Source organism: Amblyomma americanum, chromosome 7 (genome assembly GCF_052857255.1).
Source record: "Amblyomma americanum isolate KBUSLIRL-KWMA chromosome 7, ASM5285725v1, whole genome shotgun sequence".
NCBI classification, from domain to species: domain Eukaryota; kingdom Metazoa; phylum Arthropoda; class Arachnida; order Ixodida; family Ixodidae; genus Amblyomma; species Amblyomma americanum.
In genome coordinates, this window is record NC_135503.1 from 157226089 (window position 1) to 157298177 (window position 72089).

The 72089-nt window shown below is 48.6% G+C and overlaps 1 protein-coding gene and 1 pseudogene across 1 annotated transcript; one reads left to right on the top strand and one right to left on the bottom strand.

The window, feature by feature from the left end:
- Positions 1 to 21292: 21292 nt before the first annotated feature.
- Positions 21293 to 49384, bottom strand: LOC144096710 (uncharacterized). The gene is made up of 2 exons (XM_077629552.1): positions 48690 to 49384; positions 21293 to 44048 (listed from the first exon to the last, which is right to left on the bottom strand). The coding sequence occupies exons 1-2, from the start codon at positions 48792 to 48794 to the stop codon at positions 43800 to 43802; spliced, it is 354 nt and encodes a 117-aa protein (XP_077485678.1). The 5' UTR covers positions 48795 to 49384; the 3' UTR covers positions 21293 to 43799.
- Positions 49385 to 51501: 2117 nt separating this feature from the next.
- On the top strand, positions 51502 to 52960 carry LOC144096709 (uncharacterized; annotated as a pseudogene).
- Positions 52961 to 72089: the final 19129 nt, after the last annotated feature.

Sequence of the window (72089 nt, forward strand, 5' to 3'; positions counted from 1 at the left end):
GGAGAGCGACGCGGAGATCTCGCCTGCCCTCGTGACAGCCATCTCTGCGATGGAGGAGCGCTTAACCTCTAAATTGCGATATATGATCGAGACCGCCATGGACCAGATCTTGACAAAGGTCAAATCTGCCGTCCCCGCGGTGGTCTCAAAACACATCTCGGACAACCCCCGCCTCCTCCGTCGGACGGGACCCATTAGGGACGTATCCCGCCCTTCAAAATTCACCCGTCTGATTATTGATTCGGACAATGAGGACAACTGCCCCGCTCCTTCCGTCATCACCCCCTTGATGGCGCAAGTAGCTGGCTCTGAGGCAGCCAATCCCTCCTCCTCCCCCCCAAGAATTTTAAATCATGGCGAGACACCTTAATCAAAAGAATTCCGCTATCTCCAATTCGGCCATGTCAACTTCAATAACACAGTGGAACTGTAGAGGCTTTAAGGACCGCACTAAGCGGGCCAATTTCCGCCTCTACCTTGAAAATTTCGAGTCCTTACCAGCCGTGGTTGCCCTCCAAGAGCCAGGCCTGGGCGCCACAATTTCAAATTACACGACGTTCCAACAGGATCCCGCGTCTTGTATTCTTGTCCACAAAGACTACAGAGCAAATCTAGTGGATCTCGACCTCCCACTAGAGTACTCTTGTGTAATGGTGACCCTCCTACCAGTCCGCCGCAGGGACCCACCGTTGCATATACTCAACGTGTACTGCTCTCTCAAACTAAAGCGAGTGACTTTTGCGGACCTCTTTAGCCGCGCGCTAAGAGTAGCGGGCCGCGATCCCCTGCTTATTGTGGGCGACTTTAACGCTCCCAGTCAGCAATGGGGGTATCGCAAGGAGGAGTCACGCGGGCGTAAGCTGGCGGAGCTTGCGTCCACGTTGGGCCTCACCCTCCACACGGACCCTGTCCACCCAACCCGGCTAGGAAATTCCGTGACACGGGATACGTGTCCGGACTTAACCTTCACTCGCAACATACAACACGCAGACTGGCTCAACACCGAGGAGACCCTCGGTAGCGACCACTGCATCATTAACACTACACTACGCACACGCCCCCTCAAGCGTCCCAGAACACAAGCCCATATCCCAGATTGGACGAAATCGAGGCAAAATTTTAACTCACTTGATAATACACCCATTTCCGCGCAAGGCTACACAGCATGGTCCCAACAGCTGCTGGCACACCTTTCCTCGCATGAAACACACATCCAGCTCTCAGAGGCGGTCACGGACGTGGATAACCACCTGCTACACCTCTGGGAAGCCCGTCGCAACCTCGTCCGCCGTTGGCGACGCCAGAAACACAACAGAAAGCTTAAAGCTCGAATTGCCGAGCTTACCCAGAAAGCGGCAGAGTACGCGGCTGAACTCGCCGACTCCAACTGGGTAGATAGATGCAACACGGCCGCGCGACAAATGTCCAGCCGAAACACTTGGCGTCTCTTTCGAGCCCTACTCGACCCAACCCAAACACGAACCGAAACACAAAAACATTTGCAGCGAGCCATGCACCATTTTCCTGGCAACACGACTCAACTGGCACAGAAACTTCGGGGCCAGTATCTGTGTACAGCCCAAGACCCCCGTGGATCTGCGTACTCTTATGCAGGCAGAGAGAACACGGAGCTGGATCAACCTTTCCAGCTCCATGATCTGCGGGCGGCTCTCGCCAAAATGAAACGGGGCACTGCGCCAGGACGGGATAAGGTCACCGTCAAGCTTTTGACGAACCTGCCCGACTTGGCATACCAGGCCCTCCTGGAATACGTCAATGCGATTTGGCGCGGGGACACCCCCCTGCCAATCGAATGCAAAACGGCTTTGGTGACTTTTATTCCTAAAGCTGGCAAGCCAATTGACACAGATAACCTCCGCCCCATATCTCTCACCTAATGTGTGGGCAAACTAATGGAGACGATGGTGCGGGATCGGTTATCTAGATATCTTGAACACAAACAAGTCTTTGCGAGCACCATGTTCGGATTCCGCCCACACAGATCCGCACAGGATGTCCTCCTGCAACTCAATCGGGAAGTCCTTGACCCCGTCGAATGCCCCCATAATGACCGGGTAGTACTCGCCCTGGATCTTAAAGGGGCATTTGACAATGTAACACATGAGATCATACTCACTAACCTAAGTCACACCGACTGTGGCCTCAACACATTCCAATACATAAGCCAATTTTTAATGGATCGTCAATCCTACATTCGAATTCAAGATAGAGACCATGGTCCTTACCTACTCGGCACGCGGGGAACCCCTCAAGGCGCGGTACTTTCCCCGCTGCTCTTTAATCTGGCCATGATGCACCTGCCGGCCCAGCTGAGTGGTGTCGCCGGCGTGCAGCACGCCCTGTACGCCGATGACATCACTCTGTGGGCCACACAGGGCAGCACAGGAGACATTGAAACCAGCCTGCAAACAGCGGCGACGATAGTAGACCGCTACGCCCGCCGCTGCGGTCTTCAATGTTCCCCTCAAAAATCGGAATTTGTGCACCTCCGCCCCTCACAGAAGTGCACAACTAAAATATCTCTCTCTCTTGAGAGCGGTCCCATACGCGAAAGTGATGAGATACGGGTACTCGGACTCTACATCCACAAACACTGGCGGCCAGACACTACATTGGCCAAACTCCGTAAGGTGGGGGACCAGGTGGGCCGCATGGTCCGCCGGGTTTCCAACAAACGCGGAGGGTTACGAAGTAAGGATGCCTTGCGGCTGGCAAACGCCTTCGTAACTAGTCGAATTCTCTATTCGACTCCTTATCTCCACCTACGGAAACAAGAGGAGGACGCCCTTGAGGTCATCCTTCGCAAAATTGTTAAACGTGCCCTTGACCTCCCCATCACTACTTCGAACAGCCGGCTTATGGCTCTTGGGGTGGTGAACACTTTCCGGGAGCTCCGGGAGGCGCACCTTACAAACCAGTACACGCGCCTGTCGCTAACGGAGTCGGGTCACCGCCTTCTTGCTCGACTCCATATCCAACACACCCCTCCAATGGAAGACAGGTTTCGCATCCCGGAACTGTGGAGACGTGCCCTCCACGTGCGGCCTCTTCCAGCAAACATGTCACACGAAGACCATAATGGTCGGCGCCTGGCACGAGCGGAAGCGCTAGCCCGATATTATGGCAACAAAACAGGTGTCTACTACGTGGACGCCTCCGGCCCTCACCACGGGGGATGGTACACGGCCGCGGTAGTTCACAACAGCAACACAGTTAACGGCCTAACTTTCAGAGCCCGCAGTGTAACACAAGCACAAGAGGTCGCGATTGCTCTCGCGGCCTCACATTCCAATTCAAAATACATAATCACCGACTCGCGAGGGGCCTGTCGGAACGTCGAACAAGGCTGCACTCCCTTCCTAGCCTATCGAATATACCAAAATTGCATACGGGATACGGACCCCGCACACCGTTACCTCATATGGGCCCCTGCTCATCAGGGGTTGGCAGGAAACGAGGCAGCAGACGCAGCCGCCCGCGCGCTCTCTCACCGGGCTGTTTACTCCTCCCTATCCGATCAGGAACCCGATTTTAATCCGGTCTATACATTCAAAGATATTACAACATATCAAAATTGTCATCGCCTTTACCCTAGTCCATGTAAAGGCCTGAAGAAGGCGGATGAGCGGCTCCTTCTCCGCCTTCTCACCAATACATTGCTGTGCCCGGCAGCGCTAAAACATTTTGACCCCTCCTTTAGTGGCAGCTGCCCACACTAGTGCAGTGTCCTCTTACACCTATCACATGGTTTGGGCCTGCCCCTCCAACCCCGCTATTCCCCCCATCCCCAACCCAACCCGGGAGGACTGGGAGGCGACCCTGCTCGGCTGCCACGACTTACAGGCCCAACAAGCCTTAGTCGGGCGCGCCCGGGCGGCGGCAACCGCCACTGGGGTCCCATACTAGGGACCTCCACCTAGTGCTTGTACGGATCGGTCCCTTACGGGCTGATCCAAACATACCTCCTATTGATCCGTAATAAATGTTTTCACCACCACCACCACCACTCTCCTCTCCTCCCACGTTGGTCGTCCATTTACACCTATCGTGTGGGTTGGCTCCTGCGGACTTTTTATGGAATTTCTTTCTTTCCACTTCTTGGTGCGTGCCTGCAATGTCCAACATTTGTTTTATTTTTCTCGTTTCTTTCGTTTTTTTTTCGTTTTTTTCTGTTCTCGCTATGAGTTTTAATTTTCCTTTTTCATTTATCCAAGCAAACTTGGATCATTGCAGCCGCGCCACGGGAGTTTTAGTGTCAAGGGTCGAGGAGGGCAATTTTGATTTTGCCCTCATTTCCGACCCTAACGTAAAAGGCAGTAACATTCCTTCCGTTCCGCAGGAGTGGGCTTTGTTTTCTCTTACCACTGCCCCCCGATGCGCGGTCCTCGCTCGGCAGCCGCGCGTAGACTTTTTCCTCATTTTGGTCTCTGAGTGCGTCGTTGCCATACGGTGCGCAAACCGTTCGGCATCGTTTTTATTGATTAGCGTTTACGCTCCGCCGCACTCTCCGATGACTCCGGTCTTCGGAGAGATTTCTGCGGCGTTGGCTTTGGCATCTGAAATTCCGGCTATCGTTGCTGGGGACTTCAATGCGAAGCACGACGTGTGGGGTCCGGACCTCTGCGATGTGCGGGGGGGGGGGGGGGGCGACCTTTTGTGCTTTGCGTCGGGGGCGGACCTCCTCGTCCTCAACGATCCATCCTCACCTCCCACATATTCCAACAAGTACACCGACAGTTGGATTGACGTTACCCTAGCCAGTCCGGTGCTTGCGCTGGCGGGCTTTAGCTGGTCGGTGGCCGCAACAGACTCCTTATCGGAACATAAACACATTGAAGTTCGCTTTGGCGCCGGCGACGGGCCTCGCGATAGGGTTTTAACCTCTCGTGGGGCGGCCCGCGTCATTGCCGCGATAGAAAGACATCATTTTTTTTCTGCGGTTGTTGGTTGCGACCTCGGTTCTGGTGCCGCGCTGGATCTCGTGGTCCAACGTTTTCACGCTGTCTTCGATCGCGAACGCCGCCGTTATTCCTCCGCCCGAAGGACGCCTTCCTTGCGACGAGAGCGCGCGTCGTGGTGGACGGACGACCTGGCCCTCGAGCGCAAGCGCGTGCGTGCGCTGAGGAGGCGTTTTCAGCGCACGCGCGACGCTTCGATGCGAGCCATTCACAGGGCAGCCTTCAGCGGGGCCCTGGCCCTGTACAGAAACCGTGTCGCGGCTGCGATGGAGGCGGCCGCGCGCGAGCTTGACCGCGAGGCCACTCTCCAAAATCTTTACGGGCGGCCTTTCAGGAGGGCGTTCGGTCGTCTGCGGGGACCGCCTTTGACACTCCGGTCTTGCGACCGGACGGAGACTTGACGGATTCCGTTTTGGCGACGGCCGCGGTCCTCCTGGAATCGCAGGTCCCGTGACAACATGGAGTCGGACGCGCCCGAGCACGTGGCATTGCGCGCAGTGGCGGCCCGTCCTTTTTTGGGGGGTCCCGACGACGTACCTTTTACGTTTGGTGAGGTCGAGTTGGCGATCTCCTGCACCAAACTAGGGACGGCCTCGGGCCTAGACGGGATCAGCCCTCGCGTGCTGCGTGCACTCTGGTCGGCTCGGTCCGACTTTTTCATGTTTATTTTTAATACCGCGCTCCGCCTCGGTCACTTCCCCCGAATCTGGCGGCGGGGAAGAATTATCTCCGAACCCGACCGCGGCGGCTGCGTTTTTATGGAGGAAAAACGCTAAGGCGCCCGTGTGCTGTGCGATGTCAGTGCACGTTAAAGATCCCCAGGTGGTCGAAATTATTCCGGAGCCCTTCACTACGGCACCTCTCTCTTCCTTTCTTCTTTCACTCTCTCCTTTACCCTTCCCTTACGGCGCGGTTCAGGTGTCCAACGATATATGAGACAGATACTGCGCCATTTCCTTTCCCCCAAAACCAATTATTAATTATTATTAATTATCTTCTTTTTGAAGCCCGGTCCGCCGGCCGAGGCCCCCGCGTCGTATCGGCCGATTGTAATTAATTCGGTCGTCGGAAAGGTGTTGGAGAGGCTCCTTTACGATCGCCTATACCATTTCCTGTCTCGTTGTGGATTGCACCACAAAGCTCAATTCGGTTTCACGAGGGGTCGGGGGGCTGTTCAGGCCCTCCATGCTCTAGTTTCCAAATTGCGGCAGCTGCTGGACGCCGGTCTGCACGCGCTGCTTATTTCCATAGATTTTCAGGGGGCATTTGACAGTGTGTGGCATCCCCTGGTCCTGAGTTCGCTTGGTGACTGGGGGTGCCCGAGGAACCTCTGCGCGTTGCTCCGGTCGTTTCTTTCTGACCGAGAGGTGGTTTTCCGCTGTTTCGCGGGAGACGCGGTCGCGCGTCCCACCTTGGGTAGCCCGCAGGGATCCCCACTGTCTCCCCTGCTGTGGAATGTCGTAGTGCGTGGCCTTTTGGCGGTGGGTATGCCGGAGAGTGTGTCGCTCCAGGCGTATGCCGACGACGTCGTCGTTCTGGTGCCTGGAGCTGGGAGGAAGGAGCTTGAGCGTTTGGCGGACGATGCGCTCGGTCGAGTTGCTGCGTGGGCGAGAGGGGCGAGAATTACGCTCTCACGCGACAAGACGGTGTGCGTGCTCATTTCTCCTCGGAGGGGAATGGGTCGCACTATGCCTGCTGTTCACCTTGACGGTGCCCGCCTGTCTTTCAGGCCTGCCGTCAGGGTGCTCGGCGTCGTCTTTGATCGCACCCTCTCATTCATTCCCCACGCAGAGAGGCTCAAGGAGCGTGCCGAGACGCTTTCTGCCCGCTTGGCGACTTTCTTCCGCATAAGCGGCACACCGGCGCCTGCTCGTCTGAGGGCGCTTTACCGCCAGGTCGTGCTGCCAACGCTCGCCTATGCATCGCCCGTTTGGTGGACTGAGCGTCCCCACTCCGGTCTGTGCTCACGCTTAGTGTCGGTGCAGCGGTCCCCGCTTTTGGTGCTGGCGGGGGCCTATTCCACAACGAGCACGCGGGCGTTGCAGATTCTTCTGCACGCCCCACCCTTGGCGATTGACCTTAACAGGTTAAACGCGGAGTTCGACCTCTTCTCCCGTCGGCAGGATGTAGCTTTCGGGAGGAGGTCCTTCCGTGCTGTCGAGGTCGAGGAGCCCTTCGACAGTTCCGCTCGGCACCCTTCGGAGGCTGTATATTTCCCGCGCAGTCGTTTGGATGTGGAGGCGTCGACGGCTGCGGCGTTGTTGCCGGCGCATCACATCTACACCGACGGTGCTTACACCTCCGTCTCTGCGGGCGCTGCTTTTGTGGCGTTCGGCTTGCGCGGTCGCCTTCGGGCGGTCGGCCGTTTTCGGGTGGAGGGTGCGACCTCTGCCTACGCTGTGGAGCTGGTAGCCTTTACGGAGACGGTCACCTTCGCGCGGTCGCTTCCGGGTGCGGCGCCGGTTTACTTTTATACAGATTGTCAGGCAATATTATCGGCTTTGGCTACATACGCCACACGAGATTACAACATTGACAAATTTAAATCAAACCTTTTGGCCCTAAAGTCTGCTAGACCGTTTAAACTTTTTCACGTGCCGGGATATTCCGATGCCCTCGGCAACGAAATTGTAGATGTTGTGACCTCGCGCGCGAGCTTGTCGCCGCGGGTGAAGCGCGTGCTGCGCTCTAGGGCCTCTGTTCGCGCCGCTTTTCGCGAGGTCGTTCGTGCCAGGTGGGCCGTGTGGTGGCGCGATTACAACGAGGGTACCGAGATTTTTTCTTGGGTGCCCGACGTTTTTTTTATTCCACTATCATTTTCGCCCTCCCGCCCTCTCGTCTCTCTTGTGACCAGTCACGGCCGTTTTCCTGTCTATTTACCTCGATTTAGAATTGCCCCTTCTCCAGGGTGTCCTTGCGGAGCCTCTGAGGGAAGCGTCTTACATTATTTAACGCAGTGTCCTATAACGCGTGATGCGGTGGCCAGGTTGCCCGGTCACGGAAAACAGCCTTCTGCAGCACTTTGGCGCAGATGGCTTGACGATCGCCGTGCGTCTGCGATCTTGTGCAAGATTGTCTCCATTATTAGTGAGAAAATTCCTGATTACGTCCGAGGGCGACGTTAGCGCTCTTTTGGTTTTTTTTTTATGTTGCCTGGCCGCCGGTCGGCCGTTCGCGCCACCACGTGGTTTGCTCGGGGGTTGGACGACGTTTCTTTCGACGGCGGCCCTCGTAACTCCGGCCAAACTTTCTTTCGAGGGCGCGTCCTCGAGGCGCCCTCTTCACTTTGGCCTCAAAGGCCCTCGTCGGCGAGGGTTTTTTCTGATTTTCCCCGTGTGTTTTCCCGGGTGCGTCCATGGGAGCCTCCGCGGGATTTTAAATGTTTTCCCCGGCGCGTCCATGGGAGACTCCACCGGATTTCTTTTCTTCTTTTTTGTTTTTTGTTTTATGCTTATATGTTTTGTATGTGTGGTTTCTTTTTTTAATTGTTTTTTTTGTGATGTTCTTTTTGTATATTATAATTATTGTTTTATTTTTATTTTGTTTTTTTTACTTATTATTTTTTTATTTATTTATTCTTATTCCCGCGGCATTGTGGTTTTTCTGGGGAGCTTTTCTGGCCACTTGAGGTAGGCGAATTATTATCGCCCGCTCCTCCAGGAACCACATGCCGCGGTTTTATGTGTGTGTGATTGTATGTGTGTGTGTGTGTGTATGGTTTTTCTTTCTTTTCTTTCTCTTTTTTTATTTCTTTTTTCATTTTGTTCTTGTCTGTGTGTGTGTGTGTTTGATTTGGAATTTTTGTTTTTTCCCCATTTTTGCTCTTCTCATTTTATTTTAAATTTCTCTTTGGGCAGGAATTTTTCTGTTCTCCTTTTCTCCTTTCGTGTCTTAGTCTTTTATCTTTTGCAGATCTCTTCTACTGTTCATCTCCTGCCCGTCTCTTCATTATCTTGTATTTCAACTCTTCACTTTCATCTTTTTCTTTCTTTCTGTGTCTACTTGTCCTTTCTTTTTCTTTTGGGCACCCTCATTCTGAATTAAAATAAATTTTCATCAATAAATCAGCTCGCGCGGGGATTTTTCATGCCTTTGTGCTCGTTGCGCCCTTAGTACACCGTTTCAGTTACCGTGCCCACCACGTTTTTTTTTAAATTGGTTTTTCCACTAAATTAAACTTTGGCCAATTGGGCCCTGTTCATTTTTTTTTTTAATTGGTTTAAGCCTGGTGATGCTTCTGCAGGTACAGGTTACTTCTCATTTCCACTTTATTTTTGACATTGCTTTCCTCCATTTAACCGGGAATGAGACTTCGATTGGGGCAGTACATCTGTCAAACGGTAACGCAGGTGTCCTAAGGCGAGCTCAGAGAGGACAGAAACCTCGCGTAGAGCAAAAGGGCAAATGCCCCTCACAAACTTAACGAAAGGCCGCCGGAACGGCCCAATAATCTGGCAGAGTGAACAAGAGCAAGCATTCCAAGCGGTCAAGAGTGCACTAGCAACTCTGGCTGTTTTATGCCCGCCAGATCTGTCCAAGCCTTTCATTCTATCAACCGACGCGTCCCAGGAGGCAATCGCAGCATGCCTAGCGCAGAATGAAGATGGAAGAGAATACCCAATTGCCTTCTTGAGCAAGACGTTGAGCGAATCTCAAGTGAAGTGGTCGACGATTGAAAAAAGCGTTCGCTGTGGTATGGGCATTGGATCAGGTGAGCACATGGGTACTTGGAGCGGAGGTGCATGTCAGGACGGATCATAACCCTCTGCAGTATGTGGCCACGGCCGCATCGAGCAGTGCACGGCTTACGAGGTGGGCGTTGTCGTTGCAAAAGTACATCACGGTTCAGCATATAAAAGGGGGCCACAACGGGCTTGCGGACGTGCGCTCTCGCATTCAAACCTAACATGAGGGGAAAAAAGGGGGGGGGGGGATTTTGTTCCCCTGAGCACAGAGCATGAGAGCAGTGATGTTCGAGGCTCGCCTCGGTGGACTGTTGTTGATTTTCTGTTTATTTTCATGCATGCTGTTTGTATATTCTGCCTTCACTTTAAATATGCGATCATGTGGCGTACAGTGTGGTGTGTAGCAGTGTATCTTGCTTTCATGTACTTGCATGCCTGTATTCTTTTTCGGAGTGATTCTCGAGGGGAAGATTTAGTGCATTCTCGCACTCGAGAGAGGTGTGGCGTCCTGAGCCAGCCTAGGGGAAAGCTTGTTTTTTTTTTCGAACTGGCAAAAAAAATGGAGGGGAAAGAATGGAGAAGAAGAGGGGAGGTGTCACGGACACAGCTGGCGTACGTCATGGTAAGGCGTGAGGAGGGCCGCCGAAGGGGAGCAGGGGAACGCGCCGATAAAAAGGAGAGGCTCTCAGGGCGGCGTCGCGCGCGAGTGTCGGGAGCCTCGGCCTAAGCGAGGGGGAATGGTCCGATCAGACGCATGTGTCGTAAAGGGTTTCTCTGCGCCCGTTGTGGCATGTTTCTAGTTAGCCACGGCAGCTTGCTCGTTGGGCCAGCGCCGGAGGCGAGTGGGTATCCGGGCGCCCTAGGCTAGAGCGGCTAACAGGACGCATGTGTCGTAAATGGTTTTTCACCCCTCGTTGTGGCATTTTTCTAGTTAGCCATAGAAGCTTGCAGCGAGCCGTGTGTTCGATATTTTGTGCTTTTCTTTTGTGTTACAAGGCGTGTGTTTTATATTGCGCGCTTTTCTTTTGTGTTGTGATATGCTGCGTGCGAAATGTGGCGGGAAAGTCACCTATTGGCTGAGGGTGTAGTTTTGGTGGGAGGACAAGGGGATGGGTGCGCGCTAAGGAGAGCGCGGGAGGTTGGTGGGTGGCAGCCAGACAGATCGGTCGTGTGCGGCCGGTGGTGGTCCCGGGGTCGCGGAGTTGGAGAAGCGAGTTCCTTGAGCGGCGGCCGGGCGGGTTGGCCGTGTGGTGGCCGACGGTGGACCGCAGTCGCGAGAGTGTTGGAGTTTTGTCTTTTTTTAGTTAAAGTGGAGAGGCCGAAATCTGTCGGCATATGTAAATAAGTTTTGTAAATATTGTAATAAATTTTTGAGGAAAGCCTTTCCAAGTGCCAACGTCAGAAGACCTGCACGCCTGTCTCAAACTCACCAGTCTCGAAGTACGTCCCCCCGGGTCACTCACGAGACCCGCACTCTACCACTCCACGTCAACATCTGGGTGCAACAACATCGCCGAACAAGAGAGAGGAGGGAAAAAAATTCGTGACTGGCCAGGTCTACTGAGCCGGAGTACTGAGTTCGAATCCCACCCGCGGCGGCGGCCGCCTTCAGATGGAGGCGAAACGCAGAAGACGCCCGTGTGTTGTGCGATGTCCGTGCACATTGCAGATCCCCAGGTGGTCGAAATTACCCCTAAGACCTCCACGAGGCACCTCTTCCCCCCACCCTTCCTTCAGTCCCTCACTTATCCCTTCTCTCAAGGCGCCGTTCGGGTGCCCACCTAGATATGTGACACAGTTTTAATTCCTATAAAATTATCTAATCACGCGAACAACCTGGACACATTTCTTATTGTGTAAATAGTTTGTATATATTACTTCTTCTCCTATTTTCTCTTCCTGTCCCCTCACCTCTTTAAATTAATTTCTCCATTCTTCCTGCTGTTCTTTATTTCCGCTGCCCCAGCTCAGGTGCTTCAGTATCGATGGCAGATGCCGGGGCTAGGAAAGATCTTTTCCTTCCTTAATATTATTTCAATAAAACAAACCACTACCACCACCACCTTCCCGGGTTCACCCGCCATGGTGGCTCAGTGGTTAGGGCGCTCGGCTACTGATCCGGAGTTCCCGGGTTCGAACCCGACCACGGCGGCTGCGTTTTTATGGAGGCAAAACGCTAAGGCGCCCGTGTGCTGTGCGATGTCAGCGCACGTTAAAGATCCCCAGGTGGTCGAAATCATTCCGGAGCCCTCCCCTACGACACCTATTTCTTCCTTTTTCCTTTCACTCATTCCCTTATCCCTTCCCTTACGGCGCGGTTCAGGTGTCCAACGATATATAAGAAAGATACTGCGCCATTTCCTATTATTATTATTATTATATTATTATTATTATTATTATTATTATTATTATTGTTATTATTCCCCGGTTCGAACTCAATCGCGGTGGCTGCGTTTTTATGAGGAAAAACGCTAAGGCGCCCGTATGTTGTGCGATGTCAGCGCACGTTTAAAGATCCCCAGGTGGTAGAAATTATTCCGGAGCCCGCCACTACGGCACCCCTTTCTTCCTTTCTTCTTTCACTCTCTCCTTTATCCCTTCCCTTACGGCGCGGTTCAGGTGTCCAACGATATCTGAGACAGATACTGCGCCATGTCCTTCCCCAAAAACCAATTATTATTATTATTATTATTATTATTATTATTATTATTATTATTATTATTATTATTATTATTATTATTATTATTATTATTATTATTATTATTATTACTACCACGGGAGCTGGGACATGCTCCTCGGCCTCTGAGCTGGCTGTGGTGCGAGTTTATGCCGCCTCCTCGTCCTGCCACGGGCGTTAATTTTATCATAGCCCTAACATATATTTTGACGGTAGCTAGATCCATCCCAGTTCATAGTAAGCGAGCGCTCGTTTTCTTTTTAAAATTGACAAACCACTCCTTTTTAGCAGCTGTGCTTATACATGATTTGCTACTCATGTGTCTTTACTATTCGCACATATTGGACACACCCGTGAGAGGCCTTTATACGGATTCCTTAAAAACTTGCAGACACCTTAATTTTGTAACTGTGCGCTTTTATCTATATTACCTGTATAGCCTCTCCAGAAGTCAGATGACTCATGTAATTACTCAATATGTTTCCTATACTGCTATATCGGCTACCTTTTCTGGAGTTTCTTGACGAAAGTGTTTTAAAACCTGTTATGCGAATATGCATTTCATGTGCTGCAAAAACATTCTTCTTCAAACTACACACATCGACGCTGCCTGTCAAGGCATGGCTTCATGCTAAGGAGATGTTGGTGCCACGGACGGCGAATTGCCGCCTGTGAAATATGCCAGAGACCACTGACCATTGTTTTATTCTGTGGAGTGACGCTAAGTTCTTCTGAGCCGCATTACAACGAACACTTAAGGGCATTAATATCGCACCTTACAGTATCCATTTCTCCCATGAGATTTATTTAAATTGATGGGACTACTTATACTTCGTTTCATACATCAGGCGCAACGCAGTCAAACCTAGCGCTCCTGTTCGCGCTACCAGCATCCGCGACCAAAAAGTAGAGCGCTCCTTTTGGTGAGCAAAACATGGTAAATCATTTGCTTGCAGGCTTATTACATCACACATTTGTCATCAGCTTGATTAAATGCATCCTTATTGCTGACGACACGCGGTCACTTTCTCGTGCCTAAGACCACTCCACCACAGAACAAGCTTGGAGTAACACGCCTCCCTTTATTTTCCCGTGCGGACTACTTCTGTACCCTTCGCAGCGTTGCACCTGATGTACAAACTTTGTCCGTAAAGTTCCGAGACTGAGACCATTAAAAAAAATGCGTCTAACATTGAAATCATTTGTGCAGCACCCCTTCGAAATAGTCTCTTTCTCAGTCTACACACAGCTTCCAGCGCTTCTTGAGGTCTTGGAAAAAGCTGGAAAACGCTTCTTTTGGAAGGGCTCTCAGCTCTTTTGTCATGGCGTCTTGAATGGACTTCACGCTTCCCATTCAGCGGCATTTCAGGGCTCTCTTCACACGAGGAAACAGGAAAAAAACGTATGGGGAGAGATTAAGCGAGTATGGCGGATGGAGAAGTACAGTAATGATGTGCTTGACGAGAAATTTTCTCTCGCTGAGAGCAGTGTGCGGCTTTGCGTTATCGTGGAGAAGACTCCATTCTACAGATGCCCAAATGTCAGGGCGACGGCGTCACAGTGCATCATGCATGTGTTGAAGCACGCGGATATAAAACTCCTGATTCACCGTCTGCCCTTGTGCGACGAACTCGTGGTGTATGACACATCTGGCATCGAAAAAAACTATCAGCATCATCTTTGTTTTGGTCTTCTGTCATCGCACCTTTCTCGACGCCGGAAAGCTTGTGGACCGCCATTCGGCGCTCTGCCTCTTTGAAGATCGTATTGAAAACACCATGTTTCGTTTTCAGCAATGATGCTCTCAACGAATGCAGCATCCTTCTCTGCCTCGGAGAGTAAATCAGCACTCACTGATGTCCGCGTGTCCTTCTGGTACTGTGTGAGGGAGTGCGGCACAAGTCTGGCATTCAGCTTTCGTTTCCCCAAGTTCTCCCGCAAAATTTGGTGACCTGTTGCCCTACTAATATCGAGAGCATCTGATAGCATGGGGACTGTAATGGTGCGGTCTTGCTGTACGATTTTCCTGATCCGAGCCACGTTGCTTTCATTCTGTGAGGTTGAAGGGCGCCCCTGCCTTGTGTCGTCATCCACCGACGTTCTCCCCGAAACGAACCTCTTGTGCCACTCAAAAACTCGCGCCCGCGATAATGTCTCCTTGCCGTAAGCGTCACGAAGGAGCTCATACGTCTGTGTGGCTTGGCTGTCTTGCCAAGCTTCCCACAAAATTGTATATTTACACGCTGTTCGAGGAGGACGTCCATCTTTCCACATTCACTCACAGCAGAATGCGCAAACGATTAGTGACGTATTTTCTACATGTAGTGCCATCTAGCGGCTGCCACAGCAATTAACACGAAATGGTTCAGGTTAGCCAGAAGAGATGGCGCTACACATACGCACCAACTAGAGTCACTGGATAAAATTATCCAGTGACTCCAGCACCAACTAGGGCCACTGCACCGCCGGGATAAGAATTGCACGGTCCGCCATCATGTTCCAAGCTGTGCGGGAAAGCCACCGCTCGTACGTGCAGAGGCTGCGTTCATGGGCTCGCTGTGTAGAGCGCTCGGGCTTGTTTTAAAGCGAACGCTTTACTACTCCAGCCAGCTAGCCATTTCGACTCGTCGCGCCGTATTCCGTATGTCATTTGCGTGGCCCACGAACGACCTTGAGCCGCCGTTGCCTAGCAACACTGCAGCCGCGCTCCAACAGATGGCGCCGCCATCGACGCCGCTGCCATCGCCGCTCGCTTCACCAGATGTGCTCCGCTAGGGTAGAGGGATATATATATATATATATATATATATATATATATATATATATATATATATATATATATATATACTGTAGGGGTGTGTTTATTCGGTGAACCCAGATGATTCCAGCCGCTCAGGGGAGACTCGCAGCGAAGCGTCAGGCGTGGCGAAAGAGCAAGGCAGCGAACAACTTCTTCGTCCTTGAGAGCGGCAGCACGCGACGCATGTCAGTGGTTATATCGATGAAGATTACCACACTACAGTTTCCCCCCGGGCAGAGAAGGAGCCATCCTGGCGACTCATGGTGCCGAAAGGACAGACGGATCGTAGTAGGGCTTGATGCGGTCCACATGAACTATTTCGCGTCCACGGCGACGCAAGTCCGCAGATGGCGTAACGGGCTCAACTACGTAGTTCACAGGAGATGTTTTTTGAAGCACTCGGTATGGACCGTGATACCGAGCAAGAAGCTTCTTTGACAGGCCGGCGGTTGTGGCAGGAACCCAGAGCCACACCAGGGAGTTGGGCGCATATGAAGGCGCCTCACCAGTGTCACGATGGTGTTTTTGTTGCCATTGATTTTCCTTTGTGAGCGAACGAGCGAGCTGACGGCATTCTTCTGCATACTGGGCGGCGTCCGAGAGTGGCGTCGATTCAGAAACATCAGGGCGGTAGGGAAAAAGCGCGTCCATTGTGCAGGTTGGCTCGCGCCCGTAAAGAAGAAAAAAGGGAGAGAATCCAGTGGTGGTCTGTATCGCAGTGTTGTACGCGTAGGTTACGAAGGGAAGAACGTGGTCCCAGTTGGAATGAGCGTCGTTGACGTACATGGCCAGCATGTCACTCAGAGTACGGTTGAAGCGTTCTGTCAGGCCATTCGTCTGAGGGTGGTAAGAAGTAGCGGTGCGATGAATGATGCGACATTCTTTCAGTAGGGCCTCGAGAGCGTCGCACAAGAAAACGCGTCCGCGGTCACTGAGCAGTTCCTTCGGAGTCCCGTGGCGAAGAATCAAGTTGTTGAGAATGAACAAAGCAACGTCTCTTGCAGAGGCAGAGGGTAACGGTGATGTTTCAGTGTAGCGAGTCAGATGGTCTACTGCCACAATAATCCACCGGTTTCCAGCAGGAGTAGTCGGAAGAGGGCCATAGAGATCTATGCCAACGCGGTCAAACGGACGAGCAGGGCAGGGTAACGGCTGCAACGAAACAGAGGACTTCTGAGGAGTTTTTCGGCGTTGACAAGATTCGCAAGCGCGCACGAAATGTCTTACGAAGCGGTACATTCCACGCCAGTAAAATCGCAGACGTAGGCGTGTGTAGGTTTTCAATACGCCACCGTGAGCACATTGTGGGTCACCATGGTACGCAGCACAAATGTCGGCGCGGAGATGACGCGGGATGACTAGAAGCCACTTCCGTCCATCAAGCAAATAATTGCGGCGATAGAGAAGACCGTCACGAATGGAGAAGTGGTGTGCTTGGCGGACGAGCGCTTTGGAGGAATGACCGGGAGTAGGACTTGAGAGAAAATTCAAAAGTGCATTGATCCAGGGGTCATTCCGCTGCTCGGTAGCCATGTCGATAGTTGTAAGAGTCGACATATCGTAGGCACAGACGTGGTCAGACGAATTATCTCTAGGCAATGGCGAGCGGGAAAGAGCATCCGCGTCCGTATGCTTCAGCCCTGATCGATAAATGACATGAATGTCAAACTCCTGGAGACGAAGAGCCCAGCGAGCAAGGCGACCGGATGGGTCTTTCAGAGAGGCAAGCCAGCACAAAGCGTGGTGATCGGTCACAACGTAAAACGGTCGACCATACACATAAGGACGAAATTTTCCGATAGCCCAAATAATGGCCAAACATTCCCTTTCTGTGACTGAATAATTAGATTCTGCCTTTGTCAATGTTCGGCTGGCGTATGCCACAACATACTCGCTGTAACCAGGCTTACGTTGGGTAAGGACGGCACCAAGCCCAATACCGCTGGCATCAGTGTGGATCTCCGTAGGCGCAGCCGGATCAAAGTGGCGTAGAATGGGCGGCGAAACCAAAAGGCGGCGTAAAGTGTCAAAGGCTTTATCGCAGGCTGGAGTCCAGGCGGAAAGGTCGGAGCTGCCGGCAAGGAGCTGGGTCAGAGGAGCGATGATAGAGGCGAAGTTCAAGATGAAACGTCGAAAGTAGGAGCAGAGGCCGATAAAGCTCCGAAGCTGCTTCAGGGAGGTTGGCTTCGGGAACTCTGCAACTGCGCGAAGTTTGGTGGGGTCGGGAAGAATGCCGTCCTTAGAAACTACGTGGCCTAAAATTGTGAGTTTTCGAGCGGCAAAGTGGCACTTCTTCAAATTCAACTGAAGCCCAGCGCCGGCGAGACACGTGAGGACATCCTTTAGGCGGAGAAGGTGAGAAGAAAAGTCGGCAGAAAAAACTACGATGTCGTCCAGATAACAAAGACAGGTCTGCCACTTGAGTCCACGAAGAACAGTGTCCATCAGGCGCTCGAAAGTAGCCGGGGCATTGCAGAGGCCAAAGGGCATAACGTTGAACTCGTATAATCCATCCGGTGTTATAAAGGCAGTTTTCGAGCGGTCATTATCAGCCATCGGTACCTGCCAGTAGCCGGAGCGCAAATCCAAAGAGGAGAAATACTCGGCTCCCTGTAAACAGTCCAAGGCGTCGTCGATTCGCGGCAAAGGATAGACATCTTTGCGCGTGATTTTGTTAAGCCTACGGTAATCGACGCAAAACCGGATGGAACCATCTTTCTTGGTGACCAAAACAACCGGAGAAGCCCATGGACTGTTAGATGGCTGTATGACGCCCCGGCGAAGCATGTCGTCCACGTTGTCAGCAATGACTTGGCGCTCAGAGGCCGACACGCGATAAGGACGCTGTCGTAAAGGTGCGTTTGTACCAGTGTCGATTGCGTGCGTAACGACAGACGTGCGACCCAGAGCAGTGTGAGGAAGGTCGAAGGCAGAAGTGAAGTTCTGTAGAAGAGCAGCGAGTTGATCGCGTTGTGCGGGTGGGAGATCTGCGTCAATAGCTTGTTGAAGAACATCGGGTGGCGTCGAAGCGGTCGCTGTATCGCAAGAGCTGAGCACATTAACGTCTAATGAAGTAGGCGTTGCAGGAAGAGTATTTACAAGCGCGGGATCAAGTTCTTCAATACGACCGAGACACTCGCCGCGTAGCAGGACGGACGGGCACGAAAATGGATTTGAGACGTACATTGCACTAAGGCCATCTTCGATCTTGAGGACCGCAAATGGAAGCAGGAGGCAGGGATGGCGTGAAGCGGCGTCGGAAGGTGTGAAGAAGACAGTCGAACTAATAACGCTTTCACAGGAGAGTGGAACGAGGGCAGCAGAAAATGGAGGAATGTCTGTGTCACTGGCGACGAGGAGTTTTGCAGGCCGGGTAGGGACGTCACACAAGACGGTATCACAAAGAGGTAAAAAGGAAACTTCCGCGCGGGCGCAGTCAATAACGGCATGATGAGTGGAAAGGAAATCGTAGCCCAGGATGATGTCGTGTGAGCAGCGAGACAGTACAATAAACTCGATGGTGTATAAGACGTCTTCGATGAGAACACGGGCCGTGCACGCCGCTGAGGGATGAATGCGCTGTGATGAGGCGGTGCGAAGCGAAAAGTCGGAAAGTGCGGTGGTCACCTTACGAAGACGACGGCAAAGAGCTTCACTGATGACTGATACGGCAGCGCCCGTGTCGACTAGAGCGAGTACTGCGACGCCGTCGACAAACACTTGAATTACGTTAGTGGGAGAACACCGAGGACTTGAAGAGTTCGAACCAAGCGCAGTTCTTGCCCCGGGAACTGCGACTGTTAGTTTCCCTCAACGGTGCCGGTAGAACGTCGGAGTGGGGACGGGGAACGGCGACGAGGGGAAGGTGATCGGCGAGCTGTGTACGTTTGATTGTCACGAGATACAAATTCGGAACTGGGCGGATTTCTCGGCGAGGGCTGGTCTGTATTGTAGGAGTAGTTCCATAGTTCAGGTCGAGAAGGTGGAAGGCGTTGGCGGCAAAGGCGTGCGACATGGCCCGGCAGCCCGCAAGAGTAGCAGATTGGTCGGTTGTCCGCGGTACGCCAAGGGTTCGTAGGGCGTTGGCGTACCCTTGGAATAGGGACATGGAATGCAGACCCAGGCAAAGGCGAAGGAAGGTTGGAAGGAGCGGCCTGGTAGGAAAGAGATGCTGATGGCATGAGCGGCCTGGCCGCAACTTGGGCGTAAGTCAGTGGTGCCGTTACTTGCGCTGGCACGGGGCTGGGCGGCAGCACAGGGCTGGGCGGGAGCATGGAGCTGGGAGGAAGAACGTCAGCGATGTGATCTTGAACGGCACGCCGTATGGTAGGGGCCAAAGACGGAGCCATGTCAGGAACAAGGCGGCCACTATCCTGTAACTGAGGGACCAGCGATAGCTGGCGGGCGACCTCTTCTCGAACGAAGGCTTTGATTTGCTGAAGTAAAGGGCTGTCCTCTGATGGGGTAGAACCGCCCAGCGCAAGTGTAGAGATGGCGTCGTCTCTAACACCGGACCGCCGGGTAGAAGCGCGCTTCTTACGAAGCACGTCGTAGCTCTGGCAAAGCTTGATCACGTCACTCACCGTGGCAGGATTTTTTACCCAGAGCATTTGGCACGCGTCGTCAGAGATGCCTTTCATGATGTTCTCGATCTTATCCGCTTCAGTCATTAGCGGATCGACACGCTTGCATATGTCCACGATGTCCTCTATATAACTAGTGAACGACTCATCGACTTGCTGAGTGCGCTCACGCAAGCGTTGTTCTGCCCGGAGCTTGCGAACTGCAGGGCGGCCGAACACTTCTGCAAAATTCTTTTTAAATGCAGACCAAGATGGCAGGTCTGCCTCATGGTTGCGAAACCAGAGGTTCGCCACGTCAGTCAGATAAAAGATTACATTGCTTAGCTTGATAGCGTCGTCCCATCTGTTGTAGCTACTGACGCGCTCATATGCCGCCAACCAATCGTCGACGTCCTGGTCGGCTGTGCCACTGAAGAAGCACGGATCACGCTGCCGTAGAGCTCCAGAACACAGCACGGTGGTTGGGAGGGGCGACGATGTCGTGGCAGTGTCATCCGGCATGCTGGAAGCAGAGGGTAACGTGCGGCTTCTTAGTTCCAGGGTGGACGGGAACGTACCCAGCAGCACCTGCACCAATTGTAGGGGTGTGTTTATTCGGTGAACCCAGATGATTCCAGCCGCTCAGGGGAGACTCGCAGCGAAGCGTCAGGCGTGGCGAAAGAGCAAGGCAGCGAACAACTTCTTCGTCCTTGAGAGCGGCAGCACGCGACGCATGTCAGTGGTTATATCGATGAAGATTACCACACTACAATACATATATATATATATATATATATATATATATATATATATATATATATATATATATATATATATATATATATATATATATATATATATAGCTGAGTCCTGGCACAACGAATGCAGCTTGAACGAAATTTTCTCCGCAACGGAGTATTTTTTATTCCCCGCGATATCCTCACAGGAGTTAATGTATGAAAATTCCCTTGAAAATGAATTACTTTGTGAGCACGCATTCACTTCTACGAATTTTTCGCGAGCCTTCACCAGTCAGTCTCCCGCCTTTCTTCAAAAGTTGGGTGCTGTACGAGATTATTCCCTGCTAAAGCAGTGGCTTGGAGAAGCTAAATAATACACGCAATGTATGTTTATGACATTTTCATGTATTCTTTATTAGAAAATTTGGTTGGGAGTCGTTTATTCGTCATAGGGAAGCAGCGAGGGGACTTGTTGGCGCCGCGAAGGCCGCCGGCAGTACGAGGGCCAATGACAAATCCAAATCCAGTCGCCAGCCTCGTCCCTCCGGGGACAGAGGCGAAGCGCGTAAACCCCGCGGCGGCCCAGTTTTCTTTTTTATTTCTGTGGTTCAACCCGTCCCAGTACCCCCTAGGTCTGACTCCGCCCTTAGATTTCCCCGTCCCTAGGGGTAATTCCCTTCCCCTGGCTAAATTTGTGTTGTTTGTCCAGCTGAAATAATTTTTAGTATCATATTTGAAAACAATGCTTATAAATTTTACAGAAACTTTTTATATTTTTGTTTTGATGCGACTTGAATTTTGTATTTGTATTATACATGATCACGTGACTCCTTTGTTCCGCAGATTTGTCCCCCGTTGCATCGCGCAAGCGTCGTCGCTGATGGACTCGTCGCTGATCCCTCGGTCTGCGATCTTGCTGTTGCGCTAATTGCTGCATACTTTGCAGTAATTGCACTGTTTTATTACTGCATTGTCCAGCCGCAGCTCCGTTGAGCTTTCTTTTTGGCCATTGCCATATTCTGTGTTGCGCTGGGCGCGCACTGTTCTACTATTGAGAGTTTCCCCTTGTTGGCTCCGTTGCGCGTTCTTTTGTTTGCCAGTGTGAATTGTGTTTGTGTCTGTCGCCGAGGTGCCCTTCTAGGAATGGAGGGACCAAGCGCACCACCCGCAGAGTCACCTGTACGAGATAAGTATCAGTGTCCTGTGTGCCAAGCTGAGTTTGTTTTGGAGCAATCTCGAAGGAGGCATGTGCGAAAGCAGCATCCCGAAGCTGCAAGCTCTCTTAGTGGTAGTGCGAAAGCCTCCTACAGTTGTGATCAGTGTACTAATGTGTTTGCCCTCCGTGGCCAATTGTTGCAGCACCACGAGCAGGATCACGGCTTTGTGTCGAGGCTCAGTACGCATCAGGTCTCTTCCTATTCAGGTGAGGAAGATGCACGTGTTCTTGGCGCCATTTTTTGTGTCTGTGCATGCACGAAAAACGTGTGAGCTTGTGTACAAACGCGAGGAGGCTTGCGTTAGAGCGCTCGCGTAGCGTTTACTGCATACACGAAAGAAATGTAAGCTTGTGTACAAAAAAGCGAGTAGGCTTGCGTTAGAGCGCTCGCGTAGCGTTTACTGCAGGCACGAAAGAAATGTAAACTTGTGTACAAACGCGAGTAGGCTTGCGTTAGAGCGCTTGCGTAGCGTTTACTGCATGCACGAAAGAAATGTAAGCTTCTGTACAAACGCGCGTAGGCTTGCGTTAGAGCGCTCGCGTAATGTTCTGCGGAGGAAAAGAGCGAAATTTTAAAGCAGGCAGTGGCTTCACAGCAACAGATTAAATCGCTTCCACGTACCTACATAAACGACAGAGGTATGACGGTCGAGTCACCAACGTAGCAGATTTGAAGCTTCACCTTTCCTCCCGCAGCGTAGCGTTCTTGACAAGTCGGCCCACGTCCGTACATACCAGTGCATTGCAAATTATATCGCTGGGTAAAGTAAGCAACAAGCACAACAAATGCAGGACTTCCTGCTTTTTTTAAACGCGCTGTTCGCATGCACAACCATTGAGTATGCCACCAGAACAGCAGCAGAAGCGCAGGGTGTATTAGAAAAATAGGCTGACAAATGCAAATGAAGGGGAAACATTGTGCACCTCAATGCTTGTGCTTATCTGCTGTGTATTGCTCTCTCCTCTGTAATTTTTAATGCACAACTTGGAGCAACAGTGCACCTCTTCTTTCCGCTTTGGCAAACATGCGTTATTTTCGAGGGTGAGAACTCGGACACAATGGAGCTACAAGCTTTCGCATATGTTCCTCTTGCTAGGAAATATTTCCCGCAACTGGCGAAATGATGGTCTTTTCTTTTTGTGAACAGCTGACGAAGACGTATTGTCCACTGAAAAGCCATCAGTGCTCACTCTGTACTCTTAATAAAGGAGTATGGCTACTTTCTGCATGATATGTATATTGTATGTGCAGGTTACTAATACAAATACGAAACTTATTTTGAGGCAGAAGCCTTGCTTGCTCTATGGAGCGGAAACTTGTGTGTGTTAAAGTTCAATGGTAACCATGTAGCCGTTAAATTAATGATTAGCTGCGGGAGGTTGCTCGAGAGGGACAACCTGCTGTTGAGTTGAGGAAAGCCGGACCAGCGACCGATTTATTGCCCGGGCAGGCGAACATTGCCCAGAACGAGCTCACGCGGCTCGCATAGCGTGCATCACGTGATCGCGCAGCCAGGCGAGTTCTCGCTTTAGCCCTATGCAGTGGCTACACTACTGCCTACAACACCTGTATCGCACAAATTCCACCGGTGGCAGTATCTGCCATCCCATGGTAGTGGCTTGTGAGGCACTACCTGGATTGCACAAATTCTTCCTTTGGCAGCACCTGCTATCCCAGGGCACCACTTAACTGCTGTACTACTGTGCTAGCCATGGCATGAGGACTCCCAGGAAAGTAGACTAATTCTGCATATATGGGCGTTAACCCACTAGCTATTGCATCATACCCTTATAATGGCGCCGAGCATGGGCTGTGGTACGGCGGAGACTGTCTTCAAGAGGTTAGCGTGCAGGTCACAAGGGGTGCAGCAGTGTTTTGGTGGTGGCTATGTAGAGCCATGCAGATGTACAATTGCCGGCTGCATGGCATCTGATTACATCACGCTGTTCACTAACAGTCTTAAGTGTGTGCGTCTTTTTAATGTTGTAGCGTTGAAGGTCCCATTGTCAAGAAAGTGCGGTGTCGGTGTTGTTGGCATTGTAAGCGAAAGATCACGAGTACGAATCTGGAAAGTAGTCCCCAGGGAGCAAGCTAGGAGGCAGGTGGCCAGCCTACGTCACGTGACATTGTGGCATCCTCAAAGCCTGCCTGCCCATTGCAAACTGCTCACCTTTGCAGGTGGCAGCTAAATGAACGATTGGTATTTGAGAAGAGGCCTGGGTCATTTAAGACCTGCAGCTGGGAGCAGCTGCCATTGCAGGACATTGGTGAATTGCTTATCCGCTGCATCACTACACTAGTTGGGGTATGAGGACTCTAAGGGATCCATGATTGTAAAGTAGAGAATGACCTTTTGCATGCATGGAAATTAATCCACTATGCTATCGTGTGATACGCTTAAGCTGGAGTTTTTCCCCCTCCGATTTTTTTCACTGTAATTTGAAACTGCAGCCTTTGTGAAACTTATTTATTGTGTACAGTATTGTATCTGTCAATACAGCATTTGCTAGCCGGGGGTAGCGCACAGTTGCGTCGTACCAATAGTCCATGACTTCAACACCTTTACTTGGGGGGGCTTGCTTCACTTCCAGTAAGTACAGAGTCGATCACGCTTGGCTAGAGCGCTCGAGTGGTGTGCTGCGAAGGAAATAAAGTTAAATCTTTTCGCAGCTGCTCTGCTGAGGGTAGGGCGTTGGTGCGTGTGCGTTTCACATGAATATTAGGCTGATCTTAAGCACAAGTATTATCAGTGAATGTCAATACCTACTTTATAATTTCGCTTTATTTCCACCGGGCTGCACCGCTCGAGCGCTGTAGACAAGTGTGATCGACTCTTTACTCGTTAAACTGCTTGCAAAAAGAGTGTGCATCGGTCATGGAAATCAAAAGAGCTCGGTATTGATCAGATGACTGACTCAGCAAGCGCTTCTGAAGTGGATCCAGTATGGCTGCCAACTTCCATAATGTTAAATGGTTTCCTTCTTCTGTCGGCCGCCCCTCTTTATCGCGCCAACTTAAGGGCATTGTTGTTCGAAAATCGGGTAAATTGCGTTTCATCCGATCTTTTAAGAACCTCTTTGAGGTGTAAAAATTTTAAATAGGGTAAAGTCAGGTTTTACCTAAAAACAAAAAAAAACACTATGTACACAGGGTGCCTAGTGCCTCCATACTTAGACGCTTAGCTACTGCCCTCAGTCACCCCTGATGAAGGAGCCGAGTCGGCTTCGAAACGTTGGGTTAAAGTTAAAATTTTTGGTTGGAGTTGTGCAGTTTATTATAAGTCTTCAAACCCAACCAGGCAGGCAAATCTGTCAAAATGTTTAGTTTTCAATCTAGTTTAAGTACCATAACCCCTCTGTCCATCCCAAAAGATATGCTCTTACCTGATCCTCACCATCTGATTTCCCCCTTTGCATTACTCTTAAGGCTTTCTTCACTTGCTCTTTTGTTACTGGTGGTATGTCACAGTGCTGTCTGCTACTGCCTCTCATTATTAACGTCCTGATTGCATTGGCTACTCTATAGATTGGTTACTGTATAGAATGACACTGTCTCTTAATGAATACATCTGGTTTTCTAGTGAGAGCTACACTAGGCTACCAGTCGAGCATTTCGCGGTAGCTGGAAGAGGCCAGTTGTGCGCATGTGCCGTTGCCATGGCAACCGGAGAGGAGCAGCAGGTGCGCCGCGTTCTTAGTCGCCGCCTTGCCACACGCCCCTCTATCACCCGAACCGTGCGTCGCAAGTGCAGCATTGCTTATAAAAGGCGGAGATGTAATGGGCGTCTCTTTCACAACGTTTGACATGGATGCAGAGAATGCGAGTCCAACTGCTTTTTAATGGCGGTATAGACAAGAGAAAATTAACTCTTCCGATCCTGAGGTTGTCGCCTGGCACTTGGCTACTAAGCAAAGAGAGAATGAGTGTAAGAAGGCAGAGAAAGCAGCGGAGACGCCCGAATAGAGAGGAACGGCTTGCCAAACTGAGATGCCAGACTGCCGAGCGTAATAGACGGCGTAAAGCCGCCGACATGGAGCCCAGTGTCTCATTGCTAAACATACAATGACCACAGCAAGCTCAGCCAGGGAAACGTATACCTCTCGATACATATTTTCTGGCGTAGATGAGCTAAGTCACTTCCAATTTTTTGTCTATGGCTAGTTTCCTCGTCACTGCTTTTAGACTACGTCCATTCTTTAGAGCATGCTCGATTCTCTCTATATTGTAACGTACTTGTTGATGGAGGGTGTTCTAATACATGGTGCTGGTCAAGACGGCACAGCATGAGCGCTAAATCACCGTCTTCCAGGTCAGCCACATGCCACCTGGCAATACTATAGTTGGATACAACTCAAGTCTGGCGCGAAGCTCCGGCCCACATTCAGGACCTCTCCACACAATTCTTCCACAACAAAAAGTAATCTGTCGTTAAAACTTTTCTTGTTACCTAAAGAAAAAAAGAAAAAGCTACTTACATGGAAAATAATTGTAATCTGTAGAGTTTTGAAAACCTGGCTTGTTTGCGGTACTCAGTGAAAAGCTGGTTTAGTTTACAATTTTGATTGGCCAGCGGAGTAATACAATACACCGTGGATCCTGACCCACTGTTAGCAACCGCTTTCTTTTCTTTTTTAGGTTGTCTCCGACTATAGGTAGCACTATTGCCACTTCCGAGAAGAAGAAGCATTGTCGTGATGCTGATAGCATTGTGGTCGACAGAAGGTTAAAATTAAAAATAACCGGGGGGAGGGGGAGGAGTGAACAAAGGATTCCAGCTGAAGCGTGTTACGACTTCAACATGTTTGCTTGCCGTTACCGTGTAAAGGACGCCTTAAGCCGCACAAAGTGCACAATGCCAAGAGCTGAGCTGTTGGCGTCATGGTTGCACGGCACTGTCCGGAAGCACTTGATAGTCGACATCACTGACGCACCGTAGCACTCTTCAAGGGCTAAACTAGCGCCACAGTAGTTTCTCAGACAAGCGGTGGCAATGAACAGGAGTCTATATGCAGATTTGGTTGCCGGGTTTGTAGTCAACCCGGCGAAAGCAAAGTTTGTAGTGGCGTGCACCTGTGCTGTGATGTTGCCGTATCTGCACGTGGGCCAGCCGATTGCCTTCTTCAGCTTGTTGGGCAAATTGTTGGGTGCCTGCGATGAGTTGGGCATCATCTGGGCACAAGATCAGGCATACTATGTACCTCACATCTGTACACGAGGTCAAACGGCGTGAAGCGCATAATTTCCTTCAGGGGGTGTTGTTGGCGAAGGTGACATACGGCAGGACTTCATCCCAAGCTTTGTGTGCTGTGCATATACATACCTTGACAGCATGTCCGCGATGGTTGTGTTCAATGAATGATAGGTCAACAGAGAAATCAATTAACTGCAACGTAAACGCTGATCATCTGTAAGTAATCGTGTATGAAAGGCGCCATGCCGCAAGACATTGTGCATGAAAAATTCCGTGATATCAGAAGCTGTACTACGAGGGATTGCCGTGGCTTTGGCATAGCGAATGAAATAGTCTGTGCCAGCTATAATCCCATTGTTTCTGGTCAGCAACAAAGGGAAATGGCTGAGGAGGTCCATACCTGTTTGGTCGAAAGGAGAGCGAGGGGCTGTAATGGGCTCTTCCGGTGCTCGCATTCTCTGGAGCCTTTAATGTAACGTTTGACAGCGCCGGTGAGGCCCGGCCAGTAGTACATGCTCCGCACTGTGACGAGCGTTCGTGAGAAAACGCAAGTGGCCACATGTGGGCTATTGTGGCAAGTGAAAAGTGCGTCAGCATGAATATCAGCTGGAATTACGAGATGGTAAGCTCTATTGTGGCCTCGAGTTGTACAGGAGACCATGCCGCAAACAGAAGAAGCTGAGATAGAGAGAAGTGTCAAGATAGATTCGTATTGTTGCTATCAAGGTGGTCAATGATAGGGTGAATGTCCGCATCCGCCTACTGCTGGGTCATCAGGTCTCTGTCGTGCACTTTTTGGTTTGGACGAGGCTGACCCCTACCATGCCCCCCCAAACGGAGTTACCTTCACCCCACTACAGCAGAAAGAAGTAGTAGTGGCAAAGTGCTGTGTGAAAGTGAGCAAGGCATCAGGGGTGAGGTGATCGAGGGAAGAGAGTCAACCAACCACGGCTGCCAACCAAAGTGACCTTGACACCGCTGCAGCAGAAAGAAGCATTGGCAGAGTGGTGTGTGAAAGTGCGTGAGGTTTCCGGGTGAGGTGACTGGGGGAAAAGAGAGCGTCCACGAGAGTCAACTTTTTTAGCTGGCAAGATTGACCGCAGCCACGACCACCAACCATATTCACCTGCACCCCACTGCAACAGGAAGGCCAAGGAGTGGCAAAGTTGTGTGAAAGTGTGCCACTGCCAAGCACTCCTGGGACTATAAGATGGTGACGACACCACATCACCCTTCACAACTTGCTTTCCGAAAGGGCCACTGCCTTTGAGAACCGCTGTGTTGTGTGCATGGACTGCCGCTGTGCCGCGATCGTTGTGTGTTTTTAAATTCGTATTCAGTGCGAACATTTCGATCCATTCTAATTATTATCTGACATTCTTAATCCTAACCACTAGTGTATGTGTTCAATTTGCATCTAGTGCAGCGGCAGACTGTAAATGTATATAGTGCTCTGTCATCCGTAATTGTAATCACTTGTACGTATGCAGATTACACACATACAAGTGATTACAATTACGGACGATAGAGAGCACTATATACATGTTTACAGTATCTATCACATGGCAGTCTTTGATTAATGTAGAATGGTTTTTGATTTGCCTGCGTGTGTGTCTTCATAGAAATATATGTGTTGTTTTTACCTAAATTTGTGGCTGCGTCCCATTCACAACGCGTCAAACTCCACCCCCTTCCGGCATGGTTTGGCAAGGTGCTTCGCATTTCCGCTGAGCTGCGAGAGCACATATGCATGCTAGGAACACAGGTCAGCATATTCACAAATGCCTTCATTCTGCCTCACACTCAGGCTTGCGAGTGGAAGGTTTGCTGTGCACTTTTGTGACGGCTATACGTGTTTAGTTGAAGGCAAGGATAAGTCACTACCGAGAGTACTTGAATTGGAGTCCAGTTTGATTGGTAGAAGCAGAGGATTTGACGAATTACACAACAGTATGCCTTGAACTTTGTTTTGCTTGCCTAATTGGCGGCTTGGCACTGTCTTTATAGCCTAAATTTTAAGGAGAAAGCCTTAAATGGCTCATACTCGCAGCCATGAATCTGTCCGGGGTCCGTTACATTCAGCACCTCTAAAAGAAAAAAAAATTTGTGCACGGTGGGATTCGAACCACCATCCTTCCATTCCGCAGCCGAGCGTGCTAACGACTACGCTAACTCCTGCCAATGCATAGATAATTCTACTTGTCCAGGACGCTGGAGAGTGTTTGTGGAAAAGCCTGGAATCAGACGGATGCCTCCCAAATGCCCTCCAGTGTCTCCAGCATTTAAAATTCACAAACAGTTGTGTACTTAACCTCTTAAGCACACTGCAGTGACACAAGCAGCAACACCGCGCTAAAGGGTTTTGCCTCACCGCACTTCAGGTAAGCAAAGTGCCCCTCGGGAATTTTTTACTTCCAGTTCTACAAGGATTGCATACTTCAAGGTCCGTACTGTGCAGTGTCCCTGTGCTTTCTAGACCAAAAGGCCCATTGATTCAAAATTTGGATAACGGGCAGTGCAGTCCCAGAGTATGGTGTCCAATTCCCAAGTAGAATGCTTCAATAGCATTTCATCCAGTTGTCTTCTTTATAAACTTGCTTGTTGAAAACAGCCATTGTAGAATGTTTGGACATTTGCAGATGTACTGTTCTATAGCATACCTGTGGGGACCAATTCACCAATTTGAAAGAGCCCCATCTATGTACATCAAAATATCAGTTTTTTCCCCAAGATGGCCAGAGGCTAAGTTCTTATCCCTTGTCACCACCATGGAGGTTAGAGTTTCTTTTGGAAGTCATGCAGACCTGGCCACTCTTCAATATACTACCCTCAAGCAAATTGGCAAGGACAATGCTTTAATATTATTTAATCGAATTGCCTCCTTTAGAATCTTGCTTGCAGGAAAGAGCAATGATACAATAGTTGGGTATTTACAGATGCACTCCACAGGCATGAACAGGAGCAGGTGCACCCACTGTTGCACGGGAAACATCTCGACACCAGATCAGACGTTGCGTTTTTCTCTGTTCCTTCCTGGTTGAGGTTAGCCCTCACCAAGCACTTCAGGAATTGAGAGTAAATAAGTAAAGTACTGTAAATGTACAGATACACTAAAGGCGGCCAGTGCACCATAAAGTGGGAGAGTTTGTTCATTTGAAATCCTGTCTCTTTTAAATAAGATGAATTTTTTTGTACGTACAGGAAAGCATTCAGAGGACAGGGTCCAGCCTCGTATCCCTTGAATGAAGGGAAGACCTGGAAGGCATCACAAATTTATCTCCATTGTCTTGTAATTAACCATAACTGCACCTTTTAAAGGGATGCGGGGCGACTTGGCTTTCAGAGCTGAAATTATTTTTCTGTCATGAAGGGATGCCAGTTGGCACAAGTATTGGGAAGTTAACTAAAAATGAATACAAATTCGACCAGTTTCGACAGTACAAATTTTTATGCGCTTTACTGCTGTACCAAACTTGCAGACAGCCTGGCAAAACAATATTTTGCAGAAGTTCGAGTCTCACTTAAATTTAAAAAACCCGAGTTTTTTCTACACTGAATATTACATCCACGCATGCACAACGTGCTCGTTACCCGTCAGTAGACATACCCCCTAACATTTCCAGCACCTCGCTGCAAAATGTAAACTGCTGTTTCCTGTTGAACATTGTTTGAACACTGTTGAACATTGGTTGAGTTATCAGCATATTAATTTTTAGACCCAATGTTTTGCTTTGTCTACCTGCAACATTGATGATGCTTAGCAATTCAGACAATTAATGGCCTAGCAAGGCAAAGTCATTAGCAAATTGCAGAATACTAAAGTGTTGTCCATTATTACTTTTCCATAACTGTTCCCATTTCAGGTCTCGCAATAATTCATGCATGAAAATGGATAGCAATGGTGGGACTGTGTCTCATTGTATATCATCGTTCTTTATTGACCTTTTATTGCTTTCTCTATCGAGGCCTAATTCGTTGCGCAGCCGCTGTAAATATCTTGCAGTATTTTCGCATATGCGTCTTCTGCACCTTAGTTCCACAATATCTCTGTGGCTTCTGACATTTTGACTGCTATACAAAGGGGTTATTTTCAGTGTATTTTTCTATGAGCTGGTTGATAGTATAGACAAGATCTATCGTAGTGCTGTGCACGTGGCTACAAACCGTGGCATCCTAGGAAAACAATTTGCTCAACGTACACTCATCTTCAAGACTCGTCTAGGTTCTTCTGGGATCCACCCCGAGCCCCATACTGCAAGAGACATGCTTGCTTGCAAGTAGCACACGAGAGTGACAACAGCAGTGCAATATTTAAAATTTTTCCATGAAACTCTGGGCAAGACGGGCGGCAGAAGATGTAAAATCGCGCCAAAATTATACTCAATTTGTGCATGCAAAGCGAAAACACCCCTACGGAAGACGGATGTCAAGAACGAGAAAGGTGTCTCTTTGCTGCAATTTATTATGGAGAGAATGAATAAGTTGAGCATTGGATAGGTGTCGGACCAGACTACTTTCCACCCTAAGCATGCATCTTAAAATGGTTCTCTCGGTTAAACAGCTGTACAGGCGCGACCAAAATATAGAGCACGCTTCACCATTTTACTTTTCTCGTGCGTTCCGCAGTCTGCTTTCAGCACTCGCGCCAGCTAGGCCGTGTTATGACGTGTTTCGTATTTTTTTTATGGCCGCACTGGTGTTCGCGCCGAATGTTAAGGTGAATGATAACACGCAAGAAATTCAAGTTCGTATAACATTTCCGGCCAAACGCATGCTTAAACCCTAGTAAGCAACCCAAGAAAGATTTCTTCCGCTCTGCAGCACTCACGCTACCACAGCTTCCATCACGGACTCTTGCATTCGATCCTCTCGGCGCTGCAATTCTGAATCACCAGCTGGGTAACAGTAGCCACTCTCGCTCAATACTCAACAAGTTCACGATAGCTTCTGCTGTTAACCAGGGGAATTGATAAAACTCCGCGCCGCTGTTACTCCGCCATGTTGGTATTCGTTTACCGGATTTGTGCTAGGCTTGTGGCTAGTCTTGGCCCTCGATGGATGTAACTTTGCAACGAGATATTGCATATTTTTTCTTTAATGCAAAAACGACCTTTTAGCAACACAACTTCAGGCCCACTGCAAGGTTTTTTGCATTTCTCCGATACGATACACTGGTTACCCTCGTTGCCTTTGAATGAGTGTGACACTTGCGGGGAGACGGAGAAAAATGAAACATCTTCCCGTGTGATTACATGGCAGTCGCATGACAATTTTGCATGTCTAAATGAACAGCTTCTTTTGCGCACCTCGAATTCTGCAAGTACTTTGGCCCTGTGACCTCCATGTCATTCGGGTAAAACGACTGCCAAGAAAAGCACATTGATTTATGAGAAAACGCATGGTGCCATTCGTACAGCTCATTTCCAGAAAACAAATGCTGGTTCCTGCGTGACACGCAAGGTCGCTGCGTAAAACGCGATGAACGCGACGTGGCCGACAAGGAGGGAAGAGACGTAGCCTGCACAATGCCACTTACTTTATTAGATGTAACTAACGCCAGACGAAACAAACAGCACAAATGGGAGTACACAACATGTTTGAAGAAAATGCGAGATAGGTTTAGTATGCAGCCATACATACTTCCGAAAGGCTGCATGCACAACTCACCTTTTTAGGGTAAGACGAAGAGAGACACACGGGCGCACACACTACACAAGGCAGTAAACGTTGTGCAATACTGGCTTCAAGGAGGTAAAAGGAACCGTCAAGACTCCATGGCAGACTAGCAGCTAAAATCTCATGGTTGAGGTGCAGTTCATACTATTCTGTCCTCAAAAACATCCATTGACTACCTCTCCAAAAGGTCTACTTCCACCAGCTATCTGTATATGTTTGGTCATACCCATGCTTATCGTTTTTTTTATTGTTCATCTTTGACACCCTGTTTCCAATGTACCCTTCATCCCTCATTACTTAACCAAACCAATGAAGCGGCAACCTCTGTTGCTTCACGCCTGTATTTGCCACTGTAACCATACTCCTTATCATGATCTCAGTTCGTCATAGTCACCCTACAGGTCTAGGCATTCGAACCCGACACCTCATATAATATGATAAATATATCAAATTCACAGTAAATTTCAAAACTACAATCACACATTGTACCACCTTTCTTCCTTTGAGCAGCTGGAGAAAATTATGAGGAGGTACAGTGAATTAGCAATTCATTCCGAAAAAATCTAGCCGAATAGGAAAAACTCAAATTGAATTTTTAACTCTTGTCATAAAACAGTGACTGCAAACACAAACCATGGTACAAAAATGGCCATCTTCATGAAGGGGCACCAAAAAAGTCGGCAATTCATGCCACAAGAAATTTCACTTCCATAAATACAATACAAGTGCTAAAATTCACACACTGTCCTCACACGGCACACATTCCAGTTTACCTCCAAGTATAACTATTTCAAAGCATGTAAAGCCATTTAAAGTTTGACTATGCTGACAAAGGCCCAGAGCATTTGCTCGATTTATTTGTGTAACACCTCCAACATCTTGCACCCTTTGAAAACAAGCAAAAACAGAAGTACTGCTCCTGTCAATTTTGGCATATAACACAACGTGACTGGGAGCAGAAATCATAACATAAAAATGTGCACAGATATGACAGAAAAGCAATACGAGGTTGACAATTCATACCAAGTAAGAGTATCATTTCTATACAAACAAGTTCTAAACCATTTCACATTATAGCACCAGGCATACATTTCAGTTTACTGCTAAAAACCTTTTTAAAGGATGTCGAACTGTTCAGGTTTTACTAAGCTTACGCAAGTCATGGAACATCTTAACACACCCATTTTTTTACACAAGCAAGGAACAGAGTACTGCAGTTCGTCCCTTTTGGGGACACTTTTTCTGCATGCTATGCCCTAGTAAAACAATGGCTACCAGAGTGAGACGTTGCGTCCGTTGGAGCCGTACAGTCGAAAGGCAGAGTTGCATGGTATGCCCTAAAATCTATGTGATAAGTGTCCACAAGAGAAATCTAGGTGGCCTTCAATAAAATAATAAATAGCAACAAAACGGTGGGAGTCATCGAACGGGCAGTCCCATCCCAAGTGGTTTAGCAGTGGCTTTCCGAGCTTTCCAAGCAGAGGAGTCGGTAGCCACGACTACCATGACAAATGTGTAAAAACTGGCACACGCTATAATGGTCTTCGTAGGGCTGGTTATGCAATCCAGCATCTCGGTACGGTGACGAAGCAGACGTGCTGAGCGGTTTGTTTGCAAACATCGAGGTGTTTGCAACATCAGCTAGCCGTAGCTGTGTTCCTTGTCGCAGGTGCCTGATGGTGCATGAACTTCGTCCAAGGAGCACTTAGAGAGGCAGTTGGAGGTCCGCTGCTGCCCCACACTTGTAAACTGAGGAATGTGAAATGAAACCACATGGGCACACAAAGCGCATAGCCGCGAGGGACCTCAAAACGTACCGAAACTCAGCTGGCCACCTGTTGTGCAACCAATTACAGGCTTTCTTTGGCTTACAACATTCAGGATGTCTTTTTCACCATCTTCCCCGCATGATAAAGGTGCATTAGCGGTTTTTCAGAACAAAACTTCGATATTTATCAAAAACGTAACCTTCATGCATGGTTGTCAGCCTCAGTGATTCGCGACTCTTTTTTGCATATTTCGTCATGACACTTGCACTTGCAAGACTGGCCTCTAAAGAGGATGTAAGCTGTGTAGCTCTACAGGTATCTTCAATTAAAAACGACCTCTGTGTTTTCCCTCTCAAATCACACACCAAGCCAATTTAAAAAATAATGGGACAGAGCAGCACCCTGTACAAATGCCTTGCACAACTTTGGGCTCCAACAGAGCTGGTCTGAAAGATTGTAGTCAAGCAAACCGATAATGAAGCAATCTCGGAACAAGCCTATCTTCAGTAGCAGAAGGTGCGTACTCTTAGTGCTTAACCACTGTATGGACAGCACTGCAAAAAAAAAGCGATCTCGCCCAGCTGCTTCATCCGGCGGTGGAAACAGGCAGATTCATATAGCTTGAGTGGATGTACGAAGTGGTCGGTGAATGCCTTCTCGGCAACTGATGCGGCCATAAAGTCTACTTCAGCCTGCAATGTCAATGCAAGAACTGTTCTTGCATGCGGCCCCATGCAGTGGAGCACAGACTTCGAAACCTTTACTGCAGGATATTCATTGTGTCGACCTTTAACATCCAAGGCATACTGCACCTTTATTGAGAGCACTCTTGTAGAGCCCTTTAAAAACGATAAATATATATTAGCTTCGTGAGGCATTCATGTCACGAAGTGCTTTACATATGAATACAATAACCTTCATAAGCCAAGTGTTGCACCAAGCATAAATGTTATTAATGTCACACTTAAGAAAAATAGTATCGGATGGGGTGCACAGGTCTCAGGCTCTTTGCCAATGGTTGCGACATACTAAGATGATGTTATGACATCACGATAATGAATATAGATTATGAAGAGAAGTCCTAATACCGGCCATTGAGGAACACCTGATGTTATGATGACAGATGTTATTATTAGCTGTAGAGCATGCGATCACACAAAAACAAGCCTTTTTAATAGGTCATTCTATACATTTAGTTTACTAATTCTTAAAGGAACATTGAGGAGAAATCGAAGGTGGCTTGTATAGACAGAATACCAGGGTCTGTATTCAGAGTTTTTGTCACAATAAAAAGCGTCACATTCTGCCGCAGCGGCCACACCTGATTAATAGAAATGCTTGCAAGATGTCCGCACTCCTTGACTTGGCAAGCCCGCCATCAAAGACTTGCAGGTGCTAACCTTTGTCAGCGTCGTCACAAAGGGAGGACAACCCTTCCCATCAAGCAGCACTGCCTTGAGTGGCCTAATTCTTAAAGGAACATTGAGGAGAAATCGAAGGTGGCTTGTATAGACAGAATACCAGGGTCTGTATTCAGTTTTTGTCACAATAAAAGGCGTCATATTCTGCCGCAGCGGCCACACCTGTTAATAGAAATGCTTGCAAGATGTCCGCACTCCTTGACTTGGCAAGCCCGCCATCAAAGACTTGCAGGTGCTAACCTTTGTCAGCGTCGTCACAAAGGGAGGACAACCCTTCCCATCAAGCAGCACTGCCTTGAGTGGCTGAAAGAATTCCCAAAATCAGACTGTGTGTGCTTGTATCTCCGAGAACTCTGCACAAAAGAAAGGCCTTCTCGACGAGATTTACCCCTTGAAGTGAGATCCTTCTACGAGCGTCGTCAACAGCTCACAGTAGAGGACGATCTGTTACTCTACGCAGCCTGTTGTTGTCCCACTCACGCACAGGAAAGAAATTTTGGGCCTTTTGCATGAAGGTCATTTTGGTCACTTTACTGACATGCAAGTTCCAATTACGCTTCACATGCCAAGTACAGAGCACGCGTTTCTGGGGGCTCCCCATTACCCTTGCCCAAGCATTGTAATATGCTGGCGCATCATTTGACATAAAGAGCTGAGTGCAAAGTGCCTCACCAAGTCTGATTGCCTGAAAAAAAAGCAACCATAGATTTCCTCCGTAGTACTTCTTGAGAGCAGGTAGGCACATGGAATACCTGACCAGTCGTCGCCAATTACCAGCAATGTTGTTAGTTGCAGCAATGAGAATTAGTTGCCATGAGTAGAGCCTGTGCACACACATTTCTTACAATTATCGAGCATAAATTCCCTCCGTGTGGTATTCATAAGAGCTGTTTTAAACTTCCCTATGTCTTGTTCTGTAAGAAGCTCTTTATAAGCATACAGCAAAGCTGAGGTTTCTTGAAGCTCATCAATCCACATCCTCATGCTGACAAACTCATCTGGGTCTTTCTGCTCTTCATATCCAATATGAAACTTGCGCTTTGCATTGTAAACGTCGTGCCTCCTCAAAGTATGGAGCCCATTTAATTTCATCTCCACCAGTTGCGCGTGCACCAAGCAAAATCTTTTTACTAACGCTGGCTGAAATAAATGCTTTTTGCGTTCTGGTGTCGAGAGCGTCTCGGTTCCTGTGGCTCCATCTGCTAGCCTAAATCAAGGCTAGGTTTAGCGGCCGACTGAATTCTGTAACACTGCCATTTCCACATGGCGTCACAATTGCTTGGAATCCAGGATCAAGTTCCTTCAAGCTAGGTTAATTCAAGACCATCTTCTTCGTAGTGAAGGCTCACGCTTCATCGTTATACTCCACTGTCGGCCTGAGATGTACCCTCAGTTCACCGGTTTGGTAGGCCTAGCACCACCACCAGCATTCAACTTCGATCAGCTGGCTTCCTGGTCATCACGGGTGGAACAATTTGAATATTTTCTGTTGCTACGGCAGCGTCTTTGGCAATGAATGAAGTCAAGGTTCGTATGCATCTATAGCGTGCGGGAGTTTAAGTGCACCGTGTCCTCAATTCACTTCGGCACTCAGGGGTGGAATGTGCGAGTACACACAAGTCAAGCAACACTTCACAGCTTATTGCAGAAGTTTTCGCTTTCATAAGCACATACGGCAACGATCCGAAAGCGTAGACGCATTCTACTTTGCCCTGCGTTCGATGGTAAAGAAGCTGTAACTTTGGGTCTTTAACTGTCGAGGACAGGCTGGAAATTGACGGCTTTGTTGTTGGCCTGCTCGACGCCAAGCTTTCAGAACAGCTGTGTCGCATGCCAGATCTGACTCTTTACAAAGCATTTTTGCATGCTTGCTTGCGCAAGGACGCACAGAAGGAAAGAAAGGAAAGGGCACAAGATGGGTCTCTGACTGTGAACGCAGGCACGTGCATCACAAATACATTCCAACAGACACACGTCAATAAACAGAAGAAGCTTTGCAACTTTTGTGGACCCAAAGCTCATGTGCATGCCTTCTGCCCTGTGCACAATGCTTTATGTAGGTTTTGCAAAAAGAAAGGACCTTATGAGAGCGTCTCCGCCAAACTGTCCATCTCGCCAAGCAACGCTTATCTCCAAGACACTTGTACGCAATTTCTGTCCCATCAAGGCGGAAAAGACTTGACACGAAGTTTGTGCGCATGAAGGTCAACAGACTTCCTCCCAAATTTGAAGTGGACCAAGGTGTAGAAGTGACTGCAGTTCCCGACACCTTTCCAGGCTTTCCGTCGCTGCTGGGCACGCTGAAGGGGACTCTCACCGGGCCAGACAACTGCCAGCTGAGGGTTGCTGGTCAATTTTTCACTATTCTCAAATGGAAGGGTTGCACTTCGAAACAGAGAATCTATGTCCTGCTGTCGTCGCCGTCACCACTTCTTGGTTACTCAGCATAACAGGTATTGGAGTTGTTCATTTGGCAGATGCACTTTGTTGCAAATGGGTTGCAAGCCCCAGGGGTAGCGTTGGCCTGGCGGCCTGGGGCACAGCTGGAAACATCCGAAGGTCCTGGCAAAGAATGAGTCGACTGGCAACAGAACAACTTGTTTATTCTGGCATCGCAAAAGAGCAGCCGGTCAGGGCGACCACGTTACTCGACGGAAGAAATCGAAGTCTCTCTTTGGCGTCCGGGGCAGCTGCTTTTATACCCTCGGAGTCGAGGGCAAGAAGGAACGGCTCGGGATGAGTTGCACGAGACGGCGACGCACGGACATGTTGAGACGTGAAGTGACGCGTCCGCCGGGCCGGCGCCGGTCAGACCTCCTCGCTTCCCAGTTGGGGAGCTCCTCTCCCCGGCTGCCGCGCTTTGACAAGCGTGGGCACCAACATGCACACACACACACACACGCACACACGACACGTGGCATTGAAACCTGCCTGGACGCGCTTGGCGGGAGGCGTTGCGGCAGCGATGAACGGGTCAAAATGACCGCCACTTTGAACGAAGCCCCGGCGTCCGTTGCATCCGCGCCGGCTATACCGCGCGTCGTAGGCGAAACGTAACAACTTCAACATTCTCCCCAAGGAAGTCAGGGTGCCTCTCCCTCAGTTGCAAATGCAAGAAATATGATGGCATAGGGACTTTCGGTGCAGAATACACTATCAGACTCCAGCAAAATACCAAGCCTTTCACAATTAGCATACCTTGTAGCATTTCCCAGCCTCTCGTAATGTGGCGAAGGAAGAGCTTGACATCCTTGAAAAACAAGGAGTTGTGAAAAATATAGATAACCTTACACCATGATGTGCTAGCCTAAACGTGGTTCTCTAAAAGCTTTGGGTAGATACCGCCTCTATATGGATCTGGCAATGCTCAACAAGGAAGTTCTTAGGGAATGGAATGTCTCACCTACAGTTAAGACGGGTTTTAGGCCATCTTGGTGATGGCAAGGCTTTCTCAAAGCTGGATGCCAGGGCTGGACTTCATGAAATCTGTCTTTCGCGAAAATTGTCACGAATTGACTAAATTCATTGTGCCTGCTGCTAATTGCTGCTACTGTTAACTACTGTTTCAAATAACAACTGCCCCAGTATTCTTTCAAAAAGAAATGGCCAGAATATTCGAAAACCAATCGTAAATTTGACGACATTCAGGTTTTTTTGGGAAAGAAAGAAGAGCATGACCATAAGTTGCTGAACTTATAGATCATTTGGGCAACATGGGTGTAAAGAGAATGTAAAGCTAAACATAAACAAACATTGTTTTGGACATCACTAAGTAGAATTCCTAGGCATAGTTCAGAGTGAAAAAGGTACCGTATCTACTCTCATATAGGTAGACTTTTTTTTAGAAATGTTACCAACAATTAGCTGTCAAGCTATATTTGTGACCAAAGAAGCTTGACCTATATTCGTGACCAAAATGAGCAAAAGCAGCGCGCTAGCTTATTCCATTCAAGCAGCGCCAGCTACACTGGGACTATACTTGTGTTAACAGTAAATACACACACTAAAAATGAAGAAAAAATCAGCGTTGCCAAGTCTAATGAAAACGTTTGGAACTACTTTGAATGCTGTCGACTGTATTCGAGACGGCCATGCCGACGAGCAAACGATAGAGCTGTGGAGGTGTGGTCTCTCAGTCGAAAATAACAGCGAATTGCAGTGTGGACCCGCATCGCTCTTTCACTTATTTTTGTGGTCTTATTGTTTAGACAGCTTAGAAAGCGGTCTATTTTGGTGTTTAAATAGGTACGAAAGCCAGTGTATTGTAGTTTATAGAAGAGGTCGTGATCAAAACAAACGCTCCGACATGTCGAAGCCGCAGTCGCGCATAACATAAATATTAAAAATGGAAAATTTGCGACAGTTAAAATCCAGCAAAAGCACTACTGCAATTAAAAGAATCACTGGTTTAACTAATTCATAAAGGTGGCGGTGACGTCCGCTTTCAGGTTGTGTACTTTGCAGGCTTCGTACAGGGCTCGTATACCAGTCACTCGGAATGCCAGTCTTTGTGTCTGTTGTTTCCCTCTGCGCCTCCGTTTTGCCACCGCATTCGCAGTTGTGCACTTGAGGGACATGTCACATTGACAAAGATACACTGCCAACTTCAAGCGACAAGCGATTCTTTCTTGCAGAGAACTCGAACAGTTCCACTCAGCGTGAATTCGACATAAATGAAAAGTTGATTAGGGGTTGGCGGAAACAGCGGGACCGACTGTTTGTTTGCAATGGGCGGCGTTGTGCTTTTCGCGGGCCAGCAACCGGGAGGTATGAAGCTCAAGAAAAGGAACTGAGGCTTTATGTGGAAGAGGAGCGTGTGAAGGGTCTCCAGGTGTCATGCGATGAAATACAAACGAAGGCTTTCATGACCCAGACAACATCGCCACAATGAAAGTCATGCCAGTGTCTCAAGGTGCCGCAGGCATTCGTCGACTTCTGGGCCTCGTTAACTGCACTGGATGCTTCCTACCTCGTATATCAAAAGCAAAAGCACAGATCCGAGCTTTGCTGCTGATGGGAGTGGACTAAAAACCACGCTCAACAATCTGCCTTTGCCAAGCTTAAGAAACTGCTCTGCTCGTACTTGGTACTACACTGGGATCAAGACGAAAGAATCAGCCGAAGGCAGCTCCTTCGGCCTTGGTGCCATCCTGTAACTGAAGCAGCCTTCCCGTGAGTGTCAACCAGTTTTTCCATCACTCACAACAGCAAAACGTTGGCACAATCAGACAGAGACGGAGGCTTCGGCAGCAGGCTAGCCAGTGCTTCGCATTGATGAGTATGTATGTGGTCTACATTTCTTCCTTGAGATGGATCACCAGCTACAACTGGCAATAATGGGAGCATGGATGTCTGCTTGTTACCTCCGCAGATTCAGCGGTTCTGTCTGAAGCTGATGCACTTACAGTGACAGGTGCCATATGTACCCAGCAAGCTGTTAGCCACTGTGGACATGCTCCGATGTGCGCTACCGGATGGCACACTGCCCAGGCAAGCTGATCTTGTTGAGCTGATGAAAGGACTCTTTGCACACTCGTAGGTTTTTCCTCCACTCGCTAAGACGAACGTGCAACCTTCTGCTCGAGTATTGCACCAAAGGTTGGACCAGCAGACGATACTGCTTCATATTTAAAAAGTACTAGACACATCATGGAAACCTCAGTGTTTTCGACGGCCACTTCTCAAAGGAGCCCTCATTGCAATGTCAATGGCCCTTCATCATTCCATACGGATCTCAATCATGACGAGCATCAAGGTACTAACCAATGCAAAGCCATTGCTCAAGATTCAGTGTGGTGACCTATAGTCAAGAGGCACACCAAGACACTGTGGCAAGACCATAGAACCAACAATGCCTTAGACTCCAAGCCTTCCCCAGCTGGAGGTGGGAGTTGACCTCTTCCAATCTTCCCTGAAGTCACTAGTCAGCACTCTACTACAACACCGGCAGTTATCGCAGCCATCAAGAGCGTTTGCCGGCCATAGGATCCCAGAGGTAGCCCACAGCGACAATGGTTCATAATCCTCATCCGACGTCGTCTTTACCTTTGCACATCCTTTAAGGCTTTAGGCATATCACCAGCAGCCCAAGATTCCCACAGTCAAAAGCTGAGGTGGACAGGATGGCGTGGACCGTCAAGGCGGACAATGTTTTCCTCGCACTGCTTGTCTACCAGAAAATTCCTGGCGTCAGTGAACTAAGCACAGCACAACTTCTCATAGGCAGACGCACACCAGAGTTCCTAAGACATCAAGCAGCTTGAACCAGGCTGGCCATTGTCTAAGCCTTTTAATCTGAGCGATCAAGCTAATAGGAAAAGGAATTCACCTCAGGTACAGTGCCCACTTCAGACGAGTGGGCAAGTTCGGGTGTATGGCAGATAACCCTGCGATGGTTCTGGGACCAGTTCAACATCCCCCAGCCGTATGTAGTGGAGGACCTGAAGAAAGTTCTTCAATGCTACAGGTTATTCCTCATCCCACTGTTCAATGTCCCAATGTCCGAGGGTCCTGCCAAACGTGTTACTGGAATGAACCCGAGAGGAAGCCATCAAGGAGTGAGACTAATACAGCAGGGATGCAAGTAGTTCTTGGCCCAACTTCATGGCTTCACCCCCGTCACAACCTTCAAGTTCACACTTTTGAGTGTCAAGATTTAGACAACTGATTTGGAGGCCTATAAGACTGAACTTGTGCTTGTGTAGTGCTGAGCATAGAGTGCATTTTTGTTCTTTTCTTAAACAAGGGGGATGTAGTGTGTGTTGCACTAGGTGGCCTCACTGCTTTCTCGGCTACATATGTCATGTGCAATAAAGCTTTGAGCCTTTTCCCCGCTAACCAGCACGGTGTGTGGTTCATGCTTGTGGAAGCACATCCCCTACAGTCACATCAGAAGATGCAGAAGAGCGAAAGCACAAGTGCTCCAGTCACACAGGGGGCAGGCAAAGCAATGAAGCTGAGTCACAGCATCACTGCATCCAAAAATTCGTCCGGACACTCATTCAACCACTGGAGAGGAACTGGATGTCTGCTTCATCCTTCAGATAGCAAAAAATGCAGTCAAGCCTTGCTAGAACAAAATGGTTTATGATGAAATGATGGATATAATATAGCAATGGCTTTGAACCCTCTTTGAACCAGCCATAGGAATCCACGTATCTGGCGCCAATTTTTTTACTAAGTGAACTTTTCCTACCATTGCACACTGTAGTCCATTGCGGTTGCCTAGCAGTTATGGTGCTCGGCTGCCGACTCGAAAGGCGTGGGTTCGACCCCGGTCGCAACGGTCGAATTTCGGTGGAGGTGAAATTCTAGGGGTTCGTGTGCTGTGCGATGTCAGTGCACATTAATGAAGCCCAGGCGGTAGAAATTTCCGGAGACCTTCACGACGGCAGCCCTCATAGCCTTAGTCGCTTTGGGACAAAGCTACAGCAAACCAAACCATTGCACATTGCGTTGAAAAGCATTTGTAATACATACGGAACCTGGTACAGTGGCAACGACATTTGTGAAAGCGTATTGCAAAGTTCTGCGCATGCTATGGCTGCATGAAAAGATTCACCTTGTGCTAACACACAGCATTACACGGCTGTGAGGCACTGCTATTTTAGATAAAGATGTGGCCGCACTACACATTTAAAAGCCAGTTTGTCATTCACAGGGACACAGCTTAGAGGTTCCACAGATTCTTCATATCCTTACCAACTATTTTTTTCCTTTCATATAGTTCTGGCTCACCAATGCCTGGCATAATGAAGTAGGCCAACAGTTTAATGGATGTGAATAATGCTTGCCACGAGGGGTTTGTCACGAAGGTACACATTGGATATAAGTGATGCGAACGAGGAAAGCTTTCAATTAATTTAGGCCACACCAATGGCAAATTCAATGAAGTCTAAATAGAAAAATGCCTCGGTGCTGGCTAATGTCAGTGAGCACCCACTTGATGCTGCAGACTCCACAGAGCAGATGCAGCTCAGAAACACATAAGGAACAGGTCTCACTGCCACCAAGTTCCTCATCAAAACCTTGCAATCCCTGCACTGCCCATTGCTGTAAGTACTACAGGCTGTAGTGGAGGTCCTATGGCCTGCAGTACTCATAGCAGTCCCCATGCCGGTGGCCCTTGGATCCGAACTGATGGCACTGGTGGATGATATACCTGGCAGGTGCACCTGAGAACGGTGCCAGGATGCCCGCTCCATAGAATTTTGCGAGGCCCCTGACGAAGACCTCCGCCAGCTCCTCGATACCTTCGCCAGCTGACAGGTGATAGCCATCAGCGGCGAAAAGGTGCCTCTTGGGTGCCTTCATTGCATCCAGGAAGCGATGCTGAAAACAAAATGAGATACGTTGATAAATAAGGCAGCTTGAGCAAGCATGACATCCTAACAGCATAGAGCTACAATAAGTATTTCGGCTTTCTGGCACAGCTTTCCAGTAAACATTGCATAAAGAAGGCAGAAGGAATGCATCCACACAAATTCAGTGCTCAATGAGAACCAAATTACAATGCCGTAATTAATCAATGGCAGGTAACCAGGCACACACACAAGGATAAGAACAGACCCGGATGTCCCCCTGTGCTAGGAGTGCTTTCTGGCAAGACACTGACATATATTGATGCCTTTATCGCCTCCTACTGCAGTCTTCTCAGCTTCTATAGTTTCCTACTTATGTTTCTGAGAATGAGTCTGAGCCAAGGCATGAACCCACTAGAGCTACAATGTGCAACCAAGTCCTACACGGCCAGTTTTTATCCTGCTAGCATGCCACGCGAGTCTTTCATTATGACGCCACCCAGCCTGTCTAACACACTACTTGCTGCAAGAGAAAGGTTTACAACACACCGCACCTTCTACGCAATAAGGGACCTTAAGGCAGGACCCGGCTTTTAAATCAGAAAAAATCGGGTAACCTCCACAACGTGGGCAATGCTCTGGAGGTTCCCGCAACTCAGATAAAGGCCTCCGCCATCTTCTCAGGACTGCGAAAGTGGCTGAGGTTTCAGTGTATATAGCGAAGCATAGGGCCAACATTTAGAGTTTATGAAGCATGTTTGCTTCCCTTAAAAAGCTAAAAACATCTGACATATCGACCAGTGTGTCTGCACCTAAAATCACGGCTGGAGGAAAAGGAATGTGTTCTTTATAAAATGAGGTAAAATATTTTTTCCCAGTCATTAAAGTTTTGTGCATGAAAATAAAATGTGGTTTGCTGTAAGCTCATCTCCGCATTTTCTGCGAACAGGTTTCTCTTCGCTTGGCAGTAGGAAGTTATGTGTGAGATGTGCATGTCCTATATGAATGATGGCAGATAGCCACTTCCTCAAAACCTTTCAGGCAGGTGCAAGACTTCCATTCATCTAAAACTGGCATAGCAAAGTGAAGTTTGTTATTTGCTTCAATTTCCATTAAAGGGGATATGTGCGTTTTTATTTCCCTGCCACGAGCTTGAGCAGCGCAGACATCTGCTCTCTCGTTGCCTTTAATAACGACATGGCTCGGCACCCAGCACAGTTTTGTTTTGTCCTTGAGCTGTGGCTATTTTATGTTGTGTATGATGGCGCTAAGAAGCGGAGAAATCACATTTTTAAATTAAAGAGCCGGAAGTACACTCAGTACACTTTCACCACTGCACTTCCAACATAAACAAGTTTTCCAGCCATCCATATAAAAGTCCGTGAACCACTGTATTTTTCTTTGAGTACAAGAAATTCTTCTATAATCTGTTGTAGAGTGCGCTTCTTACAGAAGTTAGCGTGAAATCGCAGATTGCTGACAAATTGTACCATGCAGGCAGTGCGTCTCGTCTTTGAGCAATGCCGGGTAGCGAGTCTAATATGCCGAGATTTTTGCATATCTCTTCAAAACATAAGAGCAGTGACCTGCTAGCTTGCGGTGTTGAACAGTGTAGCATTCAAGAGAAGCCTTCATCGGTTCGAAGAGGCTGAGAGCTGAGTGTATCTCCACGACATGCAGCCCGATCACGTTTTCACGCCTGAAGTGATCAAATTGTGGTTTTAAAATGTTCTTTGAACCTTTAGCCTTATGCTAGTGTCACCTTCCCACTCCTTTACAACCATATCAGCCGAAACACTGGCTATCTGAGCCAAACCCCCCGAAGCAGCAGCCGTTGGGACGAGGCAGGAGCTCAGCGGTCGGGAGGCATGCAATGGCAGCGTGACCACGTGATCAAAGATGGCAGCCTCCATGACATGGCACTGTAAATAGTGTATAGGCAGCCAATTTCAAATTGATAAGCAATTTGGTTGGAATGTCACTTTGCTGCTTGCTTAAGAGATTTTTGTTTCCTTTGGTCCGAGCTACAGTCTGCTCTGGACCGCAGCGGCGGCCTAGTGACTGAGCATCCACCTCGCATGCGGGAGGAACGGGGTTCGATCCCCAGTGTCGCCGGGTACCCGCCGGTGATACAATGGGCACAAGCTTTCCCCTGCTTGGTGCTCGGCTTATTCATGGTGAAATGCTTGGGAAATGGGTCTTTGACTCCACATTGAGCAAACGAAAATACCTTGTGCCATGGCGCTCTTTGGCCGCAGATGCCCTTGCACCATAAACATTCACTCTCATCATGATCAGTCTGCTCTGTCTGCCAGTGCATCAGTCATTGCCACCTTGACTTTGCGAAGGGAAAAACACTGCCACTAGCACATGCAATCCTGCATATTTTGTAACTCGCTCTTTGCTGCTTTCATTAACAACGTGTATATTTTCCCAGGAGCACACACCATGGTGTTTTTATGTCTTTCCTCCTCTGTTTGCACGAGTTGTCACATTCAGTGCCACAGACTTTGCTCTTGGTGTGAATGACAGGTATGATTTTGGTGGTCTAGAAGGTCACTCACTCACTTCTGTTCATTCCTGTGATCATGGTATTTCTCCTTAAAAAAAGATGTCGCATTTCTTGCAAGTGTGCGCTGATGTTAGAACTTACAAAACCGTGGCCAATGCACACGCAAAGCGTTATTTTTCTGAATTTTTTTTCTGAGCCACCTGACGCGGTGGCTCAGTGGTTAGGGCGCTCGGCTAATGATCTGGAGTTCCCGGGTTCGAACCCAACCGCGGCGGCTGCGTTTTTATGGAGGCAAAACGCTAAGGCGCCGGTGTGCTGTGCGATGTCAGTGCACGTTAAAGATCCTCAGGTGGTCGAAATTATTCCGTAGCCCTCCACTACGGCACCTCTTTCTTCCTTTCCTCTTTCACTCCCTCCTTTATCCCTTCTCTTACGGCGCTGGGCGGTTAAGGTGTGCTCTGATATATGAGACACATACTGCGCCATTTCCTTTCCCCCAAAACCAATTATTATTATTATTCTGAAATTAGCTTTGGATCGGGACACACAGACACACAACAGCTTGCGTTTTGCCATGCTATGATATTTAGCTGGAATCTGTGAGATGCCAAAAGGTGGCCAAGGTAGCTGACCAAACACTGGAGTGTATGCAGTACATTACAAACAGCGGCATGTTACTTGCTCCTACACCCGGTATGGAAAGCGCACACGTCAATACTATGTACCTGCCTCATTCAATAGTTTTCCACCTAGTGTATTTCGCATGAATACTAAATAGACCCTGAAAAAAATTTTGCAGTCTGTCTCTGCATTTCTTCCTGCCCTTTATTTCATCTGATGTCATTGTCTTAATTTCAAATTACTGTCATCCCTCTTGATGGCATAACAGTTGTGTCAATATTTGTCTCTCTGTGTTGCTGACTCTTTTTTTCCAAATTCATTAAGTCTTTATTGTCCTTTGCTTTACCATTGCTCACTATCTGCCAGACACTGCCACTCATGCCATTTGAGGGTTTAGTTGGCATTATTTATGCTGTATGAAAACTGACATGAAAGTGGCGCCCGCCTGAAATCAGCTCACAAGACTAGCCAATCACAGCAGCATTTTCGAAGGAAGTTTTTTTTAGCATGGTTTCAGCGAAGAAGCTGGCAATGCTCGCTTCATCTGAGCTATAGCTTGGTGAAATAGTTAAGCGAAAATTTGGTGGGCATAATAGAGCCAGGAAGGTCATTTAGGCTATTTATTATTAACTATTATGGTTGTGGGAGACTAAACTCCCTTCTTGCAAAATTTTTGCAACACTCACAGCATCCCTTAGAAATACAATATATTACCAAAAGATTTTTCATTAGTACTGTTGTCATACTTCATGCTGCTGAGTCTTAAAAACGGGGAGTTATTATAATTACACTTCTTCAATGCCGTGAGGCGAATGAACAAGGTGACGAGTGACAGGCGATTGTGTCGCGGGGCACATCACCAAAAAACATTAGTTCATGCAATTACTGCTTAAGAGTTTGGCAAGTGTGTCTGGTATACTGCAACCCCTCCAGTGCAGCAAGCAATAATTAGAATGCTTTCAAGAGTATGCCAGCCACCTGGAAATTGGACTTGGAAGGATAGCTGCACTGCAGTATCTGTGGGTACACACCTCAATTCGCGGATGCTCTCTGAAAAACAAAGGTCGATTTACGCAGGAAAGTTCAGGCTCTGAGAATAGCAAGGGGACTGTGTCACTGTCCGCTCGCCTTCACTTCTATCAAAGCAGTTCGCAAATTCACGGTCACATGCAGGAGTTAACTTTTTCTACACGACTGTTTGTTTCCCCACGCACAAATATTGTTGCAAGGCACCACTATATTTGTCGCATCTTGTACTTACAGTCGTCAGCACACCTATTTAAAGCGCTACAACGCCACCGTGTACCACAAAGAAAGTGAAAGTTTAGAACCTGTACTCGGTTGTCAATATTATGCTGGTACTAGACCGGAGGCCCACTGGCACGCTGTGCGTCCTGTCGACTGCACTGTACCAGTTATAGAACAGCTGAGCCAATATTTCACTTTTACGATTCCTCGGCAAACCGCTCCAGCGATCGCCAGGCTTGCTGACTGCACTTGCCTCGCACACGGTTAAGACAAGCATGAATCGGTACTCACGTCTGGGTTCAAGATGCCCACACACGGCATCCGCTTCAGCGCAGCCGTCAAATTTCGGTTAAGCAAGCGACGACTTGCCTCGGCATCCGTAAAAAAAAAAGCCATACCTGGACAGCTTCCAAAACACGCGCGCCGCCCCCTACGCTCACGAAGAGAATGCCCGCAGACCACGCACGCCCGACGGCCGGCCGGCCGGCCCTAGCGATTCCCTAGGCACTCTAGGGACAGGCCGAGAGAGGCGTGGCGACCCCACATCCGGTTGAGAACGAGGGCGAAGCGAAAAAACGTCACGCAGACACGCTTCCCACCGACCAATCGGCGTTTCCAGCCCACCGACCCGCAAACGCTTCTACCACGAGCCCGCTAGCGACTGCAGCGCCACCTCGTTTGTTTACAAACATGCAGGAGGTCTATACGTCTTAGTCCGCAAAACTCCAGTCTTGGCCTCAAACAACAAAGAGCTTCCCCTACAATTATCATAGATATTTTTTTTGACAATTTCCTGTTTAAAGGTCCGGTATGTTCCCAGTGCCGATTTCGTCAGCATCCCTGTTTTCCACAGAGCTCTCTTTGTTTCTTTAACCTTTTTCTTAACCGATAATTGCTGATTTGCCCCCTTACTGCTGTCCAGATATTTACTTGTCAATTTTCTAGTTCGCTTTCTCCATTTCGTGTCAACATTCTATAGACCTCCTGCATGTTTGTAAACAAACGAGGTGGCGCTGCAGTCGATAGCGAGCTCGTGGTAGGCAAAAGGTCGGGGAGCGAAGCGTCTAGACAGAGCCCGGAACCGGCCTTTTTCTTTGTGTTTACTTCAGCCCGTCCCCAGCAGTCCCTAGCTCTGGTTCCTCCCTAGAATTCTTTGCCCCTAGCAACATTTGTTTGTTTTTGTTTCTCATTTAAATAAAAATTTTGGATATGATTGCAGTACAAAGCTTATGAATTTTATAAACACATTTTTTATGTTCTGTTTCTATGTGAATTGAATTTGTTGATACATTGTTATTAGTTGTGTCAAATCACGTCACTACTTTCATTTCGCAGGCACAGATTTGAATCTGTCGGACCGCAGAGATACGCCGACTGCCGTTACGCGGTCAGGTTACTTACATCGCCTAGGTTTAGGACAATGGGCTAGGACACTAATTCCGCTTGAGGTGCACCGGGATTCATTGATAGTTGTTACGCCAATTGCGTTTGGGTCACATTCTCTCGTTCTATACTCGCCAGTTTGCGCAGTTGCGCGTACTTTGTTGTCTTGTTTTCAGTGCTCTTGTCCACTCGCGAGTTCGCGCAGTAGCGCGCGCGCTGTAGCGCGTCTTTTGGTTTACGCTTTGTTTTCAGTGTGCGCGCCCTTTGTTTTATGCTTTGTTTTCAGTGCAGTTGCGCGCCCTTTGTTTTACGTTTTGTTGTCAGTGCAGTTGCGCGTCCTTTGTTTAGTTTTCTTTTCAGTGCTGTGAGCATTGTGCCTGCCGCCTCTGGCCTCATTGGAATGGAAGGACCAAATTCACCACCTGCTCAGTCACCAGCGCGAGATAAGTATCTGTGCCCTGTGTGCAAAGCTGAATTTGCTTTTCTGAAATCCCAAAGTAGGCATGTGCGAAATCAGCACCCCGAAGCTGCGAGCTCATCAGCTCGTGAGAGAACTTTCGCATGTGACCTCTGTTGTAATGCTTTTCTCCACCGTCGTGAACTGTTGCAGCACCACGAGCAGGAGCATGGCTTTATGGCGAGACGCAGCACGGTTCAGTTCTCTTCCATTGCAGGTGAGAAAGAATCACATGTTCTTAGTTTTTGTTTGTGTATGCACGCATGAAGTAATATGTTAGCTTGTGTGCAGGGAAGGAGGTTTGTCTGAAACCCTCGTGCTGTGTTGTGCAGAGCGCGTGCTGGGTCCCTTATCCTCCATCCTCTAGATGCTGTTGTCACCAGTATATCATGCATCAACTAGCCCCACTGTTCACCTTATATCCGAAGTGGTCTTTCTGGTGCATGAAATGAAAGACAAGTGAAGTTTAAATAAATGCATGCAGTGTAAACACATTGAAGACTGGGCATGGTAATCTTCAAGATTTTTACACAGCGGTAGGTGGTATACCGTAATAATGTGCCCTTTCAGGATTCAGGATTAGTGATCTTTCTTACGCTATTTAAAGGTTGCTGGATTTGTAAAATGGATGACGCCTGCTTTAAAAAGTGCACTGGACCGTTTATAATGCTTAGGCTGGCGACAGTAGTGAAGTGTAAGTGTTTTGGGTTTTACGTTCATGGAGGTTTACCATCTCAAAGTGACTCGGACTATGAGGGACACTCTGGGGTCCTTTGACGTGCACTGACGTCGGACACAGTAGACTGGCCTCTAGAATTTCGCCAACGAAATGCGACCGCCGCGGCTGGGATTGAATCCGTGTCCTTCGGGTCAGCAGCCAAGCGGCGTAACTATCGATCCATCGTGGCGATGTGCTGTCTTCAAAGTAGTCTGAGCAGTCATTTAGTAGCCGTGTCGTGTAGAGAGTGATTAACTTCCGCTTTTTGGTCAAAGCCTACAGCTGGCTGCCTTAAGGCTTGAATAATGTCATGTAAATGGTTGTGAACATAGCAGATCAAATGCACTCATTGTGTGGTCTCTGCATAAATATAATTTTTTTCTATTTTCAGAATTTCAAGCCTGGAAGGAAAACACTGAAAGGAAGGAGCAAGCGCACTTCATCGCAAAGAGAGGGGTGACGCGTTTGTCCTCTGGAGCGACAAAGAGGTACCTAGAGTGCCACCGTACCGGAGTAGCTGTGCAGTCTGGACAAGGTAAACGGCAGCCAAAGGCAGTGGGCAGTGTGAAATGCAACAAACATTGTTTTGCTGGTATGGTTGTCACTCAGGATGGTGAAAAGGTAACCGTTGAGTACCAGGCCGAGCACTATGGCCATGAGAAGAGTGTGACACACCTGCGCTTGTCCGCCACTGAAGCGGCTGCCATAGCACAAAAGCTCGGTATAGGAGTCCCCATTAGAAGGATTCTTGCAGATGCACACTCATTTGCTGGAGTTGCATTGGACAGGCTCCATACTTTGACTACGAATGATATATATAACATAAAGTACAAGTACCAAATTGGAAATGAGGAGCAAAGAGATCCCGATGACTTTGTCAGTATGCAGATGTGGATCCATGATCTAAAGGAAAGCACAGATTCGGCTCTGTTCTATGCTGATAACGAGTTGCTCTCACGAAAAGACATCAAGGAGTTTAACATGGCTCTTATGACTTGCACTCAAAAGTAAATGCTTCTGCACTATGGCACCAAGGCTGTATGTGTTGACACTACGCATGGTACGAATTCTTATGGGCTTCTGCTCACGACAGTGCTCGTAATTGCGGCTGACTGGTCAGGAATACCTTGTGCTTATCTCCTCTCTCAAAGCACATCGGAGGAAACTATGGTTCGGTTTTTTCAGGCAATAAAAGATAGTATTGGTCAGGCACTTTGCTGCGAGGCCTTCATGTCTGACGATGCAGCAGCATATTGCAATGCTTGGCAAAAGGTAATGGGGATCCCTCAGAGACGTTTGCTCTGCACCTGGCATGTAAAACGCAGTTGGACCTCCAAACGTAGCAAAGTTAGTGGCGATGAAAATAAAAAACTGGTCAGCCACACTCTGCACACTTTGATGGCTTGCCCAAGTGTACCAGAATTTCAGGCTCTTCTTCAAAAATTTCTGGCGGCTAACTCTGTGGGAGAGTGCAAAGACTTTGTGGAGTATTTCAAAAAGTCTTATGCGAAGCGTCCTGAGCAGTGGGCGCATTGCTATAGGCAAGGTACTGGCCTCACGACAAACAATCACATAGAGTCTATGCACAATGAGCTAAAGGCTGTTTATTTGCGAAGAAAGCAGTGCCAGCGCCTGGACAAATTGCTGCATACTTTACTGGAATTTACTAATGATCGGCTCATCAAGCAGCTCATTTCACATGTGAGGCCCATGGCAAGCCACCGGACAGCAGACTGCTAAAAGAAGCACTGCGCAGGTGTCGAGCTCGCTCAATCTGGCGTGAGTGAATCACCTGATGGATGGTGGCTGGTGCAGTCGCAATCTTTGCAAGAGTTTAAGCACCGGAATACGTCTACTTAGGGCAGGTAGTGACAGCTGATCCGGATCATGAGAGGGAGATAACTAGAAGGATAAGAATGGGGTGGAGCGCATATGGCAAATTCTCGCAGATCATGAGTGGCAGTTTACCAATTTCCCTCAAGAGGAAAGTGTACAACAGCTTAATCTTACCGCTACTCACCTACGGGGCAGAAACGTGGAGGCTAACGAAAAGAGTTCAGCTTAAGTTAAGGACAACGCAGCGAGCCATGGAAAGAAAAATGATAGGTGTAACGTTAAGAGATCGGAAGCGGGCAGAGTGGGTGAGGGAACAAACACAGGTTAATGACATCCTAGTCGAAATCAAGAGAACGAAATGGGCTTGGGCAGGGCATGTAATGCGAAGGCAAGATAACCGCTGGTCCTTAAGGGTAACGGAGTGGATTCCAAGAGAAAGTAAGCGTAGCAGGGGGCGGCAGAAGGTTAGGTGGGCGGATGAGATTAAGAAGTTTGCAGGCAAAGGATGGATACAGCTGGCAAAGGATAGGGTTAATTGGAGAGACTTGGGAGAGGCCTTTGCCCTGCAGTGGGTGTAGTAAGGCTGATGATGATGATGATGATGAGTAAAGGGCAGCATACCATGCCAAGGGTGCAGCTACAGTTGCAAATAATGCAACATATGTATCCACACCTTGCAATGTGTATGCTTGGATTACAAGCAGCGCTTGAGTTTGTGTAAGCATATGCATGCAGTTGCTCAATGGGAGCGTGAAAAAAACAATTCAAGTGCTCAGGGATCGACTGAAGAAGTCGCAGCTCTTCCTTCGACTTCAACAGAAAATGATTCATTCGCTCTAGGTGAGCCCCAGGCACTTCTCGACAGCATCCAGGCTGATGCAATCCCTGAGCCACAAAGTCGTGGTATTGTAAACATCCGTACTTTGCTTGGAGCTGCTTTACAAGACTTAGCGAACAAGGAATCAGGAGATGAAGCACAAGAAGAGTTCGTGATAAAAAAAGTCCATGAGATAAGTCAGGCGCTAAAGCAATTTCCAGATAAGCAGCCATCTGCAGCAAAGCGCACTGCTACAAACAAAAATCTGGAAAAGCAGCCAGATTATTGGCCCAAAACGCAGCGCACCTCTGCGAGCACACGGTTTCCAGCTCCTACATTTTTGCAACAGGAGTATTTAAAACGACAGTTGCTGGAAGATGTAGAGGTTCCTGTAATTCAAACTGGCAGTGACCATGCATTGCTGCAAAAAAGTGTACAGTATAAATAGTGCCTGGGTGGATGTTGTCCAGCAATACAATAAACGTTCATTGTAGCTCTGGATTTTACATAGCCGCGGTCTACTCTGAATCGTAGCTATTCATGGTGTGTGTGACTTCCAGGTGTCTCGAGGTGTTCCAATGAGTGTTGCCTGGAATTGTGTAGTGTAGCCTAGTGTTGTGCTCTGCTAGGCTGGAAAATGAGTGGTGCGCCAGAGAATGCACCTGTATAGTTCGCCGTGTGGGTTGTTGGGTTTAAATAATTTTGCTCTCAATAAAATAATGGTGCATTGGTGTGCTCTGAACCATAGTATAGGTAGTCATGGTGTGTGCTGTGATGACCCCCATAATGCGCAGGTCCACACGGGACGGAGAGGCAAAGAGACACCGTATGGCTCAGTTTAAATAAACAGGTATATTCAATAATTACACATGATTAAGATTATACATCAGAGGCTGGGGCGTCCGAGCTTACGTGCCGACGACTTCATGGGGGCGATGGAGTGGCTCCGGAGTTGGGCTCGAGCGGTTGCTGGCAGAAGCTGCACGCCGACGGGCTTCGGCGCTGAAGGCCCTCTTGGCGAACGATGTCGTCCTGAGCGTGCTTGCAGTAGAATTTCAATAGTCGTCCGTTTCTTCGAGGATGGTTCACAAACCCTTCCTCTAGTGTCGTTCGGCTTGGAAGATGAACAGGAGGCGAGCTTGTAGATGATGACAGCAGAGCATAATTTTACAACATACATATACAGAGAGTTAAACTGGAAAAAGCAGAACTGAATTTTACAAAAGAACAAACTTTGCACTACTTTACTCATCGACCGGGCAGGTTAGTGCCTAAGTAGCATCACATTACATGCTAAGCATGGAGCCCCAGCTCAGACTGGACTGCATCCGTTTACATGCGCTTTTAAGCACTTGATTAACAAAGGACTAAGGGCGGTCATTTCCAGTGGCCCGCCCAAAGCATCAATTCTCCAATCCAAAATAACATGCGAGATGGGGACCACCCCTTGGGTTGGGCTTAGCCTCGAACCCAGAGTCTGTTAACAATACAAACTAAATAAACAACAAAAACGCCACCACTCTCTCTCAAGTGAGAGTATACACAGGCTCTCTCTTCGGAGCTAATTCACTAGCGCCTGTCTTTCCACATTCTTGGCGAGTACTGCCTGTCCGCCATGACAGGTGTCCGTCACGGCCCTTCTGGGAATGCGCTTTTGTTCACGAGGCACGGCGGGAAGCTGTGGGTGCCTTCCCGGCGATAGCCCACGTCGAAAGGGGAAGGAGGGAAAGAATGTTGTCTTCGCGGTAGCGCATAGCGTCGGCTGTGGTACGGCGCGCTCTGGCCCGCTGACAGCTCCCTTGTCCTGGAATGTGCCCGGAAATTGGGGAGGATAAAGCCTGTTTCCCCGCGGCGGCGGCGGCGGGTCCGGTTGTTCTGGTCGTCACTCAAAGAGCATGGCTGGGTAATTGATGATGCCGCTGTCACGGCGGCGGGTCCCTTCGTCTACGCCGCGCCGTCGAACGTGGATCCTCGTAGCACACACAAAGAAATACCTGGGTTTCCGTCTACGCCGCACCGTCGAACAATGTACCTCGTAGCACACAAGGAATGTCACACTCGCTCACCCTCCAGAAGAATGTTCTCCGAACATTTGAGTCCCTGCAGCTCCCCTTGTCTTTCTGAATCGCCTCGCACAGTCCGTCCGACAAAACACTTTTCGCTGCACTCAACACCACTGCACAACACCATATGCCTCCGCTGTCATAACTGGCGTCTCCAGGGGCAGCACTGATCTTCTTTTACAGATAAACATGAAACTCAGCACCCAAGCCTCTCCTTTCTAGTCCAAACTGGACGAAATAAATTTACCACAGTTACAAAGGAGCTCCCACTTCTAGCACGATCACGGCACAGACAAAAATATAGATAACGAAAGGAAGTAGGGCAGGTTCTGCATGCGCTCCGCATGCTCTCCTGTGAAGGTGTTACTTAATGACAGAAAGGTTTAACTACCAACTCCGATAACTTAACACATAAGCACATAGCAATGTTATGAGCTGGGCATTACACAATTCTAACCAGTTCACAACTCCGCTCTGTTTACGCCATTAGTCCGACTTAGCTTTCCGATTTCGCAGCCGATATCGGCCTTCATGAGTCATACTAAGTAAGTCTGTGCCCCTTTGTCTGCTTTGGGACTCGCGAGGGCTCGTGGCAGGAGCCTCTCCTGGCGTTATCTGCGCGGCAACCTCGCGCGCTTCTTCTTCTAGCAATGCATGAAGTAAATCCGGTGGCATTCCGGCCGTCACCTCGGGCGCCTGCCGAACAAATGCAGGAGAGGGCGTTTCTTGCGAACTATCTGCGCGCTCCGCTTCACTTCTGTCCCCATCAAAATCCGCGCTTTCCCTTTCCTCATTTCGTGAATACTGAACCGGTGCCGACTTCAGGCGATTTGCGTGTATCCTTATCAAACGCCGGTTCACGTCTCGGACTCTGAAGTTTACCGGAGAAAGCTTCTCGACAACCTCGCACGGTCCTCTCCACTTCGTCTGGAACTTACGAGCTAGCCCAATCTGCCTTTGGCAGTTTTCAATGTACAAGCTGTCCCCCACATCAAACGGCGCGTCTCTAGCACTGCGATCGTGCACCTCCTTCCTGCGCTTCGCCGCTTTCTTTAAGGACTCCTTTGCGATGTCCCTCGCCACTTGCAAGCGCGATTCTAGCTCAACCTTATAGTCGTCCAGTGAAGCGTATGGGACACGACGGGGGCCCTCTGGCACTTCACTAGGCTGGTCCGGGTCTCGGCCGTAGAGAAGAAAGAATGGCGATTCGCCCGTGCTCTCGTGTGCTGCGGAATTGTAGGCAAACATTGCATACGGGAGCCACAAGTCCCAGTCCCGCTGGTCGCGCGAAACAAAATGCGACAGGAACCCGGCCACGGTTTGGTTCAGTCGCTCCACCGCGCCGTTGCAAGCCGGATGGTACGGGGTTGTCTGCTTCTTAGCGATCTTAAGCAGCTCGCAAACTCTCCTCATTAGCTGCGACACGAAGTTCGTTCCCCGATCTGTCAAGAGTTGCCTCGGGGGTCCATGTCGGAGCACGATCTGTTCGACAAATGCTCTTGCAACCGTGTCTGCCTTCTGATCTGGGAGTGCTACCGCTTCCGCGTATTTTGAAAGGTGATCGACAAATACTAAAATGTACTTGTTTCCGGAAGTGGTCGTGGGCAATGGGCCCATTATGTCCATACCTGTCCGCTCGAAGGAAGCCGAAACCTCAGGGAACGGCTGAATTGGAGCTGGTCTTCGTCCCTTGGGTGTTTTTCTTTCGAGACAGGAATGACACTTCGCACAGTAGTCTCTAACATCCTGTCGCATGCCACTCCAAAAGTACAAACGCTCCACACGCCTGCGTGTCTTCGCTACGCCAAAATGACCGGCGCATGGCGCATCGTGAAACGCGCGAAGAACCCTTTCTGTCCACGACCGAGGTATGACGACTCTCTCCCAAGCGGTTTTCTCTAATCTCCCTTTCCTGGTTGGCCTCGTGCGCCGACACAGGGTGCCGTCTTTGTCAATGAAATAACCTAGCTGTTCGGGGTGAGACGGTGCGCCCTCTAAGCTTTCGATTATTCGCTTCAGGTCAGGATCTTTGCACTGCTCTGTGCGTAATTCGGCGGGGTCGACTACGGGGACAAACTCATCTATAGCTGCCACGGCAGCTGTGCGGCTGAGTGCATCAGCATTCAGATGTGTCTTTCCTGACTTGTGCTCAACTTCAAAGCAGTATTCCTGCAGGTGTAGATTCCATCTAGCGAGTCGCGAGCTAGGGTCCCTGACACTCATCACCCATTTCAGAGGATGGCAGTCTGTGACTAGCTTGAATTTGCGGCCGTAAAGGTAGCATCTGAAGTGCTTTACTGCCCAGACAACGGCGAGGCACTCCCTTTCCGTAGCTCCGTACTTTTGCTCTGTGGGGCTCAGCTGTCGGCTAGCAAAAGCAACGGGATGTTCTTTGCCCTCGATAACCTGAGATAGCACGGCACCAACTGCGAACTTTGACGCATCTGTGGCCATAACGAAGGGCAAACTAAAATCCGGGTGGCGCAACAGCGGTGCACTCATTAGCTTCCTTTTCAGGGCCCCAAAAGCATTCTCCGCGTTTTCGTCCCAGCGAAAGGCGACATTTTTGGCTGTTAAGGCGGTGAGCGGCTTAGCGAGCTTGGCGAACTCCTCTATGTGCCTTCGGTAGTAACCGATCAGGCCGAGAAACTGCCGGACCTGGCGGACGCTAGTCGGGGATGGAAAATCCGAGACACACCTTAGTTTCTCAGGGTCCGGTCGCACGCCGTCAGCTGAAACAACGTGCCCGAGGTATTTCACCTCGTTTTTGAGGAATTGGCACTTAGAGGGCTTCAGCTTGAGACCCGCTGCTCTTAGTCGCACCAAAACCTGCTCAATATCGCGCTAATGGTTATCAAAACTGTCACTGTATATGATAATGTCATCCATATACACGAAGCACAGCCTTCCCAGAAGACCTGCCAGGATAACATCAGCGGTTCTCTGCCAGACAGCAGGGCTGTTGGCCAGACCCATCGGCATTCTTTTCCATTCATAGTGCCCTGAGGGCGTGTTGAATGCCGTTTTCTCGGCATCTGCCGGATCCATTGCTATCTGCCAGAATCCCGCCGCCATGTCCACTACCGTGAAGTACCTGGCAGAGCCCAGCTGAGAAAGCGTCTCCTGTATATTGGGGATGGGGTATGGATCGATGCGAGTTACGGCATTTAGTTTGCGGTAGTCCACTACCAATCGATACGAGCCATTTGGCTTTTCCACCAATAGTGCTGGTGCTCCCCAGGGTGACTTTGAGTGTTCGACAATGCCGCGATCAATCAGGTCCTGCACCTGCCGCTCCATCTCCTCACGTTGGGAGTAAGGAATCCTGTACGCACGCTGGTAAACGGGCGATGAAGTGCCGGTTTCTATCCTGTGCTTTATAACGCCACAGCAGCCCAAATCCAGGTTGGACGCGGCGAATACCTCCGAGTAGTCGTTCAGCAAACCAGCCAGAGCCTCCCTCTCTCTGGATTTTACGTGAGAAAGATCGAACGACACCTTTGGAGCAGCCGAAGGACTAGCATGCTCTACAGTTGCGAGTACCGTATCGGTGGGCTCACGTTGCTCTATCGCAGAGGTGAAGAAAGCCAATGTTTTGTTCTTGGGAAGGCTCAGTGGCTGCTGGCTACAGTTAACCACCCGTAGGGGCACTCTGTGGGCGTCATTAACTGTCACGAGGCACGCGGCTGCCTTCAGGCCATTGCTGAGAGAGTCGACCGGCTCAAGCACTCCCACGGCGCCGCTCTCTACATCTGAAGGCACAAACGCGTACAAAATGTGCTCCGACCAAGGAAGGACGACCGCCTCCTCGACCAGCCGGACGGCAACCCGCGAATATACCTTCTCCAATGATCCCACTGTTTGACGGGTGTCAATATCGGTAATGCGAATCTCAGCCCCTCTCCTGTTCAAAAACGGAATTTTTGAGCCGCCCGCATTAACCTCTTCCTCAGAGAATGAGACTACTACATTCCCTTTTCTCAAAAAATCCTGCCCTAATATACCTGACACTCCGTTTGGCAGAGACACCGTGTCCGGGCATACGTAGCAGGGGTGCTCCAATGCAATTCCGCCGAGGGAGAAGTGTAACCGGTAGAGTCCACTTATGCCAAGAGGATCCCCCGTTATGCCTACAAATTTGGTTGCCATACCACCAGACGCTTCCAACACCTCGCGGTCCCCCTTCCTTCGAAGCGTGTTAAAACTGCTCTCCTTAAGCAATGTCACCTTTGACCCCGTATCTATCAACAATTCCATGCAACAACCATTTAACTTGCAACGCACAACAGGGCATGCCTCGTCGGCCACACAAACTACCACCACCTCATCATCTACTGCTCCCTCCCCACGCTCCTCAGGCTGGGGAGGACTAACTAGTTTTTTGTCTCGGTATCTGGAGCCCCGCTGTCGGCTTGCTTAGGGCGTGTCTCGCCTGCTTCTCTTTGTGGCTCCCCACGGCGCACGTTTTGGCAGAACCTGGCGATGTGTCCGCGACCCTGGCAAGCGAAGCATACGATTTCTTCAAAATCTCGCATACCGCGCCTGTAGCTTTGTGGCGGTCTCCGGTTTCCAGCGAATGGGCGCTGTTGAGCGCGCGCTTCAACCTGGCGTTCTACCTGCTGAGTTAGCAGCTGTTCCAAGCGATCTAACCGCTCTGTCAAGAGAGCAACCTCAGGGTTGAGCACCGCTCTCTCTATGACGCGTACTCTCGCTGCGGCTGTCGTTAACGCCTCATTTCGTTCCTCATCCAATGCGGCCTCCACGGCTTGGTCGAAATTGCTCGGCTTGCGCGAGAGCACGAACCGGCGCACGGGGTCTTGCAGACCAGCCACGAACAAAGCGGTCATTTCCTCTTTAAGTATATCCTCCGCGTATTTCTTCCTTAACTGGTCTCCTTCCTCCTCCCTGCTTAACGTATCGCGTGCTAGGCGCTGAAGCCGCGACGCAAATGTTCGCACGTCCTCCCCTACCATCTGTCCGGCGTCACGGAACCTCTGTACCCGCACGTGACGTGGTTCAGTGTCGAAATGCTCAAACGCGAGCTTCTTAAATTCCGCAAATGATTTTGTGGATTTTACTTTTTCGTCTCGCCAGGCAAAATCATGAGCAGCTCCTGCCATCTTACACCTCGCCATTCCCAGCATTTGAGCATCGGACCATCCCCCCATTTTCCCAATCTCTTCTAGCATGGAAAAGAAATCACAGATTGGAACCCCTGTCTTATCTCCCGTAAACGTCGGAATGACGCTTCCTAATGCCAGCATGCTTGCTCCGAGCGACGGCTGTGGAGTGGGAGCTCCCTCAGATACAGTCATTTTTTTTTCAAGCCCTCCAGTGCCTCAAGCCTCTCAAATGGGGGTAAAAGTCCCACAATCAGTCCCGTGATTCCCTTTTGATTACAATTTTGAAGTCATGAATGTCACAGCATTCAGAGGACATTTGCTTTTGAGACCCCACTTCTGACACCAGTGTGATGACCCCCATAATGCGCAGGTCCACACGGGACGGAGAGGCAAAGAGACACCGTATGGCTCAGTTTAAATAAACAGGTATATTCAATAATTACACATGATTAAGATTATACATCAGAGGCTGGGGCGTCCGAGCTTACGTGCCGACGACTTCATGGGGGCGATGGAGTGGCTCCGGAGTTGGGCTCGAGCGGTTGCTGGCAGAAGCTGCACGCCGACGGGCTTCGGCGCTGAAGGCCCTCTTGGCGAACGATGTCGTCCTGAGCGTGCTTGCAGTAGAATTTCAATAGTCGTCCGTTTCTTCGAGGATGGTTCACAAACCCTTCCTCTAGTGTCGTTCGGCTTGGAAGATGAACAGGAGGCGAGCTTGTAGATGATGACAGCAGAGCATAATTTTACAACATACATATACAGAGAGTTAAACTGGAAAAAGCAGAACTGAATTTTACAAAAGAACAAACTTTGCACTACTTTACTCATCGACCGGGCAGGTTAGTGCCTAAGTAGCATCACATTACATGCTAAGCATGGAGCCCCAGCTCAGACTGGACTGCATCCGTTTACATGCGCTTTTAAGCACTTGATTAACAAAGGACTAAGGGCGGTCATTTCCAGTGGCCCGCCCAAAGCATCAATTCTCCAATCTAAAATAACATGCGAGATGGGGACCACCCCTTGGGTTGGGCTTAGCCTCGAACCCAGAGTCTGTTAACAATACAAACTAAATAAACCACAAAAACGCCACCACTCTCTCTCAAGTGAGAGAATACACAGGCTCTCTCTTCGGAGCTAATTCACTAGCGCCTGTCTTTCCACATTCTTGGCGAGTACTGCCTGTCCGCCATGACAGGTGTCCGTCACGGCCCTTCTGGGAATGCGCTTTTGTTCACGAGGCACGGCGGGAAGCTGTGGGTGCCTTCCCGGCGATAGCCCACGTCGAAAGGGGAAGGAGGGAAAGAATGTTGTCTTCGCGGTAGCGCATAGCGTCGGCTGTGGTACGGCGCGCTCTGGCCCGCTGACAGCTCTCTTGTCCTGGAATGTGCCCGGAAATTGGGGAGGATAAAGCCTGTTTCCCCGCGGCGGCGGCGGCGGGTCCGGTTGTTCTGGTCGTCACTCAAAGAGCATGGCTGGGTAATTGATGATGCCGCTGTCACGGCGGCGGGTCCCTTCGTCTACGCCGCGCCGTCGAACGTGGATCCTCGTAGCACACACAAAGAAATACCTGGGTTTCCGTCTACGCCGCGCCGTCGAACAATGTACCTCGTAGCACACAAGGAATGTCACAGTGCTATGAGTGGTTCCTAGAGTTCCGTACAATGTAACATAGTGGTGTGATCTGTTATGCTGGAAAATGGGCGTTGCGTGAATGAGCGTACCTTTATAGTTTGCTGTGTGAGCTGCCGGGTATAATTTGCTTCCATAAAGTAATGGTGCAGTGGTGTGCTCTGAACTATAGATAGCCATGGTGTGTGCCAGGAATTGCCAAGAGTGCTGCCTGGAATTGTGTAGTGTAACCTAGTGGTGTGCTCTGCTAGGCTGGAAAATTAGTGTTGCGTGAGTGAGCGCACCTCCACAGTTTGCCCTGTGGGCTGCCTGGGTGTAAATTGCTTCCATAAAGTAATGGTGCAGTGGTGTGCTCTGAACTATAGATAGCCATGGTGTGTGCCAGGAATTGCCAAGAGTGCTGCCTGGAATTGTGTAGTGTAACCTAGTGGTGTGCTCTGCTAGGCTGGAAAATTAGTGTTGCGTGAGTGAGCGCACCTCCACAGTTTGCCCTGTGGGCTGCCTGGGTGTAAATTGCTTCCATAAAGTAATGGTGCAGTGGTGTGCTCTGAACTATAGATAGCCATGGTGTGTGCCAGGAATTGCCAAGAGTGCTGCCTGGAATTTTGCAGCATAACCTGGTGGTGTGCTCTGCTGGCTGGAAAATGGGTGGAGCGCAAGTAAACGCACCTCACCAGTTTGCCCTGTGGGCTGCTTGGGTATAAATTGCTACCATAAAGTAATGGTGCAGTGGTGTGCTATGAACTATAGATAGCGATAGTGTGTGCCAGGAATTGCCAAGAGTGCTGCCTGGAATTGTGTAGCGTAACCTAGTGGTGCGCTCTGCTAGGCTGGAAAATGGGTGGTGTGCAAGTAAACGCACCTCCATAGTTTGCCGTGTGGGCTGCCAGGGTATAATTTATTTTTGTGCACCACATAGTAGTGGTGCATTCGTCTGCTCTGATACTAGTCATTGTGTGTACCAGGAATTGCCAAGAGTGCAGCCTGGAATTGTGTAGTGTAACCTTGTGGTGTGCTCTGCTAGGCTGGAAAATGGGTGGTGCGCAAGTAAACGCACCTCCATAGTTTGCCCTGTGGGCTGCCTGGGTATAATTTATTTTTGTGCACCACATAGTAGTGATGCATTCGAGTGCTCTGAAACTAGTCATTGTGTGTGCTGGGAATTTCCAAGAGTGCTTCCTGGAATTGTGTAGGGTAACCTAGTGGTGTGCTCTGCTAGGCTGGAAAATCGGTGCTGCGCAAGTAAACGCACCTCCATAGTTTGCCGTGTGGGCTGCCTGGGTATAATTTATTTTTGTGCACCACATAGTAGTGGTGCATTCGTCTGCTCTGATACTAGTCATTGTGTGTGCCAGGAATTGCCAAGAGTGCTGCCTGGAATTGTGTAGTGTAACCTTGTGGTGTGCTCTGCTAGGCTGGAAAATGGGTGGTGCGCAAGTAAATGCACCTCCATAGTTTGCCCTGTGGGCTGCCCGGGTATAATTTACTTTTGTGCACCATATAATAGTGGTGCATTAGTGTGCTCTGAAACTAGTCATTGTGTGTGCCGGGAATTGCCAAGAGTGTTGCCTGGAATTGTGTAGTGTAGCCTAGTGGTGTGCTCTGCTAGGCTGGAAAATGGGTGGTGCGCAAGTAAACGCACCTCCACAGTTTGCCGTGTGGGCTGCCTGGGTATAAATTGCTTCCATAAAGGAATGGTGCAGTGGTGTGCTCTGATCTGTAGATAGTCAAGTTGTGTGCCAGGAATTGCCAAGAGTGCTTCCTGGAATTGTGTAGCGTAACTTAGTGGTGTGCTCTGCTAGGCTGGAAAATGGGTGGTGCACAAGTAAAGCAACCTCCATAGTTTGCTGTGTGGGCTGCCTGGGTATAAATTGCTTCCATAAAGTAATGGTGCAGTGGTGTGCTCTGAACTATAGATAGCCATGGTGTGTGCCAGAAATTGCCAAGAGTGCTGCCTGGAATTGTGTAGTGTAACCTATTGGTGTGCTCTGCTAGGCTGGAAAATGGGTGACGCGCACGTAAACGCACCTCCACAGTTTGCCGTGTGGGCTGCCTGGGTGTAAATTGCTTCCATAAAGTAATGGTGCAGTGGTGTGCTCTGAACTATAGATAGCCATGGTGTGTGCCAGGAATTGCCAAGAGTGCTGACTGGAATTTTGCAGCATAACCTGGTGGTGTGCTCTGCTGGCTGGAAAATGGGTGGAGCGCAAGTAAACGCACCTCACCAGTTTGCCCTGTGGGCTGCTTGGGTATAAATTGCTACCATAAAGTAATGGTGCAGTGGTGTGCTATGAACTATAGATAGCGATAGTGTGTGCCAGGAATTGCCAAGAGTGCTGCCTGGAATTGTGTAGCGTAACCAAGTGGTGCGCTCTGCTAGGCTGGAAAATGGGTGGTGTGCAAGTAAACGCACCTCCATAGTTTGCCGTGTGGGCTGCCTGGGTATAAATTGCTACCATAAAGTAATGGTGCAGTGGTGTGCTCTGAACTATAGATAGCGATAGTGTGTGCCAGGAATTGCCAAGAGTGCTGCCTGGAATTGTGTAGCGTAACCTAGTGGTGCGCTCTGCTAGGCTGGAAAATGGGTGGTGTGCAAGTAAACGCACCTCCATAGTTTGCCGTGTGGGCTGCCTGGGTATAATTTATTTTTGTGCACCACATAGTAGTGGTGCATTCGTCTGCTCTGATACTAGTCATTGTGTGTGCCAGGAATTCCCAAGAGTGCTGCCTGGAATTGTGTAGTGTAACCTTGTGGTGTGCTCTGCTAGGCTGGAAAATGGGTGGTGCGCAAGTAAACGCACCTCCATAGTTTGCCCTGTGGGCTGCCTGGGTATAATTTATTTTTGTGCACCACATAGTAGTGATGCATTCGTGTGCTCTGAAACTAGTCATTGTGTGTGCTGGGAATTTCCAAGAGTGCTTCCTGGAATTGTGTAGGGTAACCTAGTGGTGTGCTCTGCTAGGCTGGAGAATGGGTGGTGCGCAAGTAAACGCACCTCCATAGTTTGCCGTGTGGGCTGCCTGGGTATAATTTATTTTTGTGCACCACATAGTAGTGGTGCATTCGTCTGCTCTGATACTAGTCATTGTGTGTGCCAGGAATTGCCAAGAGTGCTGCCTGGAATTGTGTAGTGTAACCTTGTGGTGTGCTCTGCTAGGCTGGAAAATGGGTGGTGCGCAAGTAAATGCACCTCCATAGTTTGCCCTGTGGGCTGCCCGGGTATAATTTACTTTTGTGCACCATATAATAGTGGTGCAATAATGTGCTCTGAAACTAGTCATTGTGTGTGCCGGGAATTGCCAAGAGTGTTGCCTGGAATTGTGTAGTGTAGCCTAGTGGTGTGCTCTGCTAGGCTGGAAAATGGGTGGTGCGCAAGTAAACGCACCTCCACAGTTTGCCGTGTGGGCTGCCTGGGTATAAATTGCTTCCATAAAGGAATGGTGCAATGGTGTGCTCTGATCTGTAGATAGTCATGTTGTGTGCCAGGAATTGCCAAGAGTGCTTCCTGGAATTGTGTAGCGTAACTTAGTGGTGTGCTCTGCTAGGCTGGAAAATGGGTGGTGCACAAGTAAATGCACCTCCATAGTTTGCTGTGTGGGCTGCCTGGGTATAAATTGCTTCTATAAAGTAATGGTGCAGTGGTGTGCTCTGAACTATAGATAACCATGGTGTGTGCCAGAAATTGCCAAGAGTGCTGCCTGGAATTGTGTAGTGTAACCTATTGGTGTGCTCTGCTAGGCTGGAAAATGGGTGGCGCGCACGTAAACGCACCTCCACAGTTTGCCGTGTGGGCTGCCTGGGTATAATTTACTTTTGATATGATTTATGGATGTTTAACGTCCCAAAGTGACTCAGACTATGAGGGACGCTGTAGTGAAGGGCTCCAGAAATTTCGACCACCCGGGGTTCTTTAACGTGCACTGACATCGCGTAGTACACGGGCCTCTAGAATTTCGCCTCCATCTATAATTTACTTTTGCGCGCCATAAAGTAATGGTACATTGCTGTGCTTTGAGCCATAGTATAGGTAGTCCCAGTGTGTGCCAAAAGTGCAGTATAACGTAGTGGTACGTTCTGCTAGGCTGGACAATGGGTGGCGCGCAAGTAAACGCACCTCCATAGTTGGCCGTGTGGGCTGCCTGGGTATAATTTACTTTTGCTTGCCATAAAATAATGGTGCATTGGTGTGCTTTGAACCATTGTAGTATAAGTAGCCATGGTGTGTACCATGATTGGTGCCTGGGATTGTGCAGTGTAACCTAGTGGTGTGCTCTGCTAGGCTGGAAAAGGGGTGGTGCGCAAATAAATGCACCTGCATAGCTGGCCGTGTGGGCTGCCTGGGTATAATTTACTTTTGCTTGCCATAAAATAATGGTACATTGGTGTGCTCTGAAACTAGTCATTGTATGTGCCGGGAATTGCCAAGAGTGCTTCCTGGAATTGTGTAGTGTAACCAAGTGGTGTGCTCTGCTAGGCTGGAAAATAGGTGGTGCGCAAGTGAACACACCTCCATAGTTTGCCGTGTGGGCTGCCTGGGTATAATTTACTCTTGTCCACCATAAAGTAATGGTGCAGCAGTGTTCTCTGAACCGTAGGTAGTCATGGTGTGTGCCGATAGTGGTGCCTAGAGTTTTTGAGTGTAATCTAGTGGTGTGCCTTGCTAGGCTGAAAAATGTATCGTGTGCGAGTCAGTGCACTTCTATACTTTGCTGTGTGGGTATAATTTAGTCTTGTGCAGCATATATAATGGTGCAGTGACTAGATTTCATACAATGGTGTGCTTTGAAATCAAGTTGTGTGTAGCATGAAAGAATTGCGCAATATGGCTTTATATTTTAGTGGTGTGCTCCGATCCATAGATATTTGTTGTGTGTGCTTCTCCAACAGTCACCTCCAGGTCTTCCTGTACCTGGATTTATCCTAGTGTAACCTAGTAGTGTGCTGTGTTGGCTGGAAACGGGCAGTGTCAGAGTGAGACGCGTCTCCATAGGTTTCCGTGTGGGCGCCCTAGATGTAAGCACTGCTGTTCAGTTATCCTCGTAAATGGTGTGCTTTTGACAGTAGGAGTCTGCCACAGCCCGATGAATGATGCTGTGGCTGTGTCATTAATCTGGCTGTGTCAGACCCCCTTTTTCTCTCGGCAGAACCTGGCTGCTAGAGAGCGCGTCTCCCAGGTGGCGGATAGGGAGGCTTCTACCAAACAAGGCAACTTGAGTATCAGTGCATTAGTCATCAGATGGGGAAGTAGTCTTCTTATTGAATCCTTAAAAGCAGGCTAAAATACAGAGCCAAATTCATTTCATGTTGGTGCGCTTCTGTTTGGTAGAAGTGGTGCTTGCACCCGCGGACCAACAGGGTCGTCAGATTGAGCACTTAAGGTCAGCTCACTCGTAGATTGGAGTGGACATTCAAGGGGAACTGAAGAAACTACTCGGGAAGAAGCCTATTAATAAGTTGGCAGTAGGAGGGAAAGTAGAGGAGTTCAGGAAATAAATAATCTCATACCATTACGGAGTATGCTATAGGAGGTGGTTGGAGAGTCGGAGAGGATACCGAAAACTGTGTGTGTTGTGTTGGGTTTTATGGCACATATGCAGCTAAGGCCATTATGCGCCAAGTTCAAGGCATAAAATTGGTTGTCTGTGGAATGTTTAGGAAAATGAAAAATCGTCGATGGTGCAGATGGCCTAAGAATATTGAACTGCCTAGTAATAACAGAGAAGAAATCTGGAAATAGCTAATGGTATAAGCCCCAGAGAACGTCACGTAGCCTCAGCTGGGCAAGGCTGGCTCAGGTCCTTGGCTGGGCAATGATCCTGAGGCTCCCAACCGATGCGGCAGCGGTGCTCGCACGTAGCGGTTACATTCAACTGCATCTATTTTCACAGGCTTCTGCCACACAACAGCTGGAAACCAGTCTACAGCAAAGGACCATCGTATCTGAAAGGCATCAGTGCGAATCACAGAAGTACCACCGAGGACGGTGCCCGAGACTGCGCAGTTGGACCCACCTAAGCAACAGCCGGCTACTTAAGACCACCGCTGCGGAATCGCTGTCCAGTTCGGCAGCAGTGTTCACACGTAGCGGTTGCATTCAACTGCGTCTATTTTCGCAGGTGAGCACGAAGCAATTCATTAGCACATTTAATGAGTAGATTGTGTTGCACTGCTGCCGAACACAGCAAAAGGTTTCTGCTGTGAACTGTTTGTCTTTACTGTGTCTCTACAGTTGTAAATCATGGGAGGGAAAGCCGAGATCGAGAAACAGCTAGCCTACTTTCACAGAGAAATGCGTGCAGACATCAGGGAACTAAGACAGCATGCGCTTCTGTAGCGACACCTGTGATGATGTCAAGGAAATAGGCAGCGATGACAAGGCCCTCAGAAAGGAAATACAAGCCCTCACTGAACAAAATAAGCAACTAAAAGTCGAAAACCAAAGGATTGAAAAACGCCTTCATGAGCTCGAGCAGTACAATCGGGGCAATAGCTTGGAAATTAAAGGTGTTCCAGAAGATCATGACTCGCCTGCCATTGTAAAAAAAATCGGTGAACTGGTGGGTGAAAACATTCATGACGCAGATATCGATATCTGCCACAGAGTGCCGACAATGAAGCAAATTGGTAAGAATAATGTCGTCCGATTTCTAAGTTGCGCAAAGAGGAATGCTCTGCTTGCCAAGACCAAGAAGAAGAAAATTTCCACAATTGATCTTGATATCTGAACCAAATGTTCCCGTATACATTAACGAGCACTTGACGAGGCAGAACAAACAACTTCTCGGCGCAGCTGTCGCGAAGAAAAAACAAGCTAAATGGAAGTTTGTCTGGACAAGCGGGGGCAAAATCTTTGCGCGCAAGGATGAATCGTCCGATGTCATTCAAATTGCTGCAAAAGATGACATTGCTCTTATTCAGTGATTGTACCCCCAGTTTTTTTGCTTTATCAATTTCATTTGTTATTTTATGCCAGACATGTCAATGGATGACTGTACTGAAAGCGATGCACTCAAGGAAAAGCTCAGTATTTTCAAACCATATTTCTCTTTTTTACTTGAATTTACGAAGCATTCGAAACAAACAAGATGACTTGGTTAGTTATCTTGATGAACTACAAGTAAATTTTGATGCGTTGTTGTTTTGTGAGACATGGCTAGGTAAAACTGATTCCTCGCCCCAAATTAGAAACTACTCGTGCATACGATCGGATAGAAGTGGTAAAGGCGGTGGTGTTGCTGTTTACCTGCGGCACCAGTTCGCAGGTGAGATAATTAATGACATTACTGATTCAGATTGCGATATTGAGTGCTTGGGTATTGATGCAAAAAATTTCATACTTGTGGTTGTGCACAGACTGCCAACTGGCTACAAGCGCCGTTTCTTGGCAAAGTTCGAGGTGGTTCTGGAATACTGTAAATCCTATCAAAAACCATTCTTTATCATGGGTGATATTAACATTAATACAGTGTCTGAAAACATTTATTCACACGACTTCAACAATCTTGTTGCATTGTACGGATGCGAAAACACTACCATGACCAACTCGAATCACCCCCAGTTGCTCTACACCCATTGACGTTTTTGTCACCAACCACAACACTTCAGAGTTTGTTTCTGGCACGCTCTCCTGTGACATCAGTGATCACCTACCTTTTTTTTCGCCACGCATCGCCTATCCCATGAAGCTCATAACAGCAATTTTTTTCAACATAGAAGTATCAATGAATAATTTCAAAGCTTTAATCCAGCAAGCGGACTGGTATCCCGTATACCTAGAATATGAAGCAAACAGCATACGAAACGTTCTTAAAAATATTCAGAAATTGCTGGTTCTGCGTTTCACCTTGAGAAATAAAAACGTAACAAGAAAATAACGAAACCATGGATTAATAATGCACCATACAAAAGAATAGTACCTTAACAAAATGTTTCACACATTTCTTGCCACTAAAGACGGAAACATTTTTGCTGATTTCAAGAAAATTCGAAATAAAAAAATGCTGACATCCAACAGGCTAAGTTAAAATATTATGAAACCATGTTTTAAAAAATAAAGAGCAATCCTGCAAAAATATGGAAACAAGTCAACGCCCTCAGAGGAAAAGGCCTAAATTCCAACCCAGTAGAACAGATGTTGGTGAATAATGCTGTTCTCCGCGGGAAAGAGTTGGCGGATGAAATGAATAAGTACTCCATTAATACAGCATTGTGCCTTTAATCCCTAGCCAACAAAAGAACACAGGTAGGCTCACAAACAAACTCTGTAGTCCTAAGTGCTGTCACACCTCCAGAAATTGACAAAATCATAAAGCAACTGAAGCCAAATGCGGCGAGCGGTTATGATGACATCCGAGTCTCAACTGTCAAGTATGTGTCGTCTGAAATAAGTCCTCTATTGTCACATTTAATAAACATATCTCTATCAAGAGGAACCTTTCTGGCCAGCTTAAAATAGCTAAAGTGGTACCTATACACAAAGGAGGAACATGAAATGATTTCGTTAATTATAGACCAATTTCAGTGTTACCGGTTTTCTCAAAGGTATAGGAAAAGTCTATAAATAATCGATTGATTATGTTCCTGCAAAAATATAATATAATCTCACAATTTCAATTCGGGTTACAAAAAACAAGACACGTGAAGAGGCCCTGCTCAATGTAAAATCATTAATTATAAAGACTTTTGAAGCAAAAATGTTTACTTTGGGAATTTTTCTTGATTTACAGGCCTTTGATTCTGTCAACCACGAAATTTTGCTTCACAAACTTCACGGGTATGGAATTCGAGGCGTTGCATCAGACCTCATTAAAAGCTATTTGTCATTAAGATACCAGTTCATAAACCTCATTGAAGAGCACTCTGAAAACTTAGAAATAAAACTAGGAGTACCTCAAGGTTCCAATACTAGGTCCCACGCTCTTTTTCTTGTATATAAATGATATCACAGATGTTAAGTACACACCTGATATAACTGTCTTTGCTGATGACACTAGTTTATTTTTTACAGGTAAACACGCAAATGACCTAGAAAAAGCAGCTAATCTTTACCTGTCTCAGCTATCTATTTGGCTCGAGGACAATAGTCTGCAACTAAATACGCGTAAAACAAAGTTCATACTTTTCAAACCAGTCAACAAAGTTACTAAAGAAAGCCTCACACTTAAATTTGGAATGGAACACATTTTCAGAAATTTCTAGGTGTCTGGTTCAGTGAACATCTATCCTGAACTTCACATATTAATCACCTTCTAACTGATCTTTCCCGTGCTGTGGGCTGTATGAGCCGTATAGCTCCACTTATCCCTCTCTGGTTGAAAAAGATTTTATATTTTACGCTATTTTACTCACGGCTACTTTACGCAATATTAGTGTGGGGCACTACGACTAAAGGAAATTAAGACAGGCTCATTTTTGACAGGTATCTGTGTTCCGTTAGGTGTATAAAAGGGTCGGCTTGTATGCTTCGTTTAAGCGAGAAAAGGATGGCTACTGTTTTCTGTGTGGAAAACTGGAAACCGTAGTGATCTGCCCATGTCACTAGTTTATTCATTGTCAACTGTATTTGTCTCTCGCATGTTGCTACGCTTGAGGATGTGCAAGCTATTTGAAGATCATCAACGTACACTGAATACAGGATGGACTTTGGGATTATTTTACTTAT

Excerpts from the sequence above, each read along its gene's own strand:
- LOC144096710 (XM_077629552.1), bottom strand. The coding sequence starts at position 48,794 with ATGGCTTTTTTTTTTACGGATGCCGAGGCAAGTCGTCGCTTGCTTAAC. Across the intron at positions 44,049-48,689 it reads TGGGCATCTTGAACCCAGAC|CATCGCTTCCTGGATGCAAT; the intron begins GTGAGTACCGAT and ends TTTTGTTTTCAG.